General features: G+C 43.7%; 1 protein-coding gene and 1 pseudogene across 1 annotated transcript; one reads left to right on the top strand and one right to left on the bottom strand.

Annotated features, from left to right (window-relative positions):
- Window positions 1-14,774: 14,774 nt before the first annotated feature.
- Window positions 14,775-14,892, top strand: LOC126159890 (5S ribosomal RNA; annotated as a pseudogene).
- A 9,941-nt stretch (window positions 14,893-24,833) lies between these two features.
- On the bottom strand, window positions 24,834-71,743 carry LOC126159828 (serine/threonine-protein phosphatase 6 regulatory ankyrin repeat subunit B-like). Its single transcript, XM_049916638.1, has 3 exons — window positions 71,657-71,743; window positions 31,141-31,588; window positions 24,834-25,542 (listed from the first exon to the last, which is right to left on the bottom strand). Exons 2-3 carry the CDS (start codon window positions 31,575-31,577, stop codon window positions 24,894-24,896), a joined length of 1,086 nt encoding a protein of 361 aa, XP_049772595.1. The 5' UTR covers window positions 31,578-31,588; window positions 71,657-71,743; the 3' UTR covers window positions 24,834-24,893.
- Window positions 71,744-72,089: the final 346 nt, after the last annotated feature.

The raw sequence follows: 72,089 nt of genomic DNA, 5'->3' as shown, positions 1-72,089 counted from the left end.
ATTGAAGGGAACGGAAAATGTTGCGAAAACACAAGCGCCATATGGTGCAATAGAAAAATTCGACAATGATCACTTTTTATCAGTCATAAAATTCCAACATTACAAAGAAAACGGGAAAGGATTCCACCCTCGCACGTTTATACATCAATTTTAACAACACACTGTGGCTGTGTCATGACTTTAGTTCGAAAGCTAGGTCACAATCGTCTACGAATTCTCTATCTTCATCTTTGTTCCCATAAAAACCTCTCGACAGTAACATGACTCGTTCAGGGGCGGGTAAACGACAAAAAAAACCTACACTACAGGAGCATGAGCTATAATTTACAAATTTCAAATCTGACTCACTTATAAGAGTTTACTTTTATTATTGTGAAATGTTTTCTACAGTAGGTTCGTAGAAATTCACTTTAACAACAACAAAATATTAGCATTAAATGTGATCACCACAGCCAACCACCTCGCCATTACGGTATACAAGTTCGGTAGTTGGTGATTCAGCTTCAGTATAACTTTCTTTTAATTTTACTGGTAGCTCTTGATACAGTTCTTGCCTTTACTCAGGCACCCACGCACTTTGCACACCTCAACACAACCACACAGTCTGGACTACTGTTTTTCCTCAACTGCAAACTCCCCTTCTTCCATTCGAGAACTGCTCTATTTGGGTCTCCTTGTCCATAATGTATGCATTTGTTATGCAGCAGCCTAAAAAGTGAAGGAGCAGTCTCATCCACTATTTCTTCCTTTTCTGTCTGTAGCATAGTCTCACTTAATTCAATCAAATTTATCCGCATAGTTCAAACTGGAATTGTAATGTTTCCGCACAAGACGGCAAGTGGTATTGGTTATTGTTCCGTCATTTATCCTGCCACTGTGGACACATCTGATGATGCACGGCATGTAGAAATCGTCCTGACTTGCATGTTACCCTTCCATCTGTTGACGATCGCTGATTCTGTAATCCAATACTCTTCTCTCGAGTTCCTTTTCCTCCCCCAGTTTTGGAGTTTTTTTTTTCTTTCTGTGGTACATTGTTGTACAAACGTTCAGACAACTGCACTTTAAGAAACTTCCTGGCAGATTAAAACTGTGTGCCGGACCGAGACTCGAACTCGGGACCTTTGCCTTTCGCGGGCAAGTGCTCTACAACTTTTTTTTTCTTTTTTCTTTTTTTTTTTACCACTGAGCTACCCAAGCACGACTCACGCCCCGTCCTCACAGCTTTACTTCTGCCAGTACCTCGTCTCCTACCTTGCAGAACTAGCGCTCCTGAAAGAGAGGATATTGCGGAGACATGGCTTAACCGCAGCCTGCGGGATGTTTCCAGAATGAGATTTTCACTCTGCAGCGGCAACTGTGACGACGGGGCGTGAGTCGTGCTTGGGTAGTTCAGTTGGTAGAGCACTTGCCCCCGAAAGGCAAAGGTCCCGAGTACGAGTCTCGGTCCGGCACACAGTTTTAATCTGCCAAGAAGTTTCATATCAGCGCACACTCCGCTGCAGAGTGAAAGTCTCATTCTGGAATTGCACTTTAGGTTCTTGAACAGATCATACGATTTAAAATTATTGTCCATGAAAATACACTGCTGGCCATTACAATTGCTACACCACGAAGGTGACGTGCTACAGAGGCGAAATTTTAACCAACAGGAAGAAGATGCTGTGATATGCAAATGATTAGCTTTCCACAGCATTCACACAAGGTTGCCGCCGGTGGCTACACCTACAAACGTGCTGACATGAGGAAAGTTTCCAACCGATTTCTCATACAGAAACAGCAGTTGAACGGAGTTGCCTGCTGAAACGTTGTTGTGATGCCTCGTGTAAGGAGGAGAAATGCGTACCATCACGTTTCCGACTTTGATAAAGGTCGGATTGTAGCCTGCTCGCGTTGGTCAAGATCCAATGACCGTTAGGAGAATACGGAATCGGTGGGTTCAGGAGGGTAATACGGAACGCCGTACTGGATCTCAAAGGCCTCGAATCACTAGCAGTTGAGATGACAGGCAACTTATCCGCATAGCTGTAACGGATCGTGCAGCCACGTCTCGATCCCTGAGTCAACAGATGGGGACGTTTGCAAGACAACAACCATCTGCACGAACAGTTCGACGACGTTTGCAACAGCATGGACTATCAGCTGGGAGACCGTGGCTGCGGTTACCCTCGACGCTGCATCACAGACAGGAGCGCCTGCGATTGTGCACTCGACGACGAACCTGGGTGCAAGAATGGCAGAACGTCATTTTTCCGGATGGATCCAGGTTCTGTTTACAGCATCACGATGGTCGCATTCGTGTTTGGCGACATCGCGGTAAACGCACATTGGAAGCGTGTATTCGTCGTCGCCATACTGGCGTATCACCCGGCGTGATGGTATGGCGTGCCACTGGTTACACGTCTCGGTCACCTCTTGTTCGCATTGACGGCACTTTGAACAGTGGACGTTACATTTCAGATGTGTTACGACCCGTAGCTCTACCCTTCGTTCGATCCCTTCGAAACCGTGCATTTCAGAAGGATAATGCACGACAGCATTTTGTAGGTCCTGTACGGGCCTTTCTGAATACAGAAAATGTTCGACTGCTGCCCTGGCCAGCACATTCTCCACGTCTCTCACCAATTGAAAACGTCTGGTCAATGGTGGTCGAGCAACTGGCTCGTTACAATACACCAGTCACTACTCTTGATGAACTGTGGTATCGTGTTGAAGCTGCACGGTCAGCTGTACCTGTACACGCTCTGTAGAAGCTCTGTTTGACTCAATGCCCAGGCGTATGAAGGCCGTTATTACGGCCAGAGGTGGTTGTTCTGGGTACTGATTTCTCAGGTTCTATGCACGCAAATTGCGTGAAAATGTAATCACATGTCAGTTCTAGTATAATATATTTGTTCGATGAATAGCTGTTTATCATCTGCATTTCTTCTTGGTGTAGCAATTTTAATGGCCAGTAGTGTAACATGATTCTTTCCATGAATGAGTGAATTTAGAACCACTTTCTATCCTAAACCAACCATTAGAGACTGAAAATTTTGTAAAAAGGACTTAACAACTTTGAAAATTCATATAAATTAATTCATAGAACCTACAGAGTTCATTGTAGTGTAATTTGTAGGAAAATATATCAAGTTTTGTCTCGCGTAGTTCGCTAGTGCCGAATAGCCCCGTAAGAAGCGATAGAGGCAGTTGCGTTACAGATGGCTACCTTCACTGGCCCTGAGCGTGTTTGTTGTGTGATTTGGTTTGAAGAATCGAAATCGGCGACAACACTTCAGCCTAATTTCTGTATCAAGTACACTAAAGATCCTCCTAGTAGGCCTGCAGTTTAGGAGTGGCATAAGTCTTTTGTAGAAACAGGGTGCTCGCTAAGACGCGGGAAATCATCTCGTCGTCCAAGCACATCTGACCAAGTCGTCGATCGACTGAGCTTACGAATTCTCCGCGGCGTGCCTCTCGCAAACTGCAGATCCCACATATGACTGGCGTGAGTTGAGAAACCGTTTGCATCTGAAACCGTACTGACTGACGGTCGTGCGAGCAATGAAGACACTGATGAAATTGCTCGCGAGATCTTCTGTGCGGATATGTTAAATCGATTACATGAGGATGAACATTTCTTGGACGAAATCATATTTTCTGACGAGTCTACTTTTCACTTACGTGACAAGGTTAACATACGTTACTGTAGGACTTGAGGCAGTGAAAATCCACATAAAACATGGCAACATGTTCGTGATAGCAATAAATTGAACGTTTTTTGTGCATTGCGCGAAAGCAATGTGTACGTCCCCTTTTCTTACATGAGAGAACCATCAACGGGATAGTGTACCTGGATGTGATACAACAAACTTTGATACCGCAGATCGATGAGGACGACCAAGAACGAAATGATTACTTCACGCAGCCACTACCTGGCTGATGTCCGGGATTTTCTCAGCGACAGCTTTCCAAGAAAATGGATTGGCGTAATGCGCCAATTACATGACCTCCACGTTCCACAGGCCTGCCACCGCTCGATTTTTTTTTTTAATGGAGATTCGTCAAGGCTGTCTTGTTTGTACCTCCTGTGCCCGCTTGTCTACCTGAAGTTAGAGCAAGAATGTACGCCGCCACTGAGCAAGTTACACCTGCAATAACACAGCGAGTTTGGGAAAAAAATTGACTTCCGATGGGATAACCAGCGGAAACCACAAACATCTTTAGTCCAAGGTAAAAAAAAAACTTTATTTTTTCCTACAAAATAACACTAAGCCCAGGTCTATATTTTCTTTCAATAAATTTATCTGAATTTTTAAAGTTATAAAGTCCTTTTTGAAACAGCCTGTTAATTTTTTCATTTCCATAAAACTGTGTAGACCTCGAATCGTGGGAGTGCCAGAGTGTATTACTCTAATCCAGTGGTTCACACCCTGCGGGCAATTACCCCCTCCCCCTGAGGGGTAAAAACTGAACGATTTGACTGGTTGTACAAAGCGACATGTGTACTACAGACCTCCAGCCATTGGAGTCCCAGAGTGTAATGCTCTAATCCAGGGGTCCCAACAAAATTTTCTCGAGGACTCCCTCATCGAACATGACTGGTACCTTGTCATATCACAGTATTAAGTACCTACAAAAGCCAAATTAAGAGTCTTTTTATACGTTTTCTATTTGTGGTACTTAGAAAAAACATTGACATATTCATTATGGAAAAAATATTGAGCTTAAAACTTTTTCAGTTTAGCCACCATTGTTATTGTTAAATATTTGATTATTGCTCAATAGCTTTGTCTTCAAATCTAGGTGTTTAATATAAGAAACTCCTTATAAACATAAAAATTGAGTATGAACTGAAAATTACAGGAAAAAATTAAAACTGACTGTATTGGTGTTTCAAGTGTACTACACTTCGGATTGCATTGAGTAAACATGTCTGAAAAATAAAAAAACACTAATTTCATACAACGTATTATTTATTTGAAAAAAAAATGCAGTTACAATATACTCCATCAGTATGCAGTTAGACGCAGAAGTTAGCGTTCGCTAAAGCTCTGCTCATGCAGGAAGCGGCCAAAACAAATCTGTTATCATACGAAATATATTTGATATATTTTTTATTCTAATAGCATCTGGCGGACCCCTCACGGACACCTGGGGGTCCGCGGACCACCTGTTGGGAACCACTCATCTCATCCATTGGTTTCTAGCCTGGGTGGTAGTTACCCCTGAGGGGTAAAAACTAAACGATTCGATTGGGTATACAAATCAACGTGTGCTACAACAGACCTCAAACCATGGGAGTGCTAGAGTGTACTGCTCTAACCCGGTGGTTCCGAAGACGGGGGTGACAACTGAACGATTCGATTCTGTTTGAATCACGAAACTAAATTACTTTCGTACGGTCATTATAGTGATGACAAATCCGTGGCTTTGTCCTGTACATCGCTGCTGATAAAAGTGAGACATCTGCGCAACAAATGCTAAACATCTCAAGAAAATGTCTTCTCCAAGTTTTCGATAGTAGCTGCAGTAGTCCAGAAATTCCTCCATTACTCGCTTCGAAACAGATAAATGAGTTAATTGACAGCACAATACAAGAATAGCTATGTAGGGTCTACTATAGTACTGTACACTGTGTAATAATAATAGTTAGGGGCTGTGGTCATACACAAAGCATTAAAATCGTGAAATTTTCCAGTTTGTGCCAGTTCAGAGGTAAAGGGTGCAGCAATCAAGTACTTTATGAACAGTAAGTGAAGTAAACACATTTTAACTAGGATGTTTTTAAACAGGGTTGCAGGTGAAGCAAGTGCCGCAATGGAGAGGAGTAATGCAGGGGAAATATGTTTTGTAGCAACTGTCTTACCCTCACTGTGGATAGTTCGCTTTCTTATCTGAGAAGCAGTTGTGGGTAGCACTTGCGACACACAGCGAAACACACACACACTCAAGCTAAATATCATTCATCTTTCATTATCATAAAAATAAAAGTGCTCAAAGAAAAGTGATTCATTGTACAGTTTAGTGGGAGAGGTTTGCAACAAAAAGCAAGTGGGAGTGGGGGGGGGGGGGGTACAAGCTAGTGACTTATTGCACTCAGCAGTAATAGTCTGACAAGGGAACATCCCCATCGCACCCCCTTCAGATTTAGTTATAAGTTGGCACAGTGGATAGGCCTTGAAAAACTGAGCACAGATCAATCGAGAAAACAGGAAGAAGTTGTGTGGAAGTATGAAAAAAATAAGCAAAATATACAAACTGAGTAGTCCATGTGCAACATAGGCAACATCAAGGATAAAGTGCGTTGTGGGCGCCGTGGTCCCGTGGTTAGCGTGAGCAGCTGCGGAACGAAAGGTCCTTCGTTCAAGTCTTCCCTCGAATGAAAAGTTTAGTTTTTTATTTTCAGACAATTATCAAAGTTCAGGCACTCACACATAATCAACTTCGCTCTCCAAAATTCCAGGACATGTTCAGATTTGCTTGGACATATGCAGGATTTGACGGTCTACACGCGGAAAAATTGGAAAACGTTAAAAACATACGTTTTGACAGAGCGCAGGGAAAACTGTGCGACTGTGAAACAGTTGCATTCATTTGTTGCAGTTTATGTGACAAATTTTTATGTTGTAATCACTTTTTTGGGAGTGATTATCACATCCACAAGAAAACCTAAATCGGGCAAGGTAGAAGAATCTTTTTACCCATTCGCCAAGTGTACAAGTTAGGTGGGTCGACAACATATTCCTGTCATGTGACGCACATGCCGTCACCAGTGTCGTATAGAATATATCAGACGTGTTTTCCTGTGGAGGAATCGGTTCACCTATGACCTTGCGATTAAATGTTTTCAGTTCCCATTGGAGAGGCATGTGCTTTCGTCTACTAATCGCACGGTTTTGCAGTGCGGTCGCAAAACAGACACTAAACTTATTACAGTGAACAGAGACGTCAATGAAGGCACGGACAGATCATAACTTTGCGAAAATAAAGAAAGTAAAATTTTTATTCGAGGGAATACTTGAACCAAGGACCTCTCGTTCCACAGCTGCTCACGCTAACCACGGGTCCACGACGTTCATGTCTCATATTCTCCTTGATGTTGCATATGTTGCGCATGGACTACTCAGTTTGTATATTTTGCTTATTTTTTTCGTAGTTCCACACAACTTCTTCCTGTTTTCTCGATTGATCTGTGTTCAGTTTTTCAAGGCCTATCCACTGTGCCAACTTATAACTAAATCTGAGGGGGGTGCGATGGGGAGGTTCCCTTGTAAGAAGTCAAACTCTTAGCTTCGAGTGCTTGTCACAATCAAAGTGACATACAGACACAAGTACATGTAGACCAATGTACGATGGAAACCTGTAAGATTAGCTCACAGATACATACAGGCGAGCTTTCCAAGTTCTTCGTCGTGTACAAGCTTAATTGAGTATAGCGCTCACTCACATAGTATCTGCTGTAGGACGCTGTCCATCAGAGGCTGCTGTCTGGGTGTCTTTTCTGTCTGGAGATCTTCGCTGTCTGGAACTCTTCTCTGCCTGGATCTCTGCCTTGATGTCTGACAAGGGAATGGTCAGACTTGTCATGTCGAAACCTGTGTTGCTTTTTAACCACTGTGAGTTAATATTGCGAGAAGTATGTATGCAGAATTTTAGCTGCTGACATGACCTGCAAGTCTGTAAACAATTTTATGAAGTAAGACATTATTGTCGCATGGTTTCCGCGCTTATAACTGCCTCTTGTACAACCCCGACCTCCCTGGCTACGTTATACCGACGCCACCTAGGGTCAAGGTGGCGTCAGCTACGCGCCGCTCTCTTGCCACAGCGGTGAGAGAGCTGATTCCCCCAGTGAATGCGATCGTATGATAATTAAAGGTTCGTTGACAAATATGGCCCATATGTTATCTACAACATTCTTTCCAAATAGCTATGAAATAGACACAAATAAATGTACGGTTTAGAACACGACCAAATTTTATTTCTTGTAATTACCGCAAAAATGCGAAATATTGATACAATGTTCAAAACATAGGTTTTTTTGTGCACCAAGAACATACAAGCAAAGACGACATATGACAGCCCTACGAATCACAGACGTTGTCAGATGTCCGTAGACAAAACTGGGCTGGTGTTAGGGATGTATCAGTCTATATCGAGGAGTGGCACGCATATTTAATCAAATTCTGAAACCGTGGGGAGGAAAATTGATAATGTACTACTGATTGCAGCTTGAGAATATTGTCACGGCGATAGACAGGAAATTGCAGTGATCTGCACACAATATATTCTCTGTTAGTTTTCTGTAAAATGCCTTCCACTGGCGGAAAAATTCTCTGTCTAAAGGTTGAATTACGTTCGTCGTGCCGGGTGGAATCTGAAGTATCTCTACTTCTTTGTCAGGGTGGGCTCGAAGTACAGCTTTTAATGACCTTTTACGACCTGACAACGAATCTAGAAGCAGAAGAGATTTGTTCCCGCAGAACGGAAGAAAAGCATGACGCACGAGAAGTGTAACGTTTTCATTTCCCATTTTTCCAGACTTCGATGCGTCTACCACAAGACTGTTTGCGTAGAACATTGTTCTTTTGACACGTGGTCCAAAACTTCCAGTTGGTTCTTGAAGACACACAAATACATTAGGCAGCAATGAACCATCCAGACTAATTACGGGCATTATAGTGTATGAATGGGTGAGTGCAGTCGTGGACTGCGCAATCGACTCAATATGTTCTTCCCCTCTGAATGACAGTGTCCTTTTCGCACGCATTTCTTTTTGAAAACCTGACAGATCTGCACTGTACACCTACGATTCACTAAAACTAGCGATCTTATTTTTTGCTTTCGCTAGAAAAGCTTCTATCATTTCGATTTGTGTCACTTCATTTTCCGACCTGTTTCTCGATACAAATTTTGTTATTTTTCTTGCCACAATTTTTTGTGATCTTCTAGAGCGACTAATCCAACTTTGAGAAACTGTAAATTCTTTAGCGCCTATCGCTTTGGCAATCTCTAACGCCCAATCACGCAAATTTGTATCGCTGACACTAAATGACTGTTGTCTGGCATCGGTAAATAGCTCAAAAAGTCGCGCATTTGTCTCCGTCGCAATTCCCAGTCGACTCTTACGTCGTCCAGCGACTTGCTTTTTCCATCTATACAATTCACGTTCAGAACGGACAAAGCGACAATAATTTTGAACAGCACTGACACGTAGGCGTTTCTTACCACTTTCGTTCGATCAATACGTCACCGCTTTTTCTTCGTCTGATAAGGTAATTGTAGTTGCTGGTGTTACTTTCGGGGATAACTGATGATGGTACGCGGCACAATCACTCGAAGACTCTTCACGAGTGCAACTTTCGTCGGTGTCTTCGCCGTCTGTAGATTCACAATCTGCAACATCGAGCGTTTCAGTTGTTTCTAGCCACACGTCTGCGCCATTTACATGCTCGTCTAGAAGTTTAACAACCATGTCGCACAACACACAGTCTTCACACGTGTTTTCTGTCGATTGCTTCGTTTGGCGTCTGTGGTATATCCCCATGGCAAGCAGCAAAACATTTACAGGGTTCGCCATCACCTGTGAGGGGAGATTGAATGTTCACCGTAAAGTGGCTTGCGGAGTATAGATGAACATGTACAGAACCTCTTTCACATCTGTAACCAGTTTCAGGACGGTATGTTTCGCAATACGTACCAGAAATTAAAAGGACGTGCATGCCACAGAAACGAATATTCGTTTCCCCTTTCTACCAAAACGGTGCAGCGATACTCCTCTGTAGTGAACGCCGCGATAAGACGGCCGCACTTGCCGACCACGCGCACAACGCTCGCGACTCGCCATTTCCAGGGGTCGCCAGCCGTCACTGCAAGCGCCATGCAGGAAACACAGCCATGTTCGTGATTTTGCATACGGACCTTTTGCACAGTTAAATAACAGTGCTAAAAAAAGCAATACATGTTTCGGCATGACAAGTCTGACCATTCCCTTGTGAGAGCCTCTATGTACGGCATTGTGGCCTGTTTGCCTATAGAGGGTAAGTGACTGCAAAACCTTTTACCTCCAATTCGCAGCGGCTCCCCCTTCAGAGGTGTGTGTGTTGTTCTTAGCGTAAGTTAGTTTAACATAGATTAAGTGCAAGCTGTTCGAGATTCTGAAAAAAGTAGGGGTAAGCTATAGGGAGAGACGGGTCATATACAATATGTACAACAACCAAGAGGGAATAATAAAGAGTGGACGATCAAGAACGAAGTGCTCGTATTAAGAAGGGTGTAAGACAAGGCTGTAGCCTTTCGCCCCTATTCTTCAATCTGTACATCGAGGAAGCAATGATGGAAATAAAAGAAAGGTTCAGGGGTGGAATTAAAATACAAGGTGAAAGGATATCAATGATACGATTCGCTGATGACATTCCTATCCTGAGTCAAAGTGAAGAAGAATCAAATGATCTGCTGAACGGAATGAACAGTGTAATGAATACACAGTATGATTTGAGAGTAATTCGGAGAAAGACGAAGGTAATGAGAAGTAGTAGAAATGAGAACAGCGAGAAACTTAACATCAGGATTGATGGTCACGAAGACAATGAAGTTAAGGAATTCTGCTACCTAGGTAGTAAAATAACCAATGACGGACGGAGCAAGGAGGACATCAAAAGCAGACTCGCTATGGCAAAAAAGGCATTTCTGGCCAAAAGAAGTCTACTAATATCAAATACCGGCCTTAATTTGAGGAAGAAATTTTTGAGGATGTACGTCTGGAGTACAGCATTGTATGGTAGTGAAACACGGACTGTGGAAAAACCGGAATAGAAGAGAATCGAAACATTTGAGATTTGGTGCTATAGACGAAAATTAGGTGGACTGATAAGGTAAGGAATGAGGAGGTTGTACGCAGAATCGGAGAGGAAAGGAATATGTGGAAAACACTGATAAGGAGAAGGGACGGGATGATAGGACATCTGTTAAGACATGAGGGAATGACTTCCACGGTACTAGAGGGAGCTGCAGAGGGCAAAAACTGTAGAGGAAGACAGAGGTTGGAATACGTCAAGCAAATAATTGAGGACGTAGGTTGCAAGTGCTACTCTGAGATGAAGAGGTTAGCACAGGAAAGGATTTCGTGGCGGGCCGCATCAAACCAGTCAGTAGACTGATGACAAAAAAAAAAAAAAAAAAGAAAGATTAAGTAGTGTAAGCCTACGGACCGATGACCTGAGCAATTTGGTCCCATATGAACTTACCACCATCACCAATTCGCAATCAGCGAGTGTGAAACCAGCGGTTCCTCACTGTGCGTGACCTACTGAACTGGAACTGTCGAAAGCAACTCTCACTGTACATCTCTATCTAATTTGCAAAGATTACTGCTAACGCTTATATCTAGATGACTTTTTTTTCTGGCAACCCTTCACGATTCATCCACCATACCATATACAACAGCGAAGGGTGAAAAAAAACTCTTTGCAGGCTGTATTGTGAGTTTGTAATTTTGTCGCAACGCCTTCACATTTGTAGGAACTTTAAGAATTTTGGCATGTCTGTTAGTGTAAAAAGCCAATTATACTACATTTCTACCCTCACATTTTCATTTTTACCAGTTTCATCCTGTGAGAAAACACTAGTTTTCCAGGAAAAACAATCAATAACCTTTAATTTCCTCCTCGCCAAAAAAAAAAAAAAAAGAAAAAAACTAACCATAAGCAAATACTCCTTTTGAATTTGGTTTCAGGCATTAGTGCGTAGTCACATTACTGGAAGTTACACCCTTGATATTATTATTGTTGACGACACTGTCTCAGTAGTCTTAATTCTGTTGGGCAGTATAGTTGGCCACTCAGTCAGTACGAAGTTTTAACTGAGTCTGGCAAAACTTAACGGCTGGATACGTCGCAGGTAGCCGGCGGTCAGCGACCGGGTCCACAGACTGCGCGACAGGCGGGGCGGTGGGCACACCCAGTGACCAGCTGCAGGCGGAGCGGTCCCGGCCTGCAGGCTGGGCTGCGAGTGGACCCCTGGACAGCCCGGACGTGGCCGACACTCCTAGACCGCCGGCTCCCGGCTCACGTGTGCTGCCGAGGCAGCCACAAACACTTTCGCCGTGTGTGGGGATAACGTCACGGGACAGAGCACGACAGTAAAATGGTTTTCTCGGTTTAAGAAGGGTCGCTTTGACATTAGTGACTCTCCACATTCAGGATGGGCTTGATAAAGCTCGTTTAAACGCATTAACCCACAATGATCCACATCAGTGGACTGGAGAACTGGCAAATGTCATGAACTGTCATCGTTCCATCATTGCGTGACATTTGCATGCAATGATGAAGGTTGAAAAATTGGGTGTTCCAGGTACCATATGCTATAAGCCAAAGTCAAAGAAACCAGCGGGTGGCCGTATGTGGGTCCCTGCTTGCTCGTCATCAACTGGCCTGTGAACAACGCCGACCATTCCTGTCGTATATCGTTACTGGTGACGAGAAATGTATCTTTATGCTAACGTAAGGGCAAGAAAGCGAGACAGTAAATGAAGCTGGCGACCCTAATTGCTTACAAATGGTTCACTTCACTGTGTCAGTAGTAATCTGAGTCACCTACATCTACGTGATTACTCTGCTATTCACAATAAAGTGCCTGGCAGAGGGTTCAATGAACCACCTTCATACTGTGTCTCTACCGTTCCACTCTCGAACGGCACGCGAGAAAAACGAGCACTTAAATTTTTCCGTGCGAGCCCTGATTTCTCTTATTTTATCGTGATGATCATTTCTCCCTATGTAGGTGGGTGCCAACAGAATGTTTTCGCAATCGGGGGAGTAAACTGGTGATTGAAATTTCGTGAGAAGATCCCGTCGCAACGAAAAACGCGTTTGTTTTAATGATTGCCGCTCCAGTTCACGCATCATGTCTGTGACACTATCTCCCCAATTTCGCGATAGTACAAAACGAGCTGCCCTTATTTGTACTTTTTCGATGTCATCCGTCTGTCCCACCTGATGTGGATCCCACACTGCACAGCAATACTCCAGAATAGGGCGGACGAGCGTGGTGTAAGCAGTCTCTTTAGTAGGCCTGCTGCACCTTCTAAGTGTTCTGCCAATGGATCGCAGTCTTTCGTTTGCTCTACCCACAATATTATCTATGTGATCGTTCCATTTTAAGTTATTTGTAATTGTAATCCCTAAGTATTTAGTTGAATTTACAGCCTTCACATTTGTGTGACTTATCGCGTAATGGAAATTTAGCTGATTTCTTTTAGTACTCATGTCAATAACTTCACACTTTCCCTTATTCAGGGTCAATTGCCACTTTTAACACCATACAGATGCCTTATCTAAATCATTTTGCAATTCGTTTTGGTCATCTGATGACTTTACAAGACGGCAAATGACAGCATCATCTGCAAACTAAGACTGCTACTCAGATTGTCTCGTATGTCGTTAACATAGATCAAGAACGATAGAGGGTCTATAACACTTCCTTGGGGGAAGCCGGATATTACTTCTGTTTTACTCGATGACTTTCCGTCTATTACTACGAACTGTCACCTTTCTGACACGAAATCACGAATCCAGTGGCACAACTGAGGCGATACTCCGTAGGCACGCAGTTTGGTTAGAAGACGCTTGTGAGGAACCGTGTCGAAAGCCTTCTGGACGTCTAAAAATATGCAATCAATTTGACATCCCCTGCCAATAGCACTTATTACTTCATGAGTAAAAGAACTAGTTGTGTTTCACAAGAACGATATTTTCTGAAACTGTGCTGACTGTGTGTCAACAAATCGTTTTCTTCGAGGTACTTGATAATGTTCGAATCCAGTATATGTTCCATAACCCTACTGCAAATTGACTTTAGTGATATTGGCCTGTAATTCAGTGGATTTCTCCTACTTCCCTTTTTGGGTATTGGTGCGAGTTGAGCTATTTTCCAGTCTTTAGGTACGGATCTTTCTGTGTGCGAGTGGTTGTATGTAATTGCTAAATATGGAGCTATTTTATCAGCATACTCTGAGAGGAACCTGACTGGTACACAATCTGGACTAGAGGCCTTGCCTTATTAACTGATTTAAGCTGGTTCGTTACTGCGAGGATATCTGCTTCTATGTTTCTCATTTTGGCAATTGTTCTTGATTGGAATTCAGGAATATTTACTTCGTCTTCATTTGTGAAGGAGTTTCGGAAAACCGTGCATAATAACTCTGCTTCAGTGGCACTGTCATCAGTGGCTTCACCGTTGTTATCACGCAGTGAAGGTATTGATAGCGTCTTGCTACTGGTGTGCTTTATGTATGACCAGAATCTCTTTGGGTTTTCTGCCAGATGTCGAGACAGAATTTCGTTGTGGAAATTACTAAAAGCATCTCGCATTGAAGTACGCTCCATATTTCGATCTTCGGTAAAACTTTGGCAATCTTGGCGATTTTGCGTTGTTTTAAATTTGACATGCTTTTTTCGTTGCAACAACGATCAGTCATAAATGTGCTCCACCAGTTTACCCGTAAGCTGCACTGTCACTACTGTCAAACCCCAGACTCTGCTCTGGTCTCGGCGGCAGACGCACCACAAACTTCAGTTACTCCTTGTCCCTGCAGTTGTGGCACCTTTTGGCTGAAAGCTATGTCCTTTGTACGTGACTCACTGCCTGTCTACGGGGTTGTGGCACAGTCGTCTTGAATAGTAAAAAACGATACCATTAATCTCCATTTATCCGAAGGGAGCAAGTGTACGTTTCTCCTGAAAAGAAAAACTTGTAAAAACTTCTCATTTAATTCCCTGCTTTTATGAGCACCAGGCAACGGCCTTGCCACAGTGGATACGCCGGTTCCCGTCAGATCACCGAAGTTAAGCGCTGTCGGGCGTGGCCGGCACTTGGATGGGTGACCATCCTGGCCGCCATGTGCTGTTGCCATTTTTCGGGGTGCACTCAGCCTCGTGATGCCAATTGAGGAGCTACTCGACCGAATAGTAGCGGCTTCGGTCAAGAATACCATCATTACGACCGCGAGAGCGGTGTGCTGACCACACGCCCCTCCTCTCTGCATCCTCATCTGAGGATGACACGGCGGTCGGATGGTCCCGATGGGCCTGGCCTGAAGACGGAGTGCTCTTATATTACACAAAAACCAGATATGACTCAATTTCAAAGTAGCCATTCTCAGACGCAGGTAGCACAGAGATTAGAGTGTAGCTTCAAGTTTATCGCAAACCGCAGCCAAGGGTGACCTCCTAATGTGCTAAATGTCAGTGTTTAGTGTTCAACAAGCTCCATAGCACCTTCAGCTGTTCCTGGCTTGACAACATCCCCACAGTTGTTTGATAAAACTTTTACTTTTAATGCTATTAAAAACAGAATTAAAAAAGCTTATAACGAGATGGATCCCTGGGTGAATGTATGTAGCCGTTGCCCCTTTGGTTCACATTTGATGCTGGCACTCAAATAAAAATAAGGGAACAACACACACTAACGTAGCAACTTGTATTTCGAGAAATACGGCCCTATAAATACGTCACATCTTAACCTCATTATATTTTCAAGCATATACTTGGCTTTTTGCCACATTGTATATTTTTAAGATTCTCATGAAGTTGCTGGTCACAACTTTCTGTCAGTCTTAGCGAGTTGCGCCTCTGCAGTCTTCACACTCCCCTTCTCTGTTCCATCCGGCAACGGTGTGCGTCAAGAACGAATGCTGTAACGTATATACAACCAGTACCTGTAACGTAGCTACAGCCGATATTGCCTGTGTTCGGCTCGATAAGCAACGTGAGTTATCAGTAAACTGAATCCAACCTGCATAACACTGTGTGTGTGTTGTATGAGTGTCAGTTTCACTGTCATTTTAGCCCTCAACAGATCGTTACATGAAAAACTTAAGACTAACGACTGGATAAGCTATCTGACTGCGTTTTTGAACAGGAATTTACAAGTGATACAGTCTCTGACTTGTGCAACGGAATTAAAACAAGTTGTAGTGTGCCAGTGTCTCTGTTTTGGCCCTAAGTTTTCAACTCACCTCTTTAGATGACTTCGTTTTTCCATGTGGTTTACAGCTACGAGCGGCAACATGCAGCAGCAGCGGCTAAAGTTTATTGTTACTAAGAATGATTTTAATTAAAAGGAGTTTCTTTGGGTCTCTTAAGTACTAAATAACTTTTGAGAAGGGATTTCATTAATTAAGTCTGTTTAAAACTTCAGAATTGTCATGAACAAGCATTAGTAATGACAATGACAAATGACAAATGTGACAATAAAGGCTGAGTGCCAGATTAGCAAATCATTTCAATTTCAAAGCTACATTAACATTTACTAACCACAGCATATCACCCTACGGGCAATTAAAATTGCTACACCACGAAGATGTGCTACAGACGCGAAATTCAACCGACATATAGAAGATAGTGATAAGCAAATGATTAGCTTTTCAGAGCATTCACACAAGGTTGGCGCCGGTGGCCACACCTACAACGTGCTGACATGCGGAAAGTTTCCAACCGATTTCTCATACACAAACAGCAGTTGACCGGCGTTGCCGGGTGAAACGTTGTTGTGATGCCTCGTGTAAGGAGGAGAAATGCGTACCATCACGCTTCCGACTTTGATAAAGGTCGGATTGTACCCTATCGCTATTGCGGTTTATCGTATCGCGACATTGCTGCTCGCGCTGGTCGATATCCAATGACTGTTAGCAGAATATGGAATCGGTGGGTTCAGGAGGGTAACACGGAACGCCGTGCTGGATCCCAACGGCCTCGCATCACTAGCAGTCGAGATGACAGGCATGTTATCCGCCTGGCTGTAACGGATCGTGCAGCCACGTCTCGATCCCTGAGTCAACATATGGGGACGTTTGCAAGACAACAACCATCTGCACGAACAGTTCGACGACGTTTGCAGCAGCACGGACTATCAGCTCGGAGACCATGGCTGCGGTTACCCTTGACGCTGCATTACAGACAGGAGCGCCTGCAATGGTGTACTCAACGACGAACCTGGGTGCACGAATGGCAAAACATCATTTTTTTCGGATGGGTCCAGGTTCTGTTTACAGCATCATGATGGTCGCATCCGTGTTTGGCGACATCGCGGTGAACACACATTGGAAGCGTGTATTCGTCATCGCCATCTGGCATATCACCCGGTGTGATGGTATGGAGTGCCATTGGTTACACGTCTCGGTCACGCCTTATTCGCATTGACGGAACTTTGAACAGTGGACGTTACACTTCAGATGTGTTACGACCCGTGGCTCTACCCTTCATTCGATCCCTGCGAAACCCTACATTTCAGCAGGTCCTGTACGGGCCTTTCTCGATACAGAAAATGTTCGACTGCTGCCGTGGCCAGACATTCTCCAGGTCTCTCACCAATTGAAAACATGTGGTCAATGGTGGCCGAGCAACTGGCTCGACACAATACGCCAGTCACTACTCTTGATGAACTGTGATACAGGTACAGCTGCATGGGCAGCTGTACCTGTACACGCTCTGTACAAGGTTTGTTTGACTCAATTCCCAGGCGTATCAAGGCCGTTACTACGGCCAGAGGTGGTTGTTCAGGGTACTGATTTTTCAGGATCTATGCACCCAAAGTGCGTGAAAATATAATCACATGTCAGTTCTAGTATAATATGTTTGTCCAACTAATACCCGTTTATCATCTACATTTATTCTTGGTGTAGCAATTTTAATGGCCAGTAGTGTTTTTAGGTGTGGAGAATGATTATTATTATTTGGAGGATAAGAACGTATCCTTCACTGACAAGCAAAACATGGGATTATTGCAAACTCTGATTAAGAATCACGAGCCTAGCCCTTCAATTACTTTTGCGCTATGCTCGCGAATTTCACCTTGAATTCCATCTCCGAGCGTAGCTAAGCCATTGAAATCTCTTCTGGCTGTATAAATGAAATGAGGCCTCGAGTGTGGTGAGAGCCGCCGTCACAGCCGTGAGGGCAGCGTGGCGCGTCTTCTGTCTGCGAGCTCTCGACCGACCGACACTGCAGACAGACCTCGTCTCACGACAATGCTTAGAATGGCGCTCCCATGTTTCGCCCTCACATTGTCACTATCGATATCTGAGTGCTTACACAATGCTGAGAATAGCGTTAAGCTGGTCACATCGTTTTATGCAATGAAGGGTTCTGACACACTCCTTACAATGTCTATAAGCTTCAGTAAGAGTTCTAAATTCTCTGATTTTCCGGTGACGCTCGCTTTGCGAACTGTAAAAGTTTGTGGGAGGAAGTATTTTGTTGCTGACTCTTCTCCGAAAGCGCTCTCGGACCGTCAACAGCACCTCTCCTCCGGATGGGTGACTTTCCTCTCGGGATGTCTGCCACTGGAGATTTTTCACCATCTCCATAATGCTCTCTACCTGACTTACCAATCGCGTTACCAGATGTGCCCCTGATTTTTGTATCTTCTCGATCTCTGCTGTTAATTCTACTTCGCAGACAATACAGACTATCTTTTATCTGCGGCCGTATCACGAAAGTAATCAATCAGTATGGAGTATTGTCTGACATTTGCTGTGCATTGCTCACGTGTGTTCCTGAACTTCCATTGAGTGTGTTATGTTTGTTGTTGAAATAACATATCAACTAAACTGAGCGTACAAAGTATGAACAACTAGCTCAAAAATTAGTTTGAAATGATTTTAAAATGAAATGTACAAATCATTGTTTGAATGTATGTCTGATGACTGACAACGTTAAGTACGTTAGTGGAATGGTCGTGCGCAGGTGTTGAAGCATAAAAAGGTGCACTGACGCTGCCGTACTTGTGTTGATATGGAATACATGCCCTTCTATAAAAATGCGAGATAAATACATCAACTCACGATTTGCTTAACGTCAGAGAAACCGCGCAATTGCCAACAGCGAATTAAATAACGCAACTCTAATTAACGTATTACATGCATACTTTTCATTACACTCATTTACTTCATTTGTGACCTAAAGTTAATGTATTGATATTACCTGTTCTTTCATTACTGCCTCAGCTGCACCATTCTGTCTGATAAGTGTCGAGTTTAGTGAACCGCACTGAGGAATCTGTGTTCAGAATAGAGACAGTCTGTCCTCTGCCTGAAGTATAACTACAATTACATTGAAAGTTTCCAGAATGAGATTTTCACTCTACAGTGGAGTGTGCGCTGATATGAAACTTCCTGACAGATTAAAACTGTGTGCCAGACCGATACTCGAACTCGGGACCTCTGCCTTTCGCGGGCAAGTGCTCTACCAACTGAACTACCCAAGCACATCTCACGCCCGGTCGTCACAGCTTTACTTCTGCCAGTACCTCGTCTCCTACCTTCCAAACTTTGCAGGAGCTCTCCTGCGAACCTTGCAGAACTGGCACTCATGAAACAAAGGATATTGCGGAGACATGGCTTAGCCACAGCCTGGGGGATGTTTCCAGGATGAGATTTTCACTCTGCGCTGATATGAAGCTTCCTGGCAGATTAAAACTTGGTGCCATTCCGAGACTCGAACTCGGGACCTTTGCCTTTCGCGGGCAAGTGCTCTACCAACTGAGCTACCCAAGCACGACTCACGCCCCGTCCTCGCAGCAGACAAGTTACTGGCAGAAGTAAGGCTGTGAGGAGGGGGCGTAATGATGTGGAATGTGTCAGTTTTATGAAAGATTTCTTTACATACAATGATTCAATTTCTTTACAACCATTTTTTACTATCTCTCTCATTATTTTTTATTTTTATCTCTCTCTCCCTTCACACACACACACACACACACACACACAGACAGACAAACATTAATTTATATTTTTATTTGTTTGTTGTGAACGACTATCGGCCAAGCACGAAAACGTCCATGGATGAGTTTCTTAGTTTTCTACATCTACATCCACATGGATACTCTGCAAATCACATTTAAGTGCTTGGCGGAGGGTTCATCCAATCACCTTCACAATTCTCTATTATTCCAATCTCGTATAGTGCGCGGTAAGAATGAACACCTTTCCGTACGAGCTCTGATTTCCCTTATTTTATGGTGGCGATCGTTCCACCCTATGTAGGTCGGTGTCAACAAAATATTATCACATTCGGAGGAGAAAGCTGGTGATTGGAATTTCGTGAGAAGATTCTGTCGCAACGAAAAACGCCTTTCTTTTACTGATTTCCTGATCTATAGAACAAGTATTAATCTAATCAAATGTAATCTAATCTAATCATATCATATTGCTGACTACCATGAAGAGTCATGAATTACCGAAGTTGTCGCCAGTATCAGTAACGAAATCCTAACTGGAAAATAAAAGACGACAGCTTTTTGTAATAAACCGGGACTCCTATCAAGACCCTTTCGTCCCTGTTAACTAACCACGATAGATGTCTGTTATACCTCCATTCAGAAGTAACAAAGTGTGCATGCAGTTAAAGATGAAGCGCATGATGTGAAGTTCTGTGACGGAGATACGAACCCAACACGTAATTGGATTGTTAACTAAGTAAAATCAAATGTTGTGTATCGGTTTTCCTTACCAGCTGCTAGGTTTTTGAATCTAAAATAAGGATACAAATTTTTGTGCCTGAGCGACAATCGAACCGCACACCTACCGTCCTTCTTTATCATCCACGAATATAGCTTGACTATCAATTGGTTGCTCACCAACAGTAGTATGTGTGCGTGTTTGAGCAGAAATAACGACACCTATTGCGAATGTTGGCAACACATGAACAGACATTAAAAATGCATGTTAATTTTCACTACCAGGCCGGTGTGCACGTGATAGGGCTTGAAATGAAATTATGGATATTTTTGTACTGGATCAGTATTCGGACCCACATACTTACTTGGGAGGAGACCTAGAGAAGATTGCAGTCTTGAGAAAAGGAACGAAATGACCGAACTACACTGTTCCGAGAGATTCAGATCCTCGAAAGAGGAGATACGAATTCAAATCACAGTCCAGCACCAAATTTTTCAAAGTCCTTAGTTCAATCAAGTACAAGCAAAACAAGAGCCCTGTTCCTTTAAATGGCTATCGATACATCAAATAAAATAAAATTTTCTAATGTAAGTAAGATTACCGGCGACAGTATTTCTGTTTACCATTACTTCCGCCTATGTCATTTCCCAACGTAAACTGGCTCTGCCCAGTTGGTAATGAAGGAACGTGATGTTTAATGCGGATTCTGAATTATAATGTCTTTCTCTTGAGGTTGCCAGAGGTAAAGTAAATCTGTTTGTGCCTCTTAAAAGTAAATGCCTGAACCCACGACTTGCACCTGTGATAGTTCGTTCCACCAGACCATTGTGGCCACATTTCCCAGCCCCAGGAGTGTGCTGTAACGGATGATATGCTTAGCTTACAAAATTAGTCACAGTGGAAAAAATGCGAGTCTATTAAATGGTTAAGTAGGAGCAAGCTTCTGACGCGGAGATTATGCTATTGTCATGTCAGAAGGATGTAAAGACTCTTCTAGGCATAACAGCCTCGATGTAAAGCCATTTTCAAATTTTCACTGTTTCAGCAAATTTCTTAGTTTGAGAAAATCCACTGTGAAGTGTGAAGTTACCGGATAATTCGGTTATTACCGTCATTATTGCTATCATTTTCTTCATACCGCTGCTGGAACACATGTGCTTGAACATCATTTAATGCCTTTTGGTCATTATAGAAGTGGTTGCCTAAGAACAGGTTCTTTCCCTGTCTACGGAATTCTTTTCATGTTAATATCAAACATCAGCAATTACTCGTAGATAACATTAAAACTGAAGTAATTGATGAAGACGTCACTTGATAACAAAAACGCGCTGTCTTTCTTCATTTACTTGCGCCTAGAAATGGCTGTCGAATACTGCCAAACCAAACGCCAAGGGATCTTACTGCCTTCCGATATTCGTCACTGTCAGTTCTTCCATACGATTTGGTCGACGTGACCTGTTTCAGGTTGTGTATGACAGAGAATGTTTTAGAAAATCAATTGATTTCCTTTTCAATAAACAGAAAGAGTTTCATTCTAAGCTATACAAGTTCAAAATTTTCGCAATATTAGTTCAAATTTAATATTCGCTTCTGTAATGTGAGAAAGAATTTCACAGTTGGAAAACCCGCATCCGACCCATTGACCTTACACTTAGTCGCTGACCATAAATTCTAGCTCAGAGTGACACCAGTTTAAGTAACCTAATGCAGCGAAGACTGTTTGCCAGTGCTCTTTCTCACCAGAAAATACGCAGTTAACCCATTGGGTTCCAATAATACACTATAACAGTAATTTCTGTGTGTATGCAATTTATACAGATTGTAGAATTTAGTGGTGCTCTCTCTTCCACTTCTGTGTACAATATGCCTGATTTAAGCGGGCCCTTTATCATTACAGTCCGAAAGAACAGACACCATATCCATATAAATATATAGCTCTGGAAATACCGGCCATGACCTTCTTCTTCTGTGCGGATGCACACATATTCCCCGAACTCTTACGGGACTTGGAAAGAATGTGTAAGTAGGCTGTTTATGTTTTCTTATTGGCAACGTTACGTAGCGCTCTGTATGAAAATCACTGGCTGTGCTGTGTGCAGCCTGTGGCTAGTTTGCATTGTTGTCTGCCATTGTAGTGTTGGGCAGCGGCAGCTGGATGTGAACAGCGCATAGCGTTGCGCAGTTAGAGGTGAGCCGCCAGCAGTGGTGGATGTGAGGAGAGAGATGGCGGAGTTTTGTAATTACATATATTATGACTTTTGATGATATTACGGTAAATACAGTGTTTGTTCTCTATTAAGATCTTTCATTTGCTAACTATCCCTATGAGTAGTTAGTGACTTCCGTAGTTTGAATCTTTTTTTTAAGCTGGCAGTAGTGGCGCTCGCTGTATTGCAGTAGTTCGAGTAATGAAGATTTTTGTGAGGTAAGTTATTTGTGAAAGATATAGTTTAATGTTACTCAGGGCCATTCTTTTTCAGGGATCTTTGATAGTCAGATTGCGTTGCGCTAAATAATATTGTGTGTCAGGTTAAGCACAGTCGTGTATAAATTGTTCTAAGGGGACATTTCAAATGTCTTCGACAAGTAATGAGTGTGTTGGGGTGGGACACTACGGACGTAGTGTGTGGATGTACAAAGTGAGAATGTGAGTGTCGCGGGAGGCGTGCGCGAGATACTCCCTTCAGTCACACTATCTTCTGTGCCCTCAGTGGCTCAGATGGATAGAGCGTCTGCCATGTAAGCAGGAGATCCCGGGTTGGAGTCCCGGTCGGGGCACACATCTTCACCTGTCCCCGTCGATATGAAGCAACGCCCGTGAGCAGCTGACAGTATTAATATAATTCTAATTTCATGCATGCATTCATGTCCATTGTGCTGTCCGACTGACTTGGCCAATTCCAGCAGGACAATCCGACACCCCACACGTCCAGAATTACTACAGAGTGGCTCCAGGAAGACTCTTCTGAGTTTAAACACTTCTTTCTGCTGGCCACTAAACCCTGACAGGCGAACACTACTGGGCATGTCTGGGATGACTTGCAGCGTTTGTTCAGAAGAGGTCTGCACCCTCTCGTACTCTCACGGATCTATGGACAGCCCACCAGGACTCACAGCGTCGGTTCCCTCCAGCAGTGCTTCACACATTAGTTGAGTCCACGCCACATCTTACTGTGGCAGTAGTGTGTGCTCGCACGGGCCCTACACGATACTAGGCAGGTGTTCCAAGTTTTCTGGCTCTTCAGTGTAGTCAGCGTGAAAAAAGGAGCAGCAATATTTTTCTTAAGGAGGTTCGAAATTAAGAAATACTACAGAAGAACTTTCAGTCAAATGAATACAGTCATTTCATTTATACAAGGGTTGGAATGTAAGTAGTAGCAACTATTTATTCACAACCGTTGCAAAAGAGTTACATGTTTGCACCTGTTACTGTCCTTCAAATTAGTCACCAGCGTTGTGTAGAACCCGTTGCCAGCGATGTGGAAGGTGTAGTATACCGTTAGCAGAGCCTGCTCTGTTGATGGTGCGAATGGAGTGGTCTACTGCCGGTCGAATCTCTGGAATAGTTGCGAAGCGAATGCCACGAAGTGGTTCCTTCATCTTCGGAATCAAATCAAAGTGACCAGGACTTATGTCCGGGCAGTATGGCGGTTGCGGGCTCCTTCGCTGTTAACAATTAGGGGTACTTCGTACAGTCCCCGTCTGAGTGGAGCGGTCTCACAATCAGTTGGCTGTAGGCGGCGGTAAGGAATGTCGTGAAAGCCGGAAAATCTGTTGTAGGCTCCTGTTATTTGAGAGTGACGACTCGTGTTACTTAGCAGACTGTAACTGCAGCGTTACAGCTATTCGGGGAACATACAATTGGAGATTGTTCTTCGATTCTCCTGAGCTACAAGTGAACTGATCGTAAGATTCCACACGATAAGTGCACGGTGTAGTGTGAATATTGCCACTTATTTCATTTTGTAATTAATCAAAGTATGAGACCATCTGCGCTGCAGAGAGAGACATAAATTAAATTCTAGAACAGATCTGATTCGAAGATTCATTCCAACTGTAGACCTTATATGGCTCTAACGTTGTTACTGTGCAATTTATACTTGTTGCACAGAGTACCTAGCAAACCACTATGAAATACTTTACAGTAAGTAAAAACTTGTTGGCTAGTTACGGTTATCAAATATTGAAGCGTGTATTTTTCAGTTCTTGTTGAAGTTTCGAATGTTGTTCCTAGGAATGTATTTCAGGCGTTTCATTCGAAAGAAAGGTTGTCTCTTGTTACTTAACAGTGTTTACTTGATAATACTTTGACATACCTACCTTCATCTTAGTTTAGCTGCAGTTTTACTTCAGTTGTTATATAATGCAAAGAGGGTGCAAATGAGTGACTGTAGGATTAATTTTTTGTATCCTTTATTGAAGAAAAGAAAAAATGTGTAGTGAAACTATTTGAATTCTACTCCACAGACATTTGCTGGACTCCAGTCTGGGAGGCTGTGTCCTTGTCCCCACTGGCCTCAAATAGTTTCGCTGCTTCTCGCAGTGCAGCTGCCGTGACGTCGTGGTTCCAGCGTTCGGCCCTCTCCTGCGGTGCCAGCCCCTCCTGACCGATGGCACTCAGGTCAGCACCGAACCTCACCAGTAGCAGTGCCGTTTTTGTGTAGCCCCAGGTTGCGGCCAAGTGGAGAGGGGTGTCGTCATTCTCGTCCTTGGCGTCTACCACACTCTCCAGCAGAACCTTCAACGCCCCCAAACTCCCATTCTTTGCTGCCCAGTGTACTGGCGTCTGGCCTTCGTGGTCCTTCGCCTGCACATCCGCCCCGTTCTCCAGCAGATACTTCACCACCTCCAAGTGTCCGTACCTCGCCGCCCAGTGCAGTGGCGTCCGCCCTTCCTTGTCTCTCGCCCCCACGTCCGCTCCGTACCTCAGCAGACACTGCACCACGTCCAAGTATCCGTCGATTGATGCAGGGTGAAGGGCTGTCCAGCCATACTTCTCTTCCTTCGCCTCCACGTTCGCCCCCAACTTCAGCAGCCTCTCCACCTCTTCCACTATCCCGTCATCTGCCATCTTGATCATCCAGCTGTTCATTTGAGAAAGCTCCCTGCACAAAACAGACACATTCTCATACTTTACTATAAACACACACATACATTATCAAGAAAACTATCAGATGCGAAACAGACAAGAATTCATGAAACGCAACTGTCCAGTTCTAAATTACCAATATAAAACATTCTGCCTTTTATCTTATAGAATTCTGTGTCGCTTGAAGTACACATATATCATTGCATCCCTGTATGAAAACGCACACGCATTTCCCATTAAAAATCCGTGTTCTCAATCACTCAAGAAATTCTGTTGACACGTTTTCTCAGAGTCATACTTGACATTCACTTCCTTTCACCTTCAGATCTAAGAACTGACCTGCACTGAAACAGGTTCTTAATACCTCTATTACTGGTCCTTTGTGTGCAGCAAACGTTTCTGAAACTAGCAAAGACACTAAACATATACAGCTGAGTATTTAAAACAGTTCCCTGACATCTTCATAGTTAATTTCGCAACTCAACCACACCAAATACAGGAACTTATTGTTTGACATGATGCACAGATACGTCTGCATAACACACTCAACCACATACACACATGCATTCACACACACACACACACACACACACACACACACAGACACACACAATCCACTTGCAAGTAAATTCTTGTGCCTGCCATGTATCTGAAGGCGACTTCAAAACCTGTGGACTTACAGACTAAAGTAATGTCTCATGTAGGTTACAATAACAAAACTTCTTGTAAGTAAACCTTGGCTTTTCCAATACGCCGTATACGTAACACTACTGATGTGTGCACTGAGAAACAAACAATTCTGTTTTCATTGGTTCACCACAATGAAGCTAGCACACAAAGTATATTGATGTACTGCAAACTGTGTTACTTGTGGGGAGAAGCAAAACTCAGCAACACCCATACAAAAGAAAAGCAAGAACATTCTGAGAAAAATAACGCCTCAGCTGTATCTAGAGAATGTCTCTATTGTGTCACCCGACTAGTTTGGGCGGCACGTTACCGCCATCCTCAGGGCCTACCACTGCCAAGAGGGTATTTGATTTCCTTGGCGCATTTGCTGTGGGATCCTTATTGCCAAAAGATATGGGCTGGCTTTTATCATGTCTCTACTCGACAACGTCCTTTCCTCGGTCGTAACAATCCAGTTATTCCTGAACTATGATTTTCTTACAGGAAATGTTCACTTCTGACACTTTGACACACACTATGTGATCAAAAGTATCCGGACACAAAAAAAAAAAAAAACAACAAAGAATTGGGCGCTCCGCTGAACTCACGGACTTCGAACGTGGTCAGGTGATTGGGTGTCACTTGTGTCATACGTCTGTACGCGAGATTTCCACACTCCTAAACATCCCTAGGTCCACTGTTTCCGATGTGAAAGTGAAGTGGAAACGTGAAGGGACATACACAACACAAAAGCGTACAGGCCGACCTCGTCTATTGACTGACATACCGCTGACAGGTGAAGAAGGTCGTAACGTGTAATAGGCAGACATCTATCCAGACCATCACACAGGAATTCCAAACTGCATCAGGATCCACTGCAAGTACTGTGACAGACGCGAGGGGAGAAAACGTGGATTTAATGGTGGAGTGGCTGCTCATAAGCCACACATCACGCCGGTAAATGCCAAACGACGCCTTGCTTGGTGTAAGAAGCGTAAACATTGGACGATTAAACAGTGGAAAAACGTTGTTTGGAGTGACGAATCACGGTACACAATGTGGCGATCCGACGGCAGGGTGTGGCGAATACCCGGTCAACGTCATCCGCCGGCGTCGATACCTCTCCTCAGTGCAGCATTCCGTGAAGAATGGGCTGCCATTCCCCGAGAATTCTTCCAGCACCTTATAGAACGTACGCTTGCGAGAGTGGAAGCTGTCATCAAGGCTAAGGGTGGGCCAACACCATACTGAATTCCAGCATTACCGGTGGAGGGTGCCACGAAGTTGTAAGTCATTTTCAGCCAGGTGTCCGGATACTTTTGATCACATAGTGTATCTTTTTCGGATTTCTACTAAACTTCCTCCTTGCTGATCACCAAGATGACTTCATCTGCATATTCGTCACATACCATCTTCATGTCGAGAAGCCAGAGTTCTCGAAATGTTTCGGGAATTGTCTCCATGTAAGTTGCATGTAATGTTGTGGAAGAAGAAATCCCTGTTGACTTGGACTCCTCAATAATAGTGTAAGTTTTCCACAGACATTGATTCTGGTGTCCTCATCCATTAGAATATAACAGAGGATGCCCATTCGTTAAATGCCATTTTGCTCACACACATAATTAAAAACTGTGTTTAATTCAGTTACGCACTTTGTACTGGTAATAAACATTAGGCGTACGGCTAACTGTGATTTTCAGACTGACGTGACATGGAGAATACACGTGCCTGTACATTCTGTGAACGGCTCTGAGGTGCTCCTACCTGTAGCCATGGTGTGTGGCAGGGGGCTAGAATCTTTCTCAGCTGCGTTTTTAGCCAGGGGAGGTTCGAGAACATTTCTCCACGGCAGCGACACGTCGCTTGACGCCAGTCCTTCTCCCTCCGACAGTTGCTGGCTTCCCCTGGAATGTTGCTCCTGGTTTCCCTCGGCGCCCCTCTCGGGCCCCGAGCGGCCATTGGGCCTCAAACTGCCCCTGGTGTTAGACTACTGTTTACTATGCGCTCTAAAATTTTGTAATCCGCCTTGAGTAATGTTGTCATTCCACCTGTGGCTGGCGGCTGTGGCCGAGCGGTTCTAGACGCTTCAGTCTGGAACCGCGCCTACAGTATGGTCACAAGTTCGAATCCTCAATTCTATTAAATACCTCCTCATTAGTTATGTCAATACCCATCTAATCTTCAGCATTCTTCTGTAGCACCACATTTAGAAAGCTCCTATTCTCTTTTTGTCTAAACTGTTTATCGTCCATGTGTCACTTCCGTACATGGCTACACTCCAAATACTTTCAGAAAGGACTTCCTGACACTTAAATCTGTACTCGATGTTAACAAATTGCTGTTGTTCAGAAACGCTTTCCTGTACTGGAAGACAGAGTCTAGAATACATCCAGCAAATTATTGAGGACAACTTCTATGTGCTATTCTGAGATGAAGGGTTTGGCACAGGAGAGAATTTCGTGGTGGGCCGCACTAAATCATTCAGACGAGTGATGACTCCAACACACGGGTCTGTAATTCTGTCCTGAACACTGGCAAACACATGGTGGGGGCAGGGCGTGCTGGACGCAAGAGTTCGTCTACAGAGGCTGATATTCGCGCTCCTATTTGGTGCCTTATGCTTACGAGATGTTGAGGTTTAATGTCCTCCACTGCGATCGATAGAACTATTACAAGATTGCCCTCGTGAGTCAGCACCTGATGGGGTGTTTGTGAAAGCTTGCAGCTATGTGGAGACGGTAACAAGTCATCTCTAGGGTGTCGTCTTGCGCACTCAAGGCTTACGCAGTATTCTTCCCTACAGCTAAAAGTTTCGCCGGGCCAGTACTTGGAGCCTGAGACACCAGAAATGAAAAATTGTAAACACGCTGCTGCCCTCTGTGATCTGTGCTGCAGTGTTCCTGGTGCAGGTTATAAGCGACACACCCAATACTTATGTTCATCTTCTCTTTATCAAGCATGATGGCTTTTGAAGGTTTCTCACTGTCAGCAGTAGCAGTGACAACAAACAACTTTAATGTGTATTTTGTGTAAACAGGTGTACAGTGATCTGTGCATGTTGGAGAACGAGTCCTCAGCTCTAATCTGCCTGATTACAAACAGCCACTGTGTCTGATTCTGTGCTGGGCAGTGACGAAATTATCCAATGTTCGCTCCGTCCAGAGGCTTCATCACAAAACACAGATAACAAGTGGTTGTCTACATGGCATTTGAGATAATTAATCACTCTAAGTAAGGATACATGGCTTAAAGAGCATAACAATTTTTAAAGCTGAAAAAAACTTGCCTCTTCCGTGACTTTTGCTAGCTAACTTACCTGCTAATAAATAAAGTTCAGTTCAGAGATACAGTGACCCAGTTATGCGAAGCTAGTGAATGCATTATGTGCTACCTGCAAATGCCTTTTGCAGTTGTCAATCAAGTCAAAATACCACTAAGGAACACAGTGGCAGACACTATAGGTAGTGAGACACATACGTGTATACACACATCGAATAAAGTTTTGCATCACCTCGATTCCGAGAGTTTCCGAAACTGTATAGAAAATTGGAATAGAGATCAACATAAACATCATTTCCGCCCTTTTTATTCCTCATGAAAACCACACATTGCATGTTGTACCAGGGAGACCTTCAGAGGTGGTGGTCCAGATTGCTGTGCACAGTGGCCAGTACTGTGTCCTCTCCATTGGTGCATGCCTGTATTCGTCGTAGTATACTATCGACAAGTTCATCAAGGCACTGTCGGTCCAAATTGCCCCACTTCTCAACGGCGTAGATCCCTCAGAGTGGTTGGTGGGACACGACACCACGTCGTCCATAAACAGCCCTTTTCAATCTATCCCAGGCATGTTCAATAGGGTTCATGTCTGGAGAACATGCTGGCCACTCTAGTCGAGCGATGTCGTTCTCCTGATGGAAGTCATTCACAAGTTGTGCACGATGGGGGCGCGAATTGTCGTCCATGAAGACGAATGCCTCGCCAATATGCTGCCAATATGGTTGCACTGTCCGTCGTAGGACGGCATTCACGTATCGCACAGCCTTTACGGCGCCTTCCGTGAGCACCAGCGGCGTGCGTCAGCCCCAAACAATGCGACCCCAAAACAGCAGCGAACATTCACCTTGCAGCACTCGCTGGGCAGTGTGTCTAAGGCGTTCAGCCTCACCGGTTAGCATCCCAACACGTCTCTGACGATTGTCTGGTTGAAGGCATCTGCGGCACTCATCGGCGAAGAAACCGTGATGCCCATCCTGAGTGGTCCATTCGGCATCTGTACCGCGCTGCATGGTGTCTTCGTAGCAAAGATGGACCTCGCCACGGAAGTCGGGATTGAAGCTGCGCATAATGCAGCTTATTGGATACAGCTTGAGTCGTAAAACGACCTCCTGTGGCTGCACGAAAAGCATTATTCAACACGGATGCGTTGCTTTCAGGGTTCCTCCGACCCATAATCCGTAGGTAGCGGTCATTCACTGCATTAGTAGCCCTCGGGCGGCGTCACCGAGGCGTGTCATCGACAGTTCCGATATCTCTGCATCTCCTACGTGTCTGAAGAACATCGCTTCGGTTCACTCCTAGACACCTGGACACTTCCCTTGTTGAGAGCCCTTCCTGGCACAAAGTAACAATGCGGACGCGATCGAACCGCGGTATTGACCGTCTAGGCACGGTCGAACAACAGATAACACGAGCCGTGTAACTCATTCCTGGTGGAATGACTGGAACTGATCGGCTGTTGGACCCCCTCCGTCTAATAGCCGCTGCTCGTGCACGGTTTGGTCGGGTTTAGTGACATCTCTGAACATTCAAAGGGACCGTGTCTGAGATACAACATCACCAGTCAACATCTATCTTCAGGAGTTCTGGAAACTCGAGTGATGCAAAACTTTTTTGGTGTGTGTAGAACTGGGGAACACAAGTGAGTGCCTAAGCTCGTGCTTACCTTGCCTCGTCCTCCGTGAGTGCCAAGCTCTGCTGTATAACCATCAGCTGTAAGTGACCCTTTAACAGGTTAATAGCGTCAGCATCCGTGAGACCGGGGAAGGAGCCAGTCAGCGCACGCACAGCCCGGGCTGCCTCGAGACTGGGGACGGAGTGAGTCTGCGCAGGCGCTGCCTGGTCTCCCGTACCACTCGGTGTCGGGTGAGTCTGCTGTATAGCCATCAGCTGTAAGTGACCCTTCAAGAGGTTAATGGCGCCAGCGTCTGTGAGGCCGGGCACGGAGCCAGTCAGCGCACGCACGGCCTCGGCTGCTTGTAGACCGGGGACGGAGTGAGTCTGCACAGGCACTGCCTCAGCTGCCACGACGCTGGCTGTGGAGTCGGTCTGCGCACGCGCTGCCTCAGCTGCCGCGTCCTCCATCTTCGGAGCTTGTGCCATCGGAGATGATCCTGAAACGTGACATCGCCAACTGAGCAGCCCTTTGCCCTTAAACACCACACCTGGTACATTTAGGGGTCACAGGCAGATCTGTGGCAAGCATCAGTCAGGAAAAGTTGTTCACCACAAGTCAGTTACGACACCATGTGTCCTCGTAGTGTCACAATGGTGCCTCAGGTGAAAGCATCAACAACACAATTTTCCAAATTTCCCGAATTATTTCAGAGCCCTTGCTTTGCGAAACATACACTACTGGCCATTAAAATTGCTGCATCACGAAGGTGCCGTGCTACAGACGCGAAATTTAACCGGCAGGAACAGGATGCTGTGATGTGCAAATGATTAGCTTTTCAGAGCATTCACACAAGGTTGGCGGGTGGCCACACCTACAACGTGCTGACATGAGGAAAGTTTCCAACTGATTTCTCAACAGCTGTTGACCGGCGTTGTCTGGTGAAACGTTGTTGTGATGCCTCGTGTAAGGAGGAGGAATGCGTACCATCACGTCTCCGACTTTGATAAAGGTCGGATTGTAGCCTATCGCGATTGCGATTTATCGTATCGCGACATTGCTGCTCGCGTTGGTCGAGATCCAATGACTGTTAGTAGAATATGGAATCGGTGGGTTCAGGAGAGTAATACGGAACGCCGTGCTGGATCCCAAAGGCCTCGCGTCACTAGCAGTCGGGATGACAGGCGTCTTATCCACATGGCTGTAACGGATCGTGCAGCCACGTCTCGATCCCTGAGTCGAAAGATGGGGACGTTTGCAACACAACGACTATCTGCATTCTTCTCGAACATTTTTCATCGTAATTGTTTGAGGGTGAACTGTAGCTGTAAGTATTTTGCACCTTAAACACCAAATTTATAAATAACTTTGCATTTTCCTCTCGCACCCATCAATACTGCCTAACAAGTGATTAACCGCTGTTTTCATTTTATTTCTCTCTAACTCGTTTTTGTAGTAGTATACGCTAAGGCCAGCTGTACTTGCATAGTTATTCAATAGTGAGAGAATACTTGTATATTCAGCTTTACTCACATAATCACCATAAAATTTCTTCAAGTCGGTTTTTTTGTAGTATTCGCTGAGGTCAGCTTTGCTCACATTGTTATTAAGTAGTGTGAGAATACTTGTGTATTCAGGTTTGGCAACGAGATTACTTAATTGCTTTTCTAGATATCTTTCGGTAACTACATCATGGCCATCTATAGGGTCTTTTACATTTACTAATCTCTTGCTTTTGAAGTCAATATAACCTTTCGTTATTTTAAAAACGATGTGTAATCTTTTCGAAATTGTACAGCCTCACCTTCGATTTTTGAAGTTAAATCTCCCAAGTCAGCTTCACTAGCAGTCGATCTTAGCTGCTTATAAAGTTGATTGATTTTTGAAGCTAATTCCCCCGAGTCAGCTTTACTAGCAGTCGATTGTAGTTGCTTAGCCAAGTCATCTTCTCCTTGCTTTATTCTGTTCCCTGATATATCCGTTTCTTATATCGAGAATTCTATCAAACGACCAGCCGTCTGTAAACAGCTTCAGAACCAGAAAACAGGTGGCCACATGTAAACTGATCAAAATTTTGAATCCTCTCTGCGTTGTAAAACAAGTGATCTCGACCTCACTAGCGCTTGTGGAATATCGCCACCGTTCGAGTCAAACACAAATTTTTCACTGACATTTTTGAAGTAACAATCCAGTGAGTGCCTACGTGATAAGACGTGTCTAGGTTAACAATTCCTGCTTCAACTTTTGCTGATTTTTGCTGTAGTTCATTGACGCCTCTACAATTTGCAATTTTCAGTTGCTTTACTAATTTTTCTATATCAAAATTGGTTAGTAGATGTCTATACTTTTGCACCATTTCTTTGACTTCCTTTTTTTTTTTAGGCATGATTTCATAGGCAAACTTGACCCTGCTTTTCTTTTCTCCATTCCTAGGTTGTGTCTCCCCTGTTCTGCGAACTCAGCATCTTCCATCCGTTTTTTATGGACAGCGCTCGTAATTGCCGCGCACCAACGGCCAACGATCCAATTCCGCCTAATGCAGCCAGAATCGGTGACAAGAATCCGCCTTAGTGTTTAACTTCTTCTTTTGCTGTAAGATATTCAAGTAGTTTTTTCACAGCAGGAATAGATAAAGTTATGAGCAAACTTCCGCCTTTTTTTAACTTGACTTTCTGTTTCACCTGTGTTGCAGTGAGAAAATTACCAAGAAAGCCGTGACTTTTCAGTTCGCCGTTGGAAAGCCTTAGCTTAAATAGCTTTGGCTTTTGGCTTGCCGCTAGATGACCCATTAAAATCAATACTACATTCTTTCAGTTATTAACAGGAGAAAAAATTATAATGTCCAACGATTATCGTCTGCTAACCCATGTCTAATTCTCTATTTCCTACATTGTCGCCACATCAGAAATCAGAAATCGGTAGCTAAGGTAGAATAGTCAAAATTTCTAGGTGTATGCATTGATGAGGAGTCGAACTGAAAAAAAACACACTGAGGATCTGCTGAAACGTTTGAGTTCAGCTACTTATGTTATTAGGGTCATTGCAAATTTTGGCGATATACATCTCAGTACGTTCTCGCTTCCCACGCCCGGGTTCCAGGGTTCGATTCCCGGCGGGGTTAGGGATTTTCTCTGCCTCGTGATGACTGGGTGTTGTGTGCTGTCCTTAGGTTAGTTAGGTTTAAGTAGTTCTAAGTTCTAGGGGACTGATGACCATAGATGTTTAGTCCCATAGTGCTCAGAGCCATTTGAACCATTTTTTAACATCTCATTAAATTAGCTTACCACGTCTATTTTCAATCTCTGCTTTCGTATGGCATCATATTCAGGGGTAACTCATCATTGAGTAAAAGAGTGTTCATTTCACAAAAGCGTGTAATCAGAATAATTGCTGGAGATCATCCAAGATCATCCTGCAGACACTTATTTAAAGAGCTAGGTATCTTCACTGTAGCCTCACAATATATATATATATATATATATATATATATATATATATATATATATATTCACTTAGGAAATTTGTTATTAACAATCCGAACGAATTCAAAAGTAATAGCAGTGTACATGGCTACAACACTAGGAGAAAGGATGATCTTCACTACTCAAGGTTAAATCTAACTTTGGCTCAGAAGGGGGTAAATTATGCTGCCACAAAAGCTTTGGTCACTTACCTAATAGCATCGAAAGTCTGACATATAGCCATATAGCATTAAAAAGGAAATTAAAAGAATTTCTCAATGGCAACTCCTTCTACTCATTAGATGAATTTTTGGATATAGTAAGTGGGTAATTTCCCCAACCCCCACAAGAAAAAAAGAAATAGAAAATATTAAGTGTCATGTAATATTTTGTGTAATGTAATATCTTGTATAGACACCTTCTATTAACCTGACACGTTCCACGTCATTACGAAGTGTCGTATTCATGATCTATATGGAACAAGTACGAATCTAATCTAATCAACAGCAGTAGAAGCTAATCTTTAGCCTAGCGATGCAACATTGCTGAAAATTCTCTTTTTTGCTGCCTTCTGCAATTCTATATCTACTTGATGCCTATTTTCCAGATCTTCATGGTCTCTGTACGCAGTGTCATGTCTCTTGCAAGCTTCATCCAAAGGATTAATTCCTACAACTCCAAGTGCTAATCTTTCATCTAGTTTAGTAAAAGGTCCGCAAAATTTCATGCCTGGTAGGTGGAAGGCATTGGTAGATTATTCAAGATTTATTGACTAGGCCTTTACCATGCTTTTCTGACTCCCAGAACGTGTGACGGAGATGATTCAGAAAACTAATCAAGTACGAAATTCCCTTCGAATTTTTCACTATGACGTCGTTAAATTTACTTGTGAGCATTTTCGTGATATCTACATTTTCTTTATGGTAACTATTATTTCCTGCATTCTCTTCACCGCAAATCACCATCAGCTGGTCAATTAAATCTCTGACGTCATTCATCCAAACATACTCTACAGGTTTTGCTCTATATCTTTTTACAAAACCCATTTCTCCTTAGCTGCTGCCTGGTGACTTTGACGTCGAATTGCTACGTACTCTTCTTAATGACTGCCATATTGGGTTAATGATGCTGTTGTACTTTTTGTAGCCGACTTGGACCATTGTGGTGAAATACTGCCTTCGTTTCTTTCAACATAGTTGTGTATGCTTCAAGGTCATCAGGCACGTATTCGAATGATACGTTCTTCCGAGTCAGCAGTTTCATCAATCCATCGCTGGCATTGAAAGCGTTATCTTTGTCAGAAACAGTGTCATTGTGAAACACGTTACTTCCGAATCGCCTATGTATTGCTTTCCATGGTCAAATCTTAAGCCAAATACTGTATCACGGAGAACGGCAAGTATTTTGATACTTTCGGTCCGAGATATGTTGTCGAGTAGTCTGTAACAGCCTTCGTCTTCTCCCGTTCTTCTTCCTCAATTTGCTGAAGCATAGGATCAAGTCTCTTACGCGTCTCTGACGTGATCGGTTCATCACCGACAAATCTTCTTTCAAAAAATAATTCCTTAGGTGTAGGCGGTATAGGAAACATATCGTCATAATTCCCTTCGTAAGGATGTAGCTGTTTATCAACCTCTCGATTTTTCGCTACAGCACCGAAAACTTCTTTCCCTAAAGCATCCAGTTTGTGGACAACTGGCTCGTCTTCTTTCTTATACTTCTCGTATTCTGTTGTCGGTTTCATCTTCCACTTTTTTTGAACTGACTTTTCAGCTGTTGGAACTTCTTCCTGTTCTTCTTTACTTCTTTAACAAGCGTTTGATTGTGCTTTGCAAACATCTTTATTTAAGGAGAAAATTTAAAAGATGCGCGTTTACGTCTCACGTTTTACGTTTACGTCTCACGTCTCACTATTTTGCGGGTCTCGACTATAATGGTGGCCCAATCGTTGATGTTCCTATATTCACACTATATCACTCCAATATACGAAGCATGTTAGCACTTGATGTAGAGAATTGGGTTGGCGCCATTAAATTGTATTGTAGCTGTTGCTGCTGCTGCTGGCTGGTTCACTGCTGTATCTTGATGTTCATGTTGGCTCTATATGTATTCGTCTAGGGGTAAAAAGATGAGGTCCCGTGTTGTTGATGTGCTTGTTGATAAATAATGAACGACAGAATAAGTGAACTTCAACTATTTATTGGCATGGTAGCCATCCATCTTAACTCCGCCGACCACCCAAAGACGTTGTCACAGTGCAGAGTAACACTTCTTTTACAACATCTTTGGACCGTTTTTCCACATCAGATAATAACATACACACTTTACAAAATTTCTGTCAAGACTGAGCTGACGAGGCTTCTAGCTGCTTGTATTTATAACCTCGTCAAAGAACGACTAAGAAGAGATGTGGTTTATAAGTCAGGCATCCATCTGCTATCGTAAGTTGTGCAAAAGAGTTATTAATTTACATCGAGTGACATAATTTAATAGGTCATTAAAATGACAGACAGATTTGTCAACCTGTCAGAACAATTCTTTGTTGCAAAAAGGCCGTTTTTCAAAGGTACATCTATTGACTTCTCTCATTTGCATACATAAGTAAATTACGTGAATAATTAAAAACTACAGTGGTTCTCGTTTAAAATAGATGTGTTTACATGAATAGTGAGTGAAAATAGTCCTAGTGAATAAATAGGTTTCACTGGATAATTTTTATTTAAGGAGATCCAAAATACGTAAGTTCACAAATATTATTCGTATTTCATATTAATTATTTCAGTTGAATATAGTGCTTTTACATAAAGACATCTGCTGTATCAGTGTTCAAGTGATGTTACTTTTGTGTGGGTCAGTTATTATTTATATTTCAATGGGTTGACTGTTTATGTAGGCATGTTATGCAATCATTGCTAACATACACAATTACTTTTCTATTATCATAATTGCTAGTTAAACTTGTTGAATTAGGAGGGTATCGCATACTTGGTTATAATAAAGCCTTTAATAGGTTACGTTACACACCCATCACAAAAATGCAGGCACACACGTGGACGACACATTAATGTTATTGCAACGTGTCCCTCTTTCCGTCGAAACGACGTGTGGATGGTGCAATGCGTTTGCAATTTAGTATGACGCGTGTGTCCCTCTTTCCGTCTTTTCGACGGATGATAGCACTCACTACGTTTCAAGTTTACTGTTATTTTTACTACTGTTAAATTAAGGATTCTGTCATACGAGGATCATTTAGTAATTAAAGAGAGAAATTGGTCTGGGGAAAAAACTGTTAGTAGGGCAAATTTGGTACTTTTTTGGCTTTAAGTTGGCACAACTGCGATGAACCCTGATGAGCTCATGTATGAACATTGTTTTGTTTACAGCCTCAAAGATGCATTTCAAGACGGCAAGTCCGCTTGAAACGTCCACATTAGCTGAACAACATTCTGTTATTCGTTTTTTACTTGCTGAAGGCGAGAAACCGGTGAATATATACTGTAGAATGTCTAAGGGGTATTTTGAAGGTTGTATGAAGCGTGCAAATTTTTACAAATGGGTAGAGCAGTTCAGAAATGGTCGCGGCTCTGACGAACACCGTTCTGGCCGACCAGTTGCAGTTTCAACTCCCTCACTTGAAAGTCGAATTGATGACATTATTCGCGCCGACAGCCGTGTGACTGTGGAAATGATAATTGATAAGGTTCAAGTTAGTACTGGTACAGTTCATAACATTATCTGTAACAAGCTGAAGTACTGCAAAACATGTGCAAGATGGGTCCCAAAGGAAACAAGGTTGAGAGTGTGCACAGAACTAAAGGAACGTTATGAAAGAGAAGGTGAGCACTTCCTCGACAAAGTTTTTATTGTGATGAAACTTGGGTTCGCTAGTGTGAGCCAGAATCAAAAAGACGAAGCATGGAGTGGAAGCACACCAAGCATCAGCAGGAAAAGTAATGCTGACGGTGGTTTGGGATGCTGAAGGTCCAGCTTTTTGTGATTATCTCAAAGAGTGGCGTTCAATGAACAGCCAATAACACTCGGATTTGCTTTCAAACAAGGTGGAGAGACGTCGTGGATCTCAGAGGAGAGGTGTGGTTCTCCAACAAGACAACGCACGTCCTCATATTGCTCAACTAACCCGTGAAAAAATCGACAAAATGGGCTGGGAAGTACTGCCTCATCCCCTTTACATTCCTGAGTTAGCAGCTAGTGATTGCAATTTGTTTGGTGCACTGAAGGAGGCATTACGTGGGATGAGGTTCCAGGACAACGATGACGTGAAAATGTTTTTGGGAAATTGGTTCAAACATCAAGATAAAATGTTCTTTGCAGGCGGAATAAAAAAGCTTGAAACCCGTTGGAACAAGTGCATTAATGTTCAAGGGGATTATGATGAAAAGCAGAAAAAAGTATTGTTTTGTAAATATAAACGCTTTTATCTCCAGACCAATTTGTCTCTTTCTTTATTGAATGACCCTCGTATCTGTCTGGTAAAAGAATCTTACACTCGCCATCGAGCTCTAGAGATGTTAGAGATGTTTTATATCCGTATCTTGTATTTACGCTGCTGGCGTTTATACTTTTGTATGAACGTCCTTCTTCTAACTCGCTAAGCCTCTTATGACACACTGGCGCGTTCACGTTATTGAGGTTCGCCTTCAACTGATTTCGTTCCATTTTTACTATACTTTACAGGGTGTTACAAAAAGATACGGCCAAACTTTGAGGAAACATTCCTCACACACAAAGAAAGAAAATATGTTATGTGGACATGTGTCCGTAAACGCTTACTTTCCATGTTAGAGCTCATTTTATTACTTCTCTTCAAATCACATTAATCATGGAATGGAAACACACACCAACAGAACGTACCAGCGTGACTTCAAACACTTTGTTACAGGAAATGTTCAAAATGTCCTCCGCTAGTGAGGATACGTGCATCCACCCTCCGTCGCACGGAATCCCTGATGCGCTGATGCGGCCCTGGAGAATGGCGTATTGTATCACAGCCGTACACAATACGAGCACGAAGAGTCTCTACATTTGGTACCGGGGTTGCGTAGACGAGAGCTTTCAAATGCCCCCATAAATGAAAGTCGAGAGGGTTGAGGTCAGGAGAGCGTGGAGGCCACGGAATTGGTCCGCCTCTATCAATCCGTCGGTCGCCGAATCTGTTGTTGAGAAGCGTACGAACATTTCGACTGAAATGTGCAGGAGCTCCATCATGCATGAACCACATGTTTTGTCGTACTTGTAAAGGCACATGTTCTAGCAGCACAGTATGAAATCATGGCGGTGAATCGAGGAAGTACAGTACATACTGACGAAACTAAAATGAACTCTAACATGGAAATTAAGCGTTTCCGGACACATGTCCACATAACATCTTTTCATTATTTGTGTGTGAGGAATGTTTCCTGAAAGTTTGGCCGTACCTTTTTGGAACACCCTCTATATGGATTTATCGGTTCTAGTTACACGAAAGTATTCTTTAAAAGTCTTCGTTATTCTCTTGAATGAAAAAGATGGTTTTGGGCAATTTATACCAAATTATGACAGTTCAGATTTACCTGCTCTCACTAAAATGTTCGAGAATTCATTGTGTTCGTAGAATACGCCGTGCCTGAAGAAGCACAACGTGCCATTTATGTATCTAAATATAGTCTAAGGCCGACGGTATGCCAGGAAAACATTTACTGATAACGCTATAGACCTTTACTCTAAAGCTGCATTCGTCTATTTCTGCACAGTAGACATCGTCAAAAAAAAAAAAAAAAAATGAAAAATAAAAACTTTCTGTCTGAATAAGTGTGTAACGCTGCGTAGACGACAGAGTTTTGCCGCAGGCCTATATCAGACACTTTTTTAGGGTAGCCAGCTTCTAGCGCTAAACTCGTAACTTGAATCACGAGTGTCATGCTATTAACAATCAACACGACTTGACCTGAAGGCCTCTGATAAACAGCTGATATATTTTTGAAATTCTGCAGTAGAAATCTTAACCAGACTATGAGTAGCAGAGGTTTAGTAGCAGCCTGCTCGTCATTATTAATAAGAGCGTTCATCCAAATCCTTCTTCCGTGGAAAATGTACAAGAATTCGTCCACAATAACACAACTTGAGAAGGGAGTGAGACAGGGTTGTAGAGTCTCCCCGATGTTATTCAATCTGTATATTGAGCAAGCAGTAAAGGAAACAAAAGAAAAATGTGGAGTAGGTATTAAAATCGAGGGAGAAGAAATAAAAACTTTGTAATTCTGTAAGAGACGACAAAGGACTTGGAAGAGCAGTTGAACGGAATGGACAGTGTCTTGAAACAAGGATATAAGATGAACATCAACAAAAGCAAAACGAGGATAATGGAAAGTAGTCTAATTAAGTCAGGTGATGCTGAGGGAATTAGATTAGGAAATGAGACGCTTATAGTAGTAAAGGAGTTTTGCTATTTTGGGAGCAAAATAACTGATGATGGTCGAAGTAGAGAGGATATAAAATATAGACTGGCAATGGCAAAGAAAGCGTTTCTGAAGAATAGAAATTTGTTGACATCGAATATAGATTTAAGTGTCAGGAAGTCGTTTCTGAAAGTATTTGTATGGAGTGTAGCCATGTATGGAAGTGAAACATGGACGATAAATAGTTTGGACAAGAAGAGAATAGAAGCTTTCGAAATGTGGTGCTACAGAAGAATGTTGAAGATTAGGTGGATAGATCACCTAACTAATGAGGAGGTATTCAATAGGATTGGGGAGAAGAGAAGTTTGCGGCACAACTTGACTAGAAGAAGGGATCGGTTGGTAGGACATGTTCTGAGGCATCAAGGGACCACCAATTTAGTATTGGAGGGCAGCGTGGAGGGTAAAAATCTTAGAGGGAGACCAAGAGATGGATACACTAAACAGATTCAGAAGGATGTAGGCTGCAGTAGGTATTGGGAGATGAAGGAGCTTGCACAGGATAGAGTAGCATGGAGAGCTGCATCTACATCTACATCTACATCTATACTCCGCGAGCCACCTTACGGTGTGTGGCGGAGGGTACTTATTGTACCACTATCTGATCCCCCCTTCCCTGTTCCATTCACGAATTGTGCGTGGGAAGAACGACTGCTTGTAAGTCTCCGTATTTGCTCTAATTTCTCGGATCTTTTCGTTGTGATCATTACGCGAGATATATGTGGGCGGTAGTAATATGTTGCCCATCTCTTCCCGGAATGTGCTCTCTCGTAATTTCGATAATAAACCTCTCCGTAGTGCGTAACGCCTTTCTTGAAGTGTCCGCCACTGGAGCTTGTTCAGCATCTCCGTAACGCTCTCGCGATGACTAAATGTCCCCATGACGAATCGCGCTGCTTTTCGCTGGATCATGTCTATCTCTTCTATTAATCCAACCTGGTAAGGGTCCCATACTGATGAGCAATACTCAAGAATCGGACGAACAAGCGTTTTGTAAGCTACTTCTTTCGTCGATGAGTCACATTTTCTTAGAATTCTTCCTATGAATCTCAACCTGGCGCCTGCTTTTCCCACTATTTGTTTTATGTGATCATTCCACTTCAGATCGCTCCGGATAGTAACTCCTAAGTATTTTACGGTCGTTACCGCTTCCAATGATTTACCACCTATGGCATAATCGTACTGGAATGGATTTCTGCCCCTATGTATGCGCATTATATTACATTTATCTACGTTTAGGGAAAGCTGCCAGCTGTCGCACCATGCATTAATCCTCTGCAGGTCTTCCTGGAGTACGTACGAGTCTTCTGATGTTGCTACTTTCTTGTAGACAACCGTGTCATCTGCAAATAGCCTCACGGAGCTACCGATGTTGTCAACTAAGTCATTTATGTATATTGTAAACAATAAAGGTCCTATCACGCTTCCTTGCGGTACTCCCGAAATTACCTCTACATCTGCAGATTTTGAACCGTTAAGAATGACATGTTGTGTTCTTTCTTCTAGGAAATCCTGAATCCAATCACAAACCTGGTCCGATATTCCGTAAGCTCGTATTTTTTTCACTAAACGTAAGTGCGGAACCGTATCAAATGCCTTCCTGAAGTCCAGGAATACGGCATCAATCTGCTCGCCAGTCTCAGGAGTGAAGACCACAACAACAACAACACAACTTCCAAACTGCTTGATTTTGGTTCTTTTTCAGGCGCTGCTGGCGTCGGCGGCTGTGTAGGCTCACAATCAGCAAGAGCAGCAAGTGTCCCGTATAAACTTTGAATGCCGCTTATATCGTCTTCAGATAGCTACATGATGGTGTTGTTGTATAGCGCGTACATCATTGACTCAGCGACGTCGGAATGGGCACAACCTAGCGTGTGGCCATTTTCGTGAACCAAGACAGCGATCAAGTTAGTTTGTCAAGAAGGCGTATTATTGTCCACTTCCATGTGCTAGTATTCATCCTGACCACCATGACTTTCAATAGGGTCGTTGTACAAATTAGGGTAATCTGCAAGAGCCAGTATGCTACCTCTCCCGTCAAAACTTCGTTGGCAGAATTGCAGTACTGAATTTTGCCTTCCGTAAGCTCCTCTCTTGTTCGAAATGACAGTATCAGGATTTCGGTTGCTGTTCTCAAAAGTAAGCTCTGTGTGGTGCTGCCAAATTTTAAAAGCTGCGTCAGCTGCCTGCAACATTTTTCTTGTGGCAAGACAGTAATGCCATTTTACTTTCTTCATGTTCAATTTGTAGATGTGTTTAGTAAAGCTCAAAACGTTATTTTCCGCGCCACATCTCGGTTTCTTCTTTAATTGCGAAGTTTCGTCCGTCAGCTCGCTATTACCTAGTAGATTATATTTGTGTCGAAATAACGTAAGTGCTTCTTTGAACGCTTCTTCACTCAATTTAGAAAGCTGATCTTCTTGGGCAGCCAAATAACCAAATTTGTGCAAGTACTTTATTGCTGCTTCATCTAGAGCAGATATTAATAAGAGTAAAAATATCGAAACTACAATTATTCTGTTCATGGAAAAATTTTTATTGTTATTTTTTATTCACGTCATTTTTCATGGATGTCTGCATCCAAATATATAGAGTATGTGTTCAAAAGCATCTGGACACCCGGCTGAAAATGACTTGCAAGTTCGTGACATCGGTAATGTTGGAATCCAATATGGTGTTGGCCCACCCTTAGCCTTGATGACAGCTTCCAATCCCGCAGGCTACGTTCAGTCAGGTGCTGGAAGGTTTCTTGGGGAATGGCGGTCCATTCTTCACAGAATGCTGCACTGAGGAGAGGTATTGATGTCGGTCAGTGAGGCCTGGCACGAAGTCGGCGTTCCAAAACATCCCAAAGGTGTTCTGTAGGATTCAGGTCAGGACTCTGTGCAGGCCAGTCCATTACAGGGACGTTATTGTCGTGTAACCACTCCGCCACAGGCCGTGCATTACAGACAGGTGCTCGATCGCATTGAAAGGTGCAATCGCCACCCCCGAATTGCTCTTCAACAGTGGGAAGCAAGACAATACTTAAAACATCAATGTAGGCCTGTGCTGTGATAGTGCCATGCAAAACAACAAGGGGTGCAAGCCCCTCCATGGAAAACACGACCACACCATAACACCACCGCCTCCGAATTTTACTGTTGGCGCTACACACGCTGCCAGATGACGTTCACATCCTGCAATCGGACCGCCACATCGAGTATCGTGATTCGTCTCTCCAGATAACGTTTTTCCACAATTCAGTCGTCCAATGTTTACGCTCCTAGTCTGGAGCCGCGCGACCGCTACGGTCGCAGGTTCGAATTCTGCCTCGAGCATGGATGTGTGTGATGTCCTTAGGTTAGTTAGGTTTAAGTAGTTCTAAGTTCTAGGGGACTGATGGCCATAGGGTTAAGTCCCATAGTGCTCAGAGCCATTTGAACCATTTTAGGCTCCTTACACCACGCGAGGCATTGTTTGGCATTTACCAGCATGATGTGTGGCTTATGATTTCAACTGGCGGCGGTCTCTGTCAGTCAACAGACGAGGTCGGCCTGTACGGTTTTGGGCCATCCGGATCGTATAATAAAATAGAATCAGTTATAGATATCAGCAACATGCAACTTACATTCAACAACAAGGAAGTGCAAACTATCCAGGACAATGAGAACAGTCCATGGTTCAAGGCCAAAGATGTGTCTGAAATTTTTTAGTATAAAAATACTGGCGATGCAAATACGTCAACACGTAGAAGTTGATGGCAAAGTGAGATGTGAAAGAATTTTTAACCCCCGAGATTTATGGGGGTTAAGGGGCAACGGAAAATCATCAATATTTATCAACGAAGCACGACTGTATTCACTGATCTTCTCATCCAAGAAAGAAGAGGCTAAGCAGTTTAAAAAGTGGCTCACATGATGTCTTACCATCAATCAGAAAATATGGTGAGTACAAGACGTATCAAAGCCAAATTACTCACTTGGAAAATATGAACAGAATTCGCGAAGAGCACATTCAAAATTTAAATGGAATAGTTGATAGAGCTGTAAGGAACTTTACTTGAATTATTACCTCATGTTGTTGCTAGAACAGTCAATGAAAATTTGAGACTGAAATGATTTGACGATGATTGCGACTACACTTACTATGACATCCTAGTGGAGAGAAGAAATTTGCAACAACATTTGTACGGCGTAATGGACAGACATCCAAACAGAGAAGAAATTCTGAGGCTCGAGTACAATCCAAATTCGATAAATTTGTACCAAAAATGAAGGAAAACTTGAGTATCGACTACCACATGAACTACACTACTGGCCATTAAAATTGCTACACCAAGAAGAAATGCAGATGATAAACGGGTATTCATTGGACAAATATATTATACTAGAACTGACATGTGATTACATTTTCACCCAATATGGGTGCATACATCCTGAGAAATCAGCACCCAAAACCTCTGGCCGTAATAACGGCCTTGATACGCGTGGGGATTGAGTCAAACTGAGCTCGGATGGCGTGTACAGGTACAGCTGCCCATGCAGCTTCGACACGATACCGTAGTTCATCTAGAGTAGTGACAGGCGTATTGTGACGAGCCAGTTGCTCGGCCACCACTGACCAGACGTTTTCAATTGGTGAGACATCTGGAGAATGTACTGGCCAGGCAGCAGTCGAACATTTTCTGTATCCAGATAGGCCCGTACAGGAGCTGCATTATCCTGCTGAAATGTAGGGTTTCGCAGGGATCGAATGAAGGGTAGAGCCACGGGTCGTAACACATCTGCAATGTAACGTCCACTGTTCAAAGTGCCTTCAGTGGAAACAAGAGGTGACCGAGACGTGTAACCAATGGCATCCCATACCATCACGCCGGGTGATACGCCAGTATGGCGATAACGAATACACGCTTCCAATGTGCATTCACCGCGATGTCGCAAAACACGGATGCGACCATCGTGATGCTGTAAACAGAACCTGGACTCATCCGAAAAAATGACGTTTTGCCATTCGTGCACCCAGATTCGTCGTTGAGTTTACCATCGCAGGCACTCCTGTCTGTGATGCAGCGTCAAGGGTAACAGCTGGTAGTCCATGCTGCTGCAAACGTCGTCGAACTGTTCGTGCAGATTGTTGTCTCGCAAACATCCCCATCTGTTGACTCAGGGATCGAGGCGTGGTTGCACGATCCGTTACAGCCATGCGGATAACATGCCTGTCATCTCGACTGCTAGTGATACGAGGCCGTTGGGATCCAGCACGGCGTTCCGTATTACCCTCCTGAACCCACCGATGCCATATTCTGCTACCAGACATTGGATCTCGACCAACGGGAGCAGCAATGTTGCGATACGATAAACTGGAATCGCGATAGGCTACAACCCGACCTTTATCAGTCGGAAACGTGATGTTATGCATTTCTACTGCTTACAGAAGGCATGACAACAACGTTTCACCAGGCAACGCCGGTCAACTGCTGTTTATGTATGAGAAATCGGTTGGAAACTTTCCTCATGTCAGCACGTTGTAGGTGTCGCCACCGGCACCAACCTTGTGTGAATACTCGGAAAAGCTAATCATTTGCGTATCACACCATCTTCTTCCTGTCGGTTAAATTTGGCGTCTGTAGAACGTCATCTTCATGGTGTAGCAATTTTAGTGGCCAGTAGCGTATTTCAATATGAAGGATGACTAGACGCAAGACGAACTGATTAATGATATCAAATATCTCCATGAGGCTACGTTGTCGGCATAATTTTAATGGATCGAAATCCATTAAAATTGTGGTTGCAGGTCATTCTTTTTGCGTACAAGTGTTCACACAGTCATAGTTTGCATTGTACCATCCACCTGTCGTTTCCACGGAAAGAACGAGGCCGGCCGGAGTGGTCGTGCGGTTCTAGGCGCTGCAGTCTGAAACCGCGAGACCGCGACGGTCGCAGGTTCGAATCCTGCCTCGGGCATGGATGTGTGTGATGTCCTTAGGTTAGTTAGGTTTAAGTAGTTGTAAGTTCTAGGGGACTGATGACCACAGAAGTCGGATAGTGCTCAGAGCTTTTGAACCATTTTGAAAGAGGGACACGCGTTGCAATAACATTGATGTGTTGTCCACGTGTGTGCCTGCATTTTTGTGCTTATTTATTGCAAGAGCATTTAGTGTATCGTCAATCTACAATAGCTAAAGCTATGAATCACGCGCCAGCCTAGCGATAACAGAGAAGATAGCGGTGAGGGGCAATGGCCTTGGCGGTTACGCCGCCGCTGCTATCGCGGAAGTTTGTCACCCGTGCCCACACGCGCGTATAACTCAGAAACGTTGCGGTGTCTCGAAAAACTGAACAGTCTAAATTTCAAAATATAATTTCTGCTCAGAGTTAAAGGCTTATACAAAATGAAAAAGGACGATCTTGTCGATGCTATAGAGAAGACTTATCCACAGCATCGACAAGCGGCTTATTTAAACAAATTTTCTAACAAAACTGTACGTGAGTTGAAGCGGATTGCAAAGGAAAATAGAGGGTTTCCAAATTCACACAGAAATAGTTTGGTGGCTCTTATAGATGCAGAGACAATTTTTAAAGAAAATCAGCAACATTCAATTTACAACAGAATTGTTAGATGGCAAATACATAATCACGAGTGAGGAAAAAGAATGGTAAGAAAAAATGGTGAGAAAAAAATAGGTCAGCTTCTTCCATTTAAACCCGATGTATTTAGTACGCTGAAGAAAAAAAAAAAGAAGCTACGTAATGAAGAACCACGTGAACAAAAACTAGGCCAAATTTTTCCATTTAAGCAAAAGGTGTTCACTTTACTGAAAGAAGAGAAATTACCATTCGAAATTAAGCCATGTGAACGAATGATATTGCGTAAAAAATATAACATTTCAGAGACATCTTACAGTATTAAGATTAAGAACTTGAAAGACGATCCATCCGAACAGATGAAAGCAGTCAGACAAGCCGTACACGCTACAATAAAACGTGTAAGAAAATTAACTGAGATCAAGAAAAGTGATGAAATGAGGATCGTGCCTGAAAATGAGTCTTTTAATCTCGTAATATCATCGAAGCGTAACGTAAATGTCAGTGCTTCACGGCTACTTGTACAGACTGAAACAATTGTCACATCTAACGAAAATGCAGCATGCAGCTTTACTGTATGGATAAATGATGATGGCGTCCTCTTGGGTAAAATATTCCGCAGGTAAAATAGTCCCCCATTCGGATCTCCGGGCGGGGACTACTCAAGAGGACGTCGTTATCAGGAGAAAGAAAACTGGCGTTCTACGGATCGGAGCGTGGAATGTCAGATCCCTTAATCGGGCAAGTAGATTAGAAAATTTAAAAAGGGAAATGGATAGGTTAAAGTTAGATATAGTAGGAATTAGCGAAGTTCGGTGGCAGGAGGAACAAGACTTTTGGTCAGGTGTATACAGGGTTATAAATACAAAATCAAATAGGGGTAATGCAGGTTTAATAATGAATAGAAAAATAGGAGTTCGGGTAAGCTACTACAAACAACATAGTGAACGCATTATTGGGGCCAAGACAGACACGAAGTCCACGCCTACAACAATTGTGCAAGTTTATATGCCAACTAGCTCTGCAGATGACGAAGAAATTGATGAAATGTATGATGAGATAAACGAAATTATTCAGGTAGTGAAGAGAGACGACAATTTAATAGTCATGGGTGATTGGAATTCGAGAGTAGGAAAAGGGAGAGAAGGAAACATAGTGGGTGAATATGGATTGGGGCTAAGAAACGAAAGAGGAAACCGCCTGGTAGAATTTTGCACAGAGCATAACTTAATCATAGCTAACACTTGGTTCAAGAATCATGAAAGAAGGTTGTATACATGGAAGAACCCTGGAGATACTAGAAGATATCAGATAGATTATATAATGGTAAGACAGAGATTTAGGAACCAGGTTTTAAATTGTAAGACATTTCCAGGGGCAGATGTGGACTCTGACCACAATCTATTGGTTATGAACTGTAGATTAAAACTGAAGAAACTGCAAAAAGATGGGAATTAGAGGAGATGGGACCTGGATAAACTGAAAGAACCAGAAGCTGTAGAGGGTTTCAGGAAGTGCATAAAGAACAATTGACAAGAATGGGGGAAAGAAATACAGTAGAAGAAGAATGGATAGCTTTGAGGGATGAAGTGGTGAAGGCAGCAGAGGATCAAGTAGGTAAAAAGACAAGGGCTAGTAGAAATCCTTGGGTGACAGAAGAAATACTGAATTTAATTGATAAAAGGAAGAAAATATAAAACTGCAGTAAATGAAGCAGGCAAAAAGGAATACAAACGTCTCAAAAATGAGATCGACAGGAAGTGCAAAATGGCTAAGCAGGGTTGGCTTGAGGACAAATGTAAGGACGCAGAGGCTTACCTCACTAGGGGTAAGATAGGTACTGCCTACAGGAAAATTAAAGAGACCTTTGGAGAAAAGAGAACCACTTGTATGAATATCAAGGGCTCAGATGGAAACCCAGTTATAAGCAAAGAAGGGAAAGCAGAAAGGCGGAAGGAGTATATAGAGGGACTATACAAGGGCGATGTTCTTGAGGACAATATTATGGAAATGGAAGAGGATGTAGATGAAGATGAAATGGGAGATATGATGCTGCGTGAAGAATTTGATAGAGCACTGAAAGATCTAAGTCGAAACAAGGCACCGGGAGTAGACAACATTCCATTAGAACTACTGACAGCCTTGGGAGAGCCAGTCCTGACAAAACTCTACCATCTGGTGAGCAAGATGTATGAGATAGGCGAAATACCCTCAGACTTCAAGAAGAATATAATAATTCTAATCCCAAACAAAGCAGGCGTTGATAGATGTGAAAATTACCGAACTGTCAGTTTAATAAGTCACGGCTGCAAAATACTAACGCGAATTCTATACAGAAGAATGGAAAAACTGGTAGAAGCCGACCTCGGGGAAGATCAGTTTGGATTCCGTAGAAATATGGGAACACGTGAGGCAATACTGACCCTACGACTTATCTTAGAAGCTAGATTAAGAAAAGGCAAACCTACATTTCTAGTATTTGTAGACTTGCAGAAAGCTTATGACAATGTTGACTGGAATAATTTCTTTCAAATTATGAAGGTGGCAGGGGTAAAATATAGGGAGCGAAAGGCTATTTACAATTTGTACAGAAAGCAGATGGCAGTTATAAGAGTCGAGGACATGAAAGGGAAGCAGTGGTTGGAAAAGGAGTGAGACAGGGTTGTAGCCTCTCCCCGATGTTATTCCATCTGTATATTGAGCAAGCAGTAAAGGAAACAAAAGAAAAATTCGGAGTAGGTATTAAAATCCATGGAGAAGAAATAAAAACTTTGAGGTACGCCGATGACATTGTAATTCTGTCAGAGACAGCAAAGGACTTGGAAGAGCTGTTGAACGGAATGGACAGTGTCTTGAAGGGAGCATATAAGATGAACATCAACAAAAGCAAAACAAGGATAATGGACTGTAGTCGAATTAAGTCGGGTGATGCTGAGGGAATCGGATTAGGAAATGAGACACTAAAAGTAGTAAACGAGTTTTGCTATTTGGGGAGCAAAATAACTGATGATGGTCGAAGTAGAGAGGATATAAAATGTAGACTGGTAATGGCAAGGAAAGAGTTTCTGAAGAAGAGAAATTTGTTGACATCGAATATAGATTTAAGTGTCAGGAAGTCGTTTCTGAAAGTATTTGTATAGAGTGTAGCCATGTATGGAAGTGAAACATGGACGATAAATAGTTTGGACAAGAAGAGAATAGAGGCCTTTGAAATGTGGTGCTACAGAAGAATGCTGAAGATTAGATGGGTAGATCACGAAACTAATGAGGAAGTATTGAATAGGATTGGGGAGAAGAGGAGTTTGTGGCACAACTTGACTAGAAGAAGGGATCGGTTGGTAGGACATGTTCTGAGGCATCAAGGGATCACCAATTTAGTATTGGAGGGCAGCGTGTAGGGTAAAAATCGTAGAGGGAGACCAAGAGATGAATACACCAAGCAGATTCAGAAGGATGTAGGCTGCAGTACATATTGGGAGATGAAGAAGCTTGCACAGGATAGAGTAGCATGGAGAGCTGCACCAAACCAGTCTCAGGACTGAAGACCACAACAACAACAACAACAACAACGAAAATGTAGACGTAAGTTATACCACATTTCATTTTGAAGTCTATGAAACCCGAGGGCTCTTCAATAAAGAATGATTTTGTTTTGACGACACGCCTTTACTGATCCTCATAATTTTGATGGTCCTCCTCAAGGTAGTCTCCCATGAGTGCGATGCAATTGTCCCACCGTTCCTGCCAGTCTTCAAATATATGCTGGAAACCATTTTTTGAGAAGTTCTTCAAAATCGCCTCCGCAGTCTTCACCGTTGCTTCTGATGATTGATAATGCCTCCCACGAAGGCGTTTCTTCGTGTTCAAGTCACATGGGGCTATATCCGGACTGTAGGGAGGGTGAGGGATGCGCTTCGCGTTGATCTCTGCAAGATATTCAGCAACAACGTTGGCAATATGCGGCCGCGCATTATCGTGGGGCAGCATCCATCCTGCTTCACGGAAATGTGGTCATTTGCGCCTGATATTGAAGTGCAATGTTCTCAGTACATCCCTGTAGTATTGTCCAGTTACTGATGTGTGTGCAGGTACAACATGCTCATAAACCACTACATGAATATCAAAGAATGAGATGACCACAACCTTCCCCGCAGAAGCAAACACCTTTGCTTTTTGGGGAGTTGGTGATGCAGGAGATTTCCACACTGAGCTTTGCTGTTTGCTCCCAGGATCAGAATGATGTAGCCAAGTTTAATCAGCAGTGATTTGAAAGAAACTCCGGATCTTCCTCTAACCTCAACTTTAACTGCACGCAGGCCTGCACAGGAATGTCCTTTCGTTCCGAAATCAACAGTCCTGGAAACCACCGCGCACAAACACAGGTCGTGTGTAATTTCTCTGTCACCAACGTGTGGGTGGCAGCCAATGAAATGTTCAGTACTTCGAAAGTGATCTTAAGATAATTCCTCGATCCTCTCTCACAGCACCAGTGTTGATGTTTTCTTCCGTAAGAGCAGTAACTGGAGCACCGGGTCCACCTTTCTTTGAAACTGATTGTCTCCCCTTTTTAAACATTTTAAACTACGTTCGAGCAGTGCTGTAGGGAAGAACAGACTATCCATAGGCCTCCTGTAACATTGCAGCGGTAGGAGATACCGAACACGTCTGACCTTGCCTACCTAGGCGGGAACCAGGAGTCCCAACAATGAAACTACTACGGCATGTTTGTTGCACATTCAGCTAACAGAATATCATAGGATTAAATTTTAGCTCGAGAAATTATGACCATAAAAAATTATGATCATTCTTTATTGAACAGCCCTCGTACCTCGAGGAAAAGCACGAAATGCATGAAAATACACTCCTGGAAATGGAAAAAGGAACACATTGACACCGGTGTGTCAGACCCACCATACTTGCTCCGGACACTGCGAGAGGGCTGTACAAGCAATGATCACACGCACGGCACAGCGGACACACCAGGAACCGCGGTGTTGGCCGTCGAATGGCGCTAGCTGCGCAGCATTTGTGCACCGCCGCCGTCAGTGTCAGCCAGTTTGCCGTGGCATACGGAGCTCCATCGCAGTCTTTAACACTGGTAGCATGCCGCGACAGCGTGGACGTGAACCGTATGTGCAGTTGACGGACTTTGAGCGAGGGCGTATAGTGGGCATGCGGGAGGCCGGGTGGACGTACCGCCGAATTGCTCAACACGTGGGGCGTGAGGTCTCCACAGTACATCGATGTTGTCGCCAGTGGTCGGCGGAAGGTGCACGTGCCCGTCGACCTGGGTCCGCAGCGACGCACGGATGCACGCCAAGACCGTAGGATCCTACGCAGTGCCGTAGGGGACCGCACCGCCACTTCCCAGCAAATTAGGGACACTGTTGCTCCTGGGGTATCGGCGAGGACCATTCGCAACCGTCTCCATGAAGCTGGGCTACGGTCCCGCACACCGTTAGGCCGTCTTCCGCTCACGCCCCAACATCGTGCAGCCCGCCTCCAGTGGTGTCGCGACAGGCGTGAATGGAGGGACGAATGGAGACGTGTCGTCTTCAGCGATGAGAGTCGCTTCTGCCTTGGTGCCAATGATGGTCGTATGCGTGTTTGGCGCCGTGCAGGTGAGCGCCACAATCAGGACTGCATACGACCGAGGCACACAGGGCCAACACCCGGCATCATGGTGTGGGGAGCGATCTCCTACACTGGCCGTACACCACTGGTGATCGTCGAGGGGACACTTAATAGTGCACGCTACATCCAAACCGTCATCGAACCCATCGTTCTACCATTCCTAGACCGGCAAGGGAACTTGCTGTTCCAACAGGACAATGCACGTCCGCATGTATCCCGTGCCACCCAACGTGCTCTAGAAGGTGTAAGTCAACTACCCTGGCCAGCAAGATCCCCGGATCTGTCCCCCATTGAGCATGTTTGGGACTGGATGAAGCGTCGTCTCACGCGGTCTGCACGTCCAGCACGTACGCTGGTCCAACTGAGGCGCCAGGTGGAAATGGCATGGCAAGCCGTTCCACAGGACTACATCCAGCATCTCTACGATCGTCTCCATGGGAGAATAGCAGCCTGCATTGCTGCGAAAGGTGGATATACACTGTACTAGTGCCGACATTGTGCATGCTCTGTTGCCTGTGTCTATGTGCCTGTGGTTCTGTCAGTGTGATCATGTGATGTATCTGACCCCAGGAATGTGTCAATAAAGTTTCCCCTTCCTGGGACAATGAATTCACGGTGTTCTTATTTCAATTTCCAGGAGTGTACTTAGTATTGCTAATTAATTAGCAAGAGTAGCATAAACAGATCAATAAATACTGATAATTTACGCGGGCCTCGAGCAATAATAACAGCGCTCACCTATGAAACTCGCTATATATTGAATCGTAAATTATCAGACAACGATATCGCATACATTAGGAAAAACCGTAATCTGCAGGAATAATTTGCAAGTGGATTATGTATAAAACTGAGGATTTGATGGTAGTTCATATCATTGTAAAAAATGTGATGTTGCCTTTGATCACAAAAATAAACACACATGCAAAAAAGAGATACAAAATGTGTGTAAATTAGTTTAGGTCGCAGACATGAAGATATGAAAGATAAACAAACAAGGGTTTATTGCAAAAACTGTAACAGATTTTGTTTTAATAAGGAATGCATGGATAACCACGGGTGTGTCTGTGAATCAGTTTACAAGCGCAAAAAGTGGAGTAAGATATGTAGAAGAATCAGCGCAAAAATCGATCACCTCTGTGGATTCTCTGATTGCCGTAATTGTGGTGAAGAATGTGTGAAGACAAGTGAATACGAATGGTACATACAAAGAAGAGAAAGTCTCGGCGCTTACTGCGAGGATTATTGTGCTTGTGACGGTAGAGGTACCAAACGATTTAAAAAATGCACTTACACACAAAAGTACTACTTTTTCGATTTCACCACAACAAGATACAGGAGTACACACGCCAAACTTTACAGCTGAGCATGACTTCAAAGGAAACCGTTACGAATTTAGAAGTAAGGTTGATTTCTGTAAATGGTTGATATCACACAATAACAGAGGCTATACACGTATAGCACACAATGCAAAGGCTTACGACGCGTACTTCATTTTACGGTATTGTGTCAATAATGGCGTTAAGATCAAAACCATTTACCAAGGAACAAAGATTATAAAGTTAAAAATATCCACCATAAACCTTGGAATAATAGACAGCATAAACTTTATCCAAGGAGGTCTTGCAACGTTTCCAAAATATTTGGTTTTTAAAGAGTTGAAAAAGGTTGTTTTCCCCCCTTCTTTAACACACGCGTAAATCAGAATTACGTAGGACAACTTCCGGCAACCAAGTACTGCGTTGTTCATACTATGAAACCTGAAGCTAGAAAAGAGCTCTTAGAATGACACGCTCAGACGGTGAGCGAAAATTACGTGTTTGACTTCGAGAAAGAACTTTCCGAGTACTGCCATTCTGATGTTCATATATTGCGACGTCTGGAATTTAAGAGAAATTTCCAGTATATAACAATCGCAAGTGTGAGTGTTATTAACCCGACACTATAAATAATGTGAATAATGAGATCGACAGGAAGTGCAAAATGGCTAAGCAGGCATGGCTGGAGGACAAATAAAGAGACCTTTGGAGAAAAGAGAACCACTTGTATGAATATCAAGGGCTCAGATGGAACCCCAGTTATAAGCAAAGAAGGGAAAGCAGAAAGGTGGAAGGAGTATATAGAGGGACTATACAAGGGCGATGTTCTTGAGGACAATATTATGGAAATGGAAGAGGATGTAGATGAAGATGAAATGGGAGATATGATGCTGCGTGAAAAATTTGATAGAGCACTGAAAGACCTAAGTCGAAACAGGGCCCCGGGAGTAGACAACATTCCATTAGAACTACTGACAGCCTTGGGAGAGCCAGTCCTGACAAAACTCTACCATCTGGTGAGCAAGATGTATGAGACATGCGAAATTCCCTCAGACTTCAAGAAGAATATAATAATTCCAATCCCAAAGAAAGCAGGTGTTGACAGATGTGAAAATTACCGAACTATCAGTTTAATAAGTCACAGCTGCAAAATACTAACGCGAATTTTTTACAGACGAATGGAAAAACTGGTAGAAGCCGACTTCGGGGAAAATCAGGTTGGATTCCGTAGAAATAAACACGTGAGGCAATACTGACCCTACGACTTATCTTAGATAACAGATTAAGGAAAGGCAAACCTATGTTTCTAGCATTTGTAGACTTAGAGAAAGCGTTTGACAATGTTGACTGGAATAATTTCTTTCAAATTCTGAAGGTGGCAGAGGTAAAATACAGGGAGCGAAAGGCTATTTACAATTTGTACAGAAACCAGATGGCAGTTATAAGAGTCGAGGGGCAAGAAAGGGAAGCAGTGGTTGGGAAGGGAGTGAGACGGGGTTGTAGCCTCTCCCCGATGTTATTCAATCTGTATATTGAGCAAGCAGTGAAGGAAACAAAAGAAAAATTCGGAGTAGATATTAAAATCCATGGAGAAGAAACAAAAACTTTGAGGTTCGCCGATGACATTGTAATTCTGTCAGAGACAGCAAAGGACTTGGAAGAGCAGTTGAACGGAATGGACAGTGTCTTGAAAGTAGGGTATAAGATGAACATCAATAAAAGCAAAACGAGGATAATGGAATGTAGTCGAATGAAGTCAGGTGATGCTGAGGGAATTAGATTAGGAAATGAGACACTTAAAGTAGTAAAGGAGTTTTGCTATTTGGGGAGCAAAATAACTGATGATGGTCGAAGTAGAGAGGATATAAAATGTAGACTGGCAATGGCAAGGAAAGCGTTTCTGAAGAAGAGAAATTTGTTAACATCGAATATAGATTTAAGTGTCAGGAAGTCGTTTCTGAAAGTATTTGTATGGAGTGTAGCCATGTATGGAAGTGAAACATGGACGATAAATAGTTTGGACAAGAAGAGAATAGAGGCCTTTGAAATGTGGTGCTATAGAAGAATGCTGAAGATTAGATGGGTAGATCACGTAACTAATGAGGAAGTATTGGATAGGATTGGGGAGAAGTGAAGTTTATGGCACAACTTGACTAGAAGAAGGGATCGGTTGGTAGGACATGTTCTGAGGCATCAAGGGATCACCAATTTAGTATTGGAGGGCAGCGTGGAGGGTAAAAATCGTAGAGGTAGACCAAGAGATGAATACACTAAACAGATACAGAAGGATGTAGATTGCAGTAGGTACTGGGAGATGAATGAGCTTGCACAGGATAGAGTAGCATGGAGAGCTGCATCAAACCAGTCTCAGGACTGGAGACCACAAGAGCAACAATGGTTTAAATGGCTCTGAGCACTATGGGGCTCAACGGCTGAGGTCATTAGTCCCCTAGAACTTAGAACTAGTTAAACCTAACTAACCTATGGACATCACAAACATCCATGCCCGAGGCAGGATTCGAACCTGCGACCGTAGCGGTCTTGCGGTTCCAGACTGCAGCGCCTTTAACCGCACGGCCACTTCGGCCGGCAACAACAACAACAACAACAACAATGATTCAATGGACGAGCTCTATTTAAATGCAACATATCGCACACAAGATTAAGGGATTGCTGGTTATAGCGTTGTGAAGATGTGGAGTTGTGGGTAGTATGGCAATTTACAAGTCAAATTTTCTTTAACCTAACGCTATTGCTGTAGTCAAAGATCAAAAGAAGGAAATGTTCGGCAAAGAATCGATTGCATGGATGAATACTTTCCCTAATGTACAGCATGCTCTACATGGCGGGGAAGTTACAATATGCGGCGCAGAAGTTGATGGTCAAGACGCAAACACGAAAACAATGTATCAGTATCACGGCTGCTTTTGGCACGGTTGCCCTGAGTGTTATTCACCCGACACTATAAATAATGTGTAGAATGTTTCAATGGGCGAGCTCTATTTAAAGACAACATATCGCACACAAGATTTAAGGAATGCTGGTTATAACGTTGTGGAGATGTGAGTGGAAAAATTCTAAGACTAACAAAGAGAACGTAAATAAAACAACAAAAGTTGTAGAACTACTGAATCCTAGAGACGGAAGAACAGACACTGCTGAATTGAAGGTTTCAGGCAAGAAGCAGCGATACATAGACATCCGCAGTCTTTGAGCTACAGCGATGTTTTACGACAACTATCCTGCAGGTCATCCTGCACACATAATGAAACCAGAAAAATGCGACGAGGAATGGTTTGGTTTTGTTAGATGCAAAGTGGTTGTGCCGCGTGGCTTTTATCATCCTGTGGAACCAGTTAAGCAGAAAAAGCTTTTGTCCGCTCTGCGCGCAAAATGTGTAGAAGATCAAAACTCATCGTTGTTGAAACCACAGTGACGATGAGCGAACATTTGTAGGAACGTGGACAACAACAGAACTCAACAAAGCCATCGAAAAAGGCTATAAAATGCAAGAATTTTACGAGGTATGGCATTTTGCTCGTGTAAGTAACAAACTGTTTAAAGACTACGTAAAAACCTTCATGAAGATCGAACTGGAAACTAGTCCTTTGGAAGATGGTTACACGTCAAATGAAGAATACAGACGAGTTACCAAGAAAAAGCAAGATATCGAGCTTTATGTTAACAATATTGAATCAAACGCAGGCAAATGTGATGTTTCCAAATAAGTCTCAACTCTCTTTGGAGAAAATTTGGACGAAGACTGAATATGACACAAACGGAATTTATAGATAATGCTAGTCGTTGGTATGAACTTTTACTCGATGATGCGATAGATGTTAGTAACGTAATATTCATCAATGAGGAAGTCACTGAAGTTACATACCGTTACAACGATTAGTATGTGGAACATAGTACTAACGTATTCGTTGCCGCCTTCACCACTTCTAACGCTAGGATGAGGCTGTATGATATGCTAACATTGTGATAACATTGTATACTACGAAAAAGACTCTGTTGTTTATATTGATGATGGCAAAAACACTGTGCAAGCAGCTTGCATGCTTGGCGAATGGACAGCTGAATTTGGCAAAGACGATTTTGCCATTGAATGGATAAGCACTCGGCCAAAAAGCTATGCTGAACAAACATATAAAGGCAAACGCTATCAAAATTAAACGCTATACTCTGAACTGAGAAAATTCCGTAAAACTCGACATGAAAACGATGACAGAATTAATACAGATTTCTGAAGATAAGATTATCATAAGTAACAACATGATTACGAGAGATAAGAAGACGAAAAACCTGCTGAATAAATTTATAGCAAAAGAGTTTAAATTTAACTACGATAAGTGCATGCTTCTAGAGGAAAAAGTCGGCATAATTGATGGACTTCCATGGGGATATTAAAGAAAAACTTTGACACATACTAATGGAAACAGTGCTTACAGAATTCATCGATGATCCTGCTCGTTGGTACGAGCTCATACTCGATGACAATATAGAAATAATTAAAAAATGGTTCAAATGGCTCCGAGCACTATGGGACTTAACTTATAAGGTCATCAGTCCCCTAGAACTACTTAAACCTAACTAACCTACGGACATCACACACATCTATGCCAGAGGCAGGATTCGAACCTGCGACCGTAGCGGACGCGCGGTTCCAGACTGTAGCGCCTAGAACCGCTCGGCCACCCCGGCCGGCATAGAAATAATTAATACGGCATTTATCAACGAGGAAATAATGAAGGTGAAATATAAGAACTGCTAAGGATAATTTTATAAGTCAAGGCTTATAAAATTTCAGACTTGTGGTCGCCATAAAGTGGTTGCTGCGGCTTCTGCTGACCGGCCGCGGGTATAAGTCGCATCGAAACAGCGGCTGCAAAAAATTGGTCGAAAAAAAGTGGCTGCCAAACAGTCGTTGCTGGAAAATTGGCCGCGAGAAAGGCGTCAACATTTTTGCTAAAAGTAACCGCTGAAATTATGCAAAAAAGTAGCCGCGAGAAACCGTCAAAAAGTCGCTTCCGAAAAAACTGGAAGCGAAAAAGTAGCTGCTATCTTTTGGACGAAAAGTCGCTTCCCAAATAAAGCGGCCGCGAAAAAGTGGTTGCCGGTTTTTAACGAGAAAGTCCCTTCCCAAAAAAAGTATCCGCGAAAAAGAGATTGCCGGTTTTTACCGAAAAAGTCGCTTGCGATAAAATGCTCCGGCGAAAAAGTGGCTGCTATCTTTTGGACGAAAAGCCGCCTCCGAAAAAAAGTGATGACGAAGAAGTCGCTTCAGAAAAAAGTGGCAGCGAAAAAGGTGTCAATATTCTGCTAAAACAGCGGTCAGTTATCGCCAAAAAAGTCACCGCCGAAATTTTGCAAAAAGGTGATCGTCATCTTTTGGCCGGAAAGTTGAGGGTTTGTCCAGAGCCGCCGCCCTTACTACTGCCCTTTCCCGTACGACCACTTCAGGACTGTACGGTGAATAGCAGCAGTGCGGTAAAACATCAATTCTCCGACATCGCTGCGGCCGGACAAAGATCCTGTAAGAAGGGAGCAACGACGATTGAAGAGAATCGTTCAGCGTGACAGAAGCGAAACCCTTCCGCAAACTGCTGCAGTTTCAATGCTGGGCCGTCAACAAGTGTCAACGTGCGAACCATTTGACGAAATGGAGCCGGAGGCGAACTCATATATCCTTGGTGACTTCACGATACAAGGCTTTACGCCTCGGTTGGGCCCGACGTTGGACTTTTGATGACTGGAAACACGGACGAGTTTCGCTGAATCGATGGACCCTGCATACCAGCAGGGGACTGTCCAAGTTGGTGGAGGCTCTATAATGGTGTGGAATGTTCAAATGTGTGTGAAATCTTATGGGACTTAACTGCTAAGGTCATCAGTCCCTAAGCTTACATACTACTTAACCTAAATTATCCTAAGGACAAACACACACACCCATGCCCGAGAGAGGACTCGGACCTCCCCCAGGACTAGCCGCACAGTCCATGACTGCAGCGCCACAGACCGCTCGGCTAATCCCGCGCGGCAATGGTGTGAAGCGTGTGCAGTTGCAGTGATATGCGACTCCTGATACGTCTAGATTCGACTCTGACAGGTGACACGTACGTAAGCACCGTGTCTGATCACCTGCATCCACTCATGTCGATTGTGCATTCCGAAGAACTCGGGCAATTCCAGCAGGACAACGCGACACCCCACGCACCCAAAACTGCTACAGAGAGGCTCCAGGAACACTCTTATGAGTTTAAACACTTCCGCCGACGACCAAACTCCCTAGACACGAACATTATTGAGCATATCTGGGAATCCCTGCAACGTGCTCTTCCGAAGAGATCTCCACCCCCTCGTACTGTTAGGGATTTATGGAGAGCCCTGCAGTATTCACGGTGCCAAGTCCCTCCAGCACTACTCCAGACATTAATCGAGTCCTTGCCACGGTGTGCTGCTTCACTTCTGCGTGCTCGTGGGGGCCGTATACGATATTAGCCAGCTGTACCAGTTTCTTTGGCTCTTCAGTGATCTTCAAACATTCCTTTCATTCTTGCGGTGTTTATGTATGTCTTTTGTCTTTTGCCCACCCTCTGTACCTCGGTTGAACAACAAAAGAACAATATTGAAATTGAGGTCCGCAGCTCGTGGTCGTGCGGTAGCGTTCTCTCTTCCCGCGCCCGGGTTCCCGGGTTCGATTCCCGGCGGGGTCAGGGATTTTCTCTGCCTCGTGATAACTGGGTGTTGTGCGATGTCCTTAGGTTAGTTAGGTTTAAGTAGTTCTAAGTTCTAGGGGACTGATGACCATAGATGTTAAGTTCCATAGTGCTCAGAGCCATTTGAACCATTTGAAACCATTGAGTTCTGTCACCATAATGTATAGCAATATCTATTTGCTATTTTTTTTTTTTACTGTACGTCGTCCCAAAAAGGTGTACCAGTTTGTTTGGCTCTTCAGTGTTTATCATTTGTCAAAGGTATAGGAAGCACTCTTGTACATGAAAAATGTACTTACTGCACAACCAGGTGGGTATTTACGGATATGTCGCAAACGTAATAGCGAGAGAGACGTGATAAGGAAGTGTATAACAGGAAGAGGATGCAGGTTTCCAGTAGTCAAACAGATTTTACTAAAATTACCGGAAAGAAAATACGTACAGTTTTTAATGTCAGATTATCCCAATAGTTCTTGTAGACAAAAAATTTATGTGGTGTGAAAGCTTATTTCTTACGCTGCAATACTTTCCGCACGAGTGTGAAACACCTCTTTCAAACGATGTGAAATGTATGGCAGTGTGCTGTTATAAATATAATTGTATACTCCCATCTATACAATCGTAATTCGTTATACTTGACCTTGGTCATAAAGGATAGAAATCAGACCTAAAACGTAGTACCGCAGAACGAATATTGTGACGGAGAGTATTGCAGACATAAATAAAGAACCAGCTAGATCTCCGCTGCTCACGATCGGACCGTTGCACGGTGCGTGGCGGAGGGTACTTGACTCACCGAGGCCATCCTGCGCTCCGCAAATGCGTCAATACGCGCTGCTGTCGATGTCACCTCCCTCCCTCCCTCCCTCCACCCATGACGTCAGCTCCGCGGCGTGTGCTGACCTCGCTCTGCAGTCACGCATTATCTCCCACTGCACGACGCCCGCTTCCTGCACGCAAACTGCTCTTATATTACCACACAACTAGCAGGCTTGCAGCGAGGCTATTTACTGCAGAGACTGCCACAGAGAGCTAGCCTACAGCTACGTGTATAATAGTGGAAAACAGTACGAAAATTAACATTGTCGGTCGGAATAGTTCCATGTAGTGTATATCCGATAGTGTGATATTCAATATAATGATAAATGCAGCCAAGCAGAATCGCATTTGACGTCAGCAGTACAGAATACAGGGTGAAACTCGTAGGGCAGAAGGGAAGCAGACATCATTAGCGGCAGTGCGCGTTGTGTACGTAAACCACGCTTATACACAGCCACGTGGAGAACTGTCATCACGCGATGAAAAAGCAAAAATTGGTGCGTGGCAGAAGCTGACTCATTCAACTTATTTATACACTACTGGCCATTGAAATTGCTACACCACGTAGATGACGTGCTACAGACGCGGAATTTAAGTGACAGGAAGAAGATACTGTGATATGCAAATGATCAGCTTTTCAGAGCGTTCACACAAGGTTGGCGCCGGTGGCCACACCTACAACGTGCTCAATTGAGGAATGTTTCCAACCGATTTCTCATACACAGTTGACCGGCGTTGCATGGTGAAACGTTGTTGTGATGCCTCGTGTAAGGAGGAGAAATGCGTACCATCGTGTTTCCGACTTTGATAAAGGTCAGATTGGAGCCTATCGCGATTGCGGTTTATCGGTACGCGACATTGCTGCTCGCGTCGGTCGAGATCCAATGACTGTTAGCAGAATATGGAATCGGCGGGTTCAGGAGGGTAATACGGAACGCCGTGCTGGACCCCAACGGTCTCGTATCACTAGCAGTCGAGATGACAGGCATCTTATCAGCACGGCTGTAACGGATCGTGCAGCCACGCCTCGATCCCTGAGTCCACAGATGGGGACGTTTGCAAGACAACAACCATCTGCACGAACAGTTCGACGACGTTTGCAGCAGCACGGACTATCAGCTCGGAGACCGTGGCTGCGGTTACCCTTGACGCTGCATCACAGACAGGAGCGCCTGCGATCGTGTACTCAGCGACGAACCTGGGTGCACGAATGGCAAAACGTCATTTTTTTCGGATGTATCCAGGTTCTGTTTACAGCATCACGATGGTCGCATCCGTGTTTGGCGACATAGCGGTGAAGGCACATTGGAAGCGTGTATTCGTCATCGCCATACTGGCTTATCACCTGGCGTGATGGTATGGGATGCCATTGGTTACACGTCTCGGTCACCTCTTGTTCGCATTGACGGCACTTTGAACAGTGGACGTTACATTTCATATGTCTTACGACCCGTGGCTCTACCCTTCATTCGATCCCTGCGAAACCCTACATTTCAGCACGTTAATGCACGACAGCGTGTGTAGGTCCTGCACGGGCCTTTCTGGATACAGAAAATGTTCGATTGCTGCCCTGGCCAGCACATTCTCCAGATCTCTCACCAATTGAAAACGTCTTGTCAATGGTGGTCGAGCAACTGGCCCGTCACAATACACCAGTCACTACTGTTCATGAACTGTGGTATCGTGTTGTACATGCATGGGCAGCTGTACCTGTACACGCCATCCGAGCTCTGTTTGACTGATTGCTCAGGCGTATCGAGGCCGTTATTACGGCCAGAGGTGGTTGTTCTGGGTAGTAATTTCTCAGGATCTATGCACCGAAATTGCGTGAAAATGTAATCACATGTCAGTTTTAGTATAATATATTAGTCCAATGAATACCCGGCTATCATCGGCATTTCTTCTTGGTGTAGCAGCTTTATTGGCCAGTAGTGTAGTTCGTCACAGCTAGCAGGCTTGCAGCGAGGATACTTACTGCAGTGTCTGTGACAAAGCGGTAGCCTGCATCTACATCTATAACAGTGGAAAACAGTACGAAAATAAACATTGCTGGTCGGAACAGTTGCATACAGTGCATATGACAGAGCCACGCGTAAAACAGTTATCACGCGATGAAAAAGCAGAAATAGGTTCGTGGGAGGAAATGGGACTCCCTAACCACCTACCGCCAAGAAGTTGATTAGTTCAAGGGCAGAGATTTATAACATCGTTAGATTCGCGCAAGATATGGACAGTGATATAAGAGGAGAGCAGCATGTAAGAAAAGAGTGGAAATGTTCGCGGTGGAAGATTTGCGAGCCTTCTGCATTGAAGGTAATTCACACATTGCGTGGATCGACACTACGAAGAGCTCTACTATGTACATTAGGATGCTAGAGACATTGTTGTGCCAAGTTCCTACGGGACCAAACTGCTGAGGTCATCGGTCCCTAGGCTTACACACTACTTAACCTAACTTAAACTAACGCTAAGGATAACACACGAATGCCCGAGGGACGACTGGATCATCTGAGGGGGCGGGAGGGGGGGGGGGGGGGAGAGCCGCGCGATCCGTGGCAAGGCGCCTCGGACCGCGCGGATATCCCGCACAGCTTGCTAGAGACGGAATGGATTAGACTGTGTAAGGGGCTAGGGGACCAAAGCCTAACATTTCAACAAAACAAAGCGTCTGTGTGTGTTTCTGCACGACAAAAAGTTGGTTTTAAGAAAAAGATAACGATGGTTTGCCCTGGCCTGCACCTAGCCTGGATTTGAATCCCGTGGAAGACTTTTGGGAAGTACTTACAAGGGTGTTTATCGCAATGGAACGGAATTTGAGGCCGTGTGTGAGCTGAAAAGTGCGAGGCGAGAAGCGTTGACGACAGTTTCACTGCAAGAACTACAAAACTTTCGAATTCGTCGAACGGTTCACACACGGCCCTCCATCCGCCAGTTTAGGCTTCGTTCAGTTCTCGTCTCTCTCCGAGGCCTCGACGACGTTTAAATTTGCTGCGAAGCTCTCTTTTCCTTCCTAGGAGTTTATTAACACCGTGGTCGAACCACGAAGGTTGATGTCCCATCGTCCAGGTTATGAGAAATATAAATTATTTAACATTTTTCCACGATATTAAGCAATTATATTTGTCACATGTAAAAGAAACTGAAAGTCAAGGAATAATGCGATTATAAAGAAAAACTATTATCTGTAATGTAAGTATTACTATTATCTTTGTCCTTTTTGGCATCGGCGTGAAACAAAAAGAGCCAGACTGTCTTGTTCTGATAAGACGCCATTGTGCGCAGTCTACATAATAAGGTGTGTACATGTTTTATTATTTGAGCAGTGAGCTCCAATATAAGTCAAAAGTATTGCTGTTGTTAATTTTAACCGTAACCTGCCCAACATACCCCGTTTGCTTTTTCGATCTTTTTAAAAGAATTTCAGACGCCGCGCCGGCAGCAAGCTGAACGTCGCTGGACGGCGACAATTGGCAGCCATTAAGCGACAATTTAAAATTATCGTAATTATTATATCGTTCTTTCCACACGCGAAGCTGAAGATCGGCTATATTATTTCATTTATGATTTATAGCAAACTGGTATTTTCAAAGTACTTAGTGATATATTCAGACGATTTATGTTACGTGCAATAGGATACAGACCTGGCCTGCGCTAAGGCGAAATTAAATCACACGTAAGTCCTTACGTATTGAAAATAGTGAAATTCCTTTGTGTGTGTGTGTTTATTGCCTATAATGATTAACTGTTTTTGAGAACGGTCTCGCCTAAGTAACTTCAATAGTTATACAGGATCCCACGAATTTTTGTGTCAGTGAAATCTAAGAACGACCTGTGCCTTCGCATATCTTTGCAGTGAAACCAAAATCAAATTAAAAATAAAAATACAATATAAATTAGATAAAATAAAATAATAAAATCCCACATTCTCATTCAATTCAACGACACACACATTAATAGGTTATATACAGGGTGTTACAAAAAGGTACGGCCAAACTTTCAGGAAACATTCCTCACACACAAATAAAGAAAAGATGTTATGTGGACATGTGTCCGGAAACGCTTAATTTCCATCTTAGAGCTCATTTTAGTTTCGTCAGTACGTACTGTACTTCCTCGATTCAAATTGTAAATTTTCACAATCAACATGTGTGGGCTGACGAGAATCCGCACACAATTGTGCAATCACGTCACCGACACAGATTTTCTGTGAACGTTTGGGCAGGCATTGTCGGTGATGTCTCGATTGGGCCCCATGTTCTTCCACCTACGCTCAATAGAGCATGTTATCACGATTTCATACGGGCTACTCTACCTGTGCTGCTAGAACACGTGCCTTTACAAGTACGACACAACATGTGGTCGTGCACGATGGAGCTCCTGCACATTTCAGTCGAAGTGTTCGTACGCTTCTCAACAACAGATTCGGTGACCGACGGATTGGTAGAGGCGGACCAATTCCGTGGCCTCCACGCTCTCCTGACCTCAACCCTCTCGACTTTCATTTGTGGTGACATTTGAAAGCTCTCATCTACGCAACCCCGGTACCAAATGTAGAGACTCTTCGTGTTTGAAGTCACGCTGGTACGTTCTGTTGGTGTGTGTTTCCATTCCATGATTAATGTGATTTGAAGAGAAGTAATAAAATGAGCTCTAACATGGAAAGTAAGCGTTTCCGGACACATGTCCACATAACATTTTTCTTTCTTTGTGTGTGAGGAATGTTTCCTGAAAGTTTGGCCGCACCTTTTTGTAACACCCTGTATATATATAGTAAAAGTGTAACGAAATCAGTTGAAGACGAACCTCAATAACGTGAACGCGCCAGTGTGTCATAAAAGGCTTAACGAGTTAGAAGAAGGACGTCCATACAAAAGTATAAACGCCAGCAGCGTAAATACAAGATGCGGATATAAAACATCTCTAACATCTCTAGAGCTCGATGGCGAGTGTAAGATTCTTTTACCAGACAGATACGAGGGTCATTCAATAAAGAAAGAGACAAATTGGTCTGGAGATAAAAGCGTATATATTTACAAAACAATACTTTTTTCTGCTTTTCATCATAATCCCCTTGAACATTAATGCACAGGCTTCAAGCTTTTCTATTCCGCCTGCAAAGAACTCTTTATCTTGATGTTTGAACCAATTTCCCAAAAACATTCTCACGTCATCGTTGTCCTGGAACCTCATCCCACGTAATGCTCTCGTCTACGCAACCCCGGTATTGTGGACGGCTGTGATACAATACGCCATTCTCCAGGGCCGCATCAGCGCATCAGGGATTCCGTGCGATGGAGGGTGGATGCACGTATCCTCGCTAACGGAGGACATTTTGAACATTTCCTGTAACAAAGTGTTTGAAGTCACTCTGGTGCGTTCTGTTGCTGTGTGTTTCAATTCCACGATTAATGTGATTTGAAGAGAAGTAATAAAATGAGCTCTAACATGGAAAGTAAGCGTTTCCGGACACATGTCCACATAACATATTTTCTTTCTTTCTGTGTGAGGAATGTTTCCTGAAAGTTTGGCCGTACCTTGTTGTAACACCCTGTATATGAAGTAGAGTTTTTAAGAAAGTTTTTACAAACCTGAAAACAGCACAAAGTTTTGCACATATACCTTGTTATCACATGCAGCGTTTTTCCTGGTTGTTTATGTTTTTCTTTACAGGTGTTTTACTTTCACTGCGTCGTCTTCAACCACATAGAAGTTAATGAAGAAAAAATTATTTATCTCGATATTTTATACGATTGGGAATGTTGTAATTCTATGTGAAAGGTAGTGTGTGTGCGCGCAAGGATTATCAGTACTAACACTGCAGTTCTTAAACGCCACTGTGTATGTAACGCGCCGTCACGTGTCTCAGTGCCTGATCTGACGAAGTAACGTCTCCTTCCCCCCCCCTCTCTCTCCCTCCCTCCCTCTTTCTCTCTCTCTCTCTCTCTCTCTTTCTCTCTCTCTCTCTCTCTCTCTCTCTCTTCGCAGAACGCGCGACAACCAGCCTTCGTAGCTGCTCTCTAGAAGCTGCGCCTTGTGTGCAACAGCAAATTGCGACGCAAAGAGAAGGAAGCAACTACAGAGGAAAGGCAAATAGTTGTCTCCCAAGGTGAAGAGAGCAAATCACTTTCAGAAGCTGCTGGTATTATTGGGACAAGCGAGGCAATTGTGTAGTCCATAGCAACGAAACAAATCGCTGTCGTTCAAAAGACGGAACATTAAACATTGACAGTATTTAAAGAAATAATGACGCTATATCATGATTACTGACAAAATAGTGTGTGTATCGCCAGGTTGAAGCCCTTCCGTCCGTGTTTGCTGTACAAATACAATGGTCTTGAACAAAGTAAGAGCATATGGACTATCAGACCAATTGTGTGATTGGATAGAAGAGTTCCTAGGTAACAGAACGCAGCATGTTATTCTCAATGGAGAGAAGTCTTCCGAAGTAAGAGTGATTTCAGGTGTGCCGCAGGGGAGTGTCGTAGGACCTTTGCTATTCACAATGTACATAAATGACCTTGTGGATGACATCGGAAGTTCACTGAGGCTTTTCGCAGATGATGCTGTGGTGTATCGAGAGGTTGTAACAATGGAAAATTGTACTGAAATGTAGGAGGATCTGCAGCGAATTGATTTATGGTGCAGGGAATGGCAATTGAATATCAATGTAGACAAGTGTAATGTGCTGTGAATACATAGAAAGATAGGGATGGGCGATGTACTTGAGGACAATAATATGGAAATGGAAGAGGATGTAGATGAAGATGAAATGGGAGATACGATACTGCTGCGTGAAGAGTTTGACAGAGCACTGAAAGACCTAAGTCGAAACAAGGCCCCCGGAGTAGACAACTTTCCATTGGAACTACTGACGGCCTTCGGAGAGCCAGTCCTGACAAAACTCTACCATCTGGTGAGCAAGATGTATGAAACAGGCGAAATACCCTCAGACTTCAAGAAGAATATAATAATTCCAATCCCAAAGAAAGCAGGTGTTGACAGATGTGAAAATTACAGAACAATCAGTATAATAAGCCACAGTTGCAAAATACTAACACGAATTCTCTACAGACAAATGGAAAAACTAGTAGAAGTCGATCTCGGGATGATCAGTTTGGATTCCGTAGACATACTGGAACACGTGAGGCAATACTGACCTTACGACTTATCTTAGAAGAAAGATTAAGGAAAGACAAACCTACGTTTCTGGCATTTGTAGACTTAGAGAAAGATTTTGACAATGTTGACTGGAATACTCTCTTTCAAATTCTAAAGGTGGCAGGGGTAAAATACAGGGAGCGAAAGCCTATTTACAATTTGTACAGAAACCAGATGGCAGTTATAAGAGTCGAGGGACATGAAAGGGAAGCAGTGGTTGGGAAGAGAGTAAGACAGGATTGTAGCCTCTCCCCGATATAATTCAATCTGTATATTGAGCAAGCTGTAAAGGAGACAAAAGAAAAATTCGGAGTAGGTATTAAAACCCATGGAGAAGAAATAAAAACGTTGAGGTTCGCCGATGACATTGTAATTCTGTCAGAGACAGCAAAGGACTTGGAAGAACAGTTGAATGGAATGGACAGTATCTTGAAAGGAGGATATATGATGAACATCAACAAAAGCAAAACAAGGATAATGGAATGTAGTCGAATTAAGTCGGGTGATGCTGAGGGAATTAGATTAGGAAATGAGACACTTGGACGGTAAATAGTTTGGACAAGAAGAGAATAGAAGCTTTCGAAATGTGGTGCTACAGAAGAATGCTGAAGATTAGATGGGTAGATCACGTAACTAATGAGGAAGTATTAAATAGGATTGGGGAGAAGACGAGTTCGTGGCACAACTTGACTAGAAGAAGGGATCGGTTGGTAGGAGATGTTCTGAGGCATCAAGGGATCACCAATTTAGTATTGGAGGGCAGCGTGGAGGGTAAAAATCGTAGGGGGAGACCAAGAGATGAATACACTAAGCAGATTCAGAAGGATGTAGGTTGCAGTAGGTACTGGGAGATGAAGAAGCTTGCACAGGATAGAGTAGCATGGAGAGCTGCATCAAACCAGTCTCAGGACCGAAGACCACAACAACAACAACAGATCCTGAGAAATCAGTACCCATAACAACCACCTCTGGCTGTAATAACGGCCTTGATACGCCTGGGCATTGAGTCAAACAGCGCTTGGATGGCGTTTACGGGTACAGCTGCCCAAGCAGCTTCAACGCGATACCACAGTTCATCAAGAGTAGTGACTGCCATATTGCGACGAGCCAGTTGCTCGGCCACCATTGAAAAGACGTTTTCAGATGGTGAGAGATCTGGAGACTGTGCTGACCAGCGCAGCAGTCGAACATCTTCCGTATCCGAAAGGCCCATACAGGACCTGCAACATGCGGTCGTGCATTATCCTGCTGAAATACAGGGTTTCGCAGGGATCGAATGAGGGGTAGAGCCACGGGTTGTAACACATCTGAAATGTAACGGCCACTGTTCAAAGTGCCTTCAATGCAAAAAAGAGGTGGCCGAGATGTGTAACCTATGGCACCCCATGCAATCACGCCGGATGATACGGCAGTATGGCGATGACGAATACACGCTTACAATATGCGTTCACCGTGATGACGCCAAACAGGGATGCGACCATCATGATGCTGTAAATAGAACCTGGATTCATCCGAAAAAATTACGTCTTGCCATTTGTGCACCCAGGTTCGTCACCGAGTACACCATCGCAGGCGCTCTTGTCTGTGATGCAGCGTCAAGAGTAACTGCAGCCACGGTCTCCGAGCTGATAGTCCGTGTTGCTGCAAATATCGTCGAACTGTTCGTACCGATGGTTGTTGTCTTGCAAACGTCCCCATCTGTTGAGTCAGTGATCGAGACCTGGCTGCACGATCCGTTACAGCCGTGCAGATAAGATTCCTGTCATCTGTACTGCTAGTGGTACGAGGCCGTTCGGATCCAGCATGCCATTCCGTATTACCTTCCTGAACCCACCCATTCCATATTCTGCTAACAGTCATTGTATCTCGAGCAACGCGAGCAGCAATGATGCGGTACGATAAACCACAACCACGATAGGTTACAATACGACCTTTATCAAAGTCGGGAACGTGATGGTACGCATTTCTCCTCCTTACACGGGGCATCACTACAACGTTTCACCAGGCAACGCCGGTCAACTGCTGTTTGTGTATGAGAAATCGGTTGGAAACTTTCCTCATGTCAGCACGTTGTAGGTGTCGCTCTGAATGCTCCGAAAAGCTAATCGTTTGCATATCACAGCATCTTCTTCCTGTCGGTTAAATTTCGCGTCTGTAGCACGTCATCTTCGTGGTGTAGCAATTTTAATCGCCAGTAGTGTAAGTTCATTAGACCTTTTTTGTTCCGTATCCTCTCATCGATCAATCCCTAGAGTTTGCTGACGGTGGAAAAAAATCACCGTATAGATAAATTACACAGAGAAGTTAGGACGCAACGAGACGGTCTGACAGTTGGCGCCCCTCCGCTGCCAGGCCCCCGTATTTCATCAGACGTTTCACCTCACCAGACTGGAGCGCGTTCAGTGGTAGCAGTGCTGGCTGGTTAAACCCTCCTACCTGCCGTGCCACGCCCGCCTGCCCTGGATTCCAGATGGGAAGCCGCAACCCTCGCTCCAGGTCTGCACGCTGCCGCGCCTCTATAGCAACTGTTCCAGAACTACGCGGCGCCGCAGCTCCGCCGTCACGTGACCGCCGCTGCCGCTGTTGCGAGGCCGGCGGGGAAGGCCGCAACCTTCGCTTCCGCGAAATCAGCCGACTCGATACTTCCTGTGACAGTGCGCTGCAGTCCGAGTGTCATTCGGACTCCCGCCTTCCTAGACGGCCCCTCATCCTCAGAAAAGACCCTTTCTCACGACCGACTTCTGGTCTCAGTGGACTAGGAAAAAAAAAATGCATATACTGCTACAGCTCTGGCCTTCTGTTCCTCTGTTTCGAGTCGTCGCTTTCGTTTACACGCCAGCCCTAAAATTGCTGTTGTTGCGAAAGTGAG

The sequence above is a fragment of the Schistocerca cancellata genome, unplaced genomic scaffold, assembly GCF_023864275.1.
Source record: "Schistocerca cancellata isolate TAMUIC-IGC-003103 unplaced genomic scaffold, iqSchCanc2.1 HiC_scaffold_1148, whole genome shotgun sequence".
Lineage (NCBI taxonomy): Eukaryota > Metazoa > Arthropoda > Insecta > Orthoptera > Acrididae > Schistocerca > Schistocerca cancellata.
This window is presented reverse-complemented; position numbering and strand designations above follow the sequence as displayed.

Bases quoted from the DNA above. Each gene is read 5' to 3' on its own strand.
- LOC126159828 (XM_049916638.1), bottom strand. From the start codon at position 31,577: ATGGCACAAGCTCCGAAGATGGAGGACGCGGCAGCTGAGGCAGCGCGT. The intron at 25,543-31,140 runs GTAAGCACGAGC...TGTTTTGTGCAG, and splicing joins CTCACGGAGGACGAGGCAAG to GGAGCTTTCTCAAATGAACA.